At 38.6% G+C, this 72089-nt stretch overlaps 1 protein-coding gene across 1 annotated transcript; it reads right to left on the minus strand.

Annotated features, from left to right (window-relative positions):
* Positions 1-33192: 33192 nt before the first annotated feature.
* On the minus strand, positions 33193-38067 carry LOC107792500 (protein DETOXIFICATION 40-like). The gene is given in 7 exon segments (NM_001325543.1): positions 33193-33518; positions 33639-33725; positions 33856-33974; positions 35383-35621; positions 36476-36532; positions 36961-37592; positions 37762-38067. Coding segments are annotated over 7 exon segments (1503 nt in total). The 5' UTR covers positions 38065-38067; the 3' UTR covers positions 33193-33452.
* Positions 38068-72089: the final 34022 nt, after the last annotated feature.

Raw genomic sequence — 72089 nt, forward strand, 5'->3', positions numbered from 1 at the left:
TTGCATCATCCTCCAAGATAATGTTATGCATACAGAATGCGGGGCTTATTTCCCGAATGTCAGCTAGAGTGCATCCAGTTGCCCTTTTTCGCTTTTGAAGCACCGCCAAAGTGGCCTCAACTTGCATGTTAGTAAGGCAAGAGGAAATAATAACTAGTAAAGTAGAGTTTGAGCCCAAGAATTCATACCTGAGGTAAGGAGGAAGTGGTTTCAACTCCAACCCCAGTGGCTCCTCAATTGATGGTTTTGTTGGTGGAGTTTTTCGGTTTTCAAGATCCAAAGACAATTTTCTAGGCTCATAGGAATAAGAGCCCATCCCATGTAAGGCATTCACGCACTCCACTCTACTTGCATCCTCGTTGACATCAAGATTTAATAGCACGACCTTAAGAGGATCCTCCACGTTGATCATAGCACTGGTATCATCCACAATCATAGCTGTGACAAGGTCTACAAATGAGCACAACTCGGTGCTATTGGGTTGCTTCATAGACTTGCAAACATGGAAAACGACCTTTTCATCTACCACTCGGAAAGTGAGCTCACCCGCTTCAACATCAACCAATGCCTTCCCCGTTGCAAGGAAAGGTCTTCCCAAGATAATAGGAACCTCATAGTCCACTTCACAATCCAAAATGACAAAGTCGGCTGGCAAAATGAATTTGTCCACCCGGACAAGCACATCATCAATAATGCCCAAAGGTCGCTTTATCGATCGATCCACCATTTGAAGTCTCATTAAGGTTGGACTAGGTTGCCCGATATCCAATGTTTTGAAAACTGAGTAGGTCATTAAATTGATACTAGCTCTCAAGTCACATAGAGCCTTGACAAAATCCGCAGTCCCAATGGTGCAAAGAATGGTGAAAGCACCAGGATCTTCAAGCTTCGGGGCCATTGAATACACTATAGCACTAACTTGGTGAGTCATCTTTATAGTTTCACAATCCATAGAATGCTTCTTTGTAACCAAGTCTTTCATGAATTTTGCATAATCGCAACATTTGTTCAAGTGCCTCCACTAAATGCACATTAATAGATAAGCTCTTCATCATGTCAATGAACTTTTTAAATTGATTATCATTATTCTGCTTCGCGAGCCTTTGAGGATAAGGTGGAGGTGGCCTTGGCAAATGAGCCTTGGATTTTGGCACAACCGGCTCCGACATGTCAATTATGTGTTCCCTAGATGGGTTCACATCATTTTGGGTTTCCACCTCGACTTATTGAATATCAATTCTCACTTGATTGTTCACATTTACGTCAACCACATCTTCAATTACCAAAGGGACTTCGTTATTTTGCAACTCAACATCATCATCCACGACTTGTTTTTGCTTAGAGGCATTCACATCACCGCCTCTCCCACTTTTTGTTGTGACCGCCATAACATGATTGTTCCCACCCTTTGGGTTCACTACCGTATCACTTGGTAGAGCACCCTTCGGGCGAGTATTCAATGACTGAGAGATTTGGCCTAATTTCACCTCCAAGTTTCGGATAGAGGTGTTGTGAGAGGCTTATTATGCATCCGAATCCGCATTCCTCTTCATCATCTACTCGAACATCATTTCAATTCTGCTCATATCGTTACCAGAAGAACTAGGACCTTGAGAAGGGAAAAGGGGCTGGATTGTTTGGTTGTTGGTACATTAGGGGACTTTGAAAGCCTTGCTCCCGGTTTCCTTAGTTTCCATTATTGTTCCACCCCCTTGATTGTTGTTGTTGCCCCAATTGTTGTTATTTCCATTCCAATTGCATTGGTTGTTGTTTTGATTACCCCAATTGTTGTTTTGGTTGTTGTTGTTCCAATTACCCCCACTTTGTTGTTGATTGCACCAATTTCATTGGGGTCACCATTGTTGGTTTGTAGAGTTGCCTCTATTGCCTTGATAGTTGTTGACATATTGTACCTCTTCACTTTGGTCATCATAACCATCATTTTGACACCCATCATATTCATCAACAAATTGCTCAGAATTTACTTTATTTTGTTTCCTCCTTTGCCTTCTCTTGTTGACAAGCATACTAACACCCTCCATGTCATTCACTTGGCCAGAATTCTGAACTTGTTGCAACTGTGCCTTAGCCAATTGATTCATCGTATAGTAAGCTCAGCTATCGCTTACCCGTGATCATGTAATTCCTTGTGCAAATGGATAACCGTAGGGTCACCTTGAGGCACATTTGCTCTATTCTACCATGCTGAAGAAGTGTCCGCCATTTCATCAAGTACATCACATGACTCATCTTAAGAAAGCTTCATAAAATTGCCCCCGCCAATTGGTTAACAATGCATTGATTTGTAGTATTTATGCCCCGGTAGAAGGTTTGTTGGATCATGGCCTCGGTCATATCATTATTTGGGCACTCCTTTACCATCGTTCTATACAGCTCCCAAATCTCATGCAAAGGTTCTATTGGCTCTTGCTTGAAGACTAATATTTCATCTCGAAGTGCCGCCATATGACTAGGAGAGAAGAATTTGGCAATAAACTTATCCTCCAACTCATCCCAAGTTGTGATGGAATGGTTGGGGAGTCTCTCGAGCCAGCCTACTGCCTTCCCCCGAAGTGAGAACGGGAAAAGTCTCAATCTCAGCGCATCCTTGGATACACTAGTCTGCTTGCTCCCCCAACATGTATCTATGAACCCCTTGAGTTGTTTGTAGGCATTTTGATTTGTAGCGCCCGTGAAGTACCCACGCTGCTCAAGTAAGGTCAATATCACATCGGTTATCTGAAAGTTGCCCGCCCGGATTCAGGATGGGACAATAGCACTTGCGCAGCCCTGGTTCGGTAATACTCTGGGAGCCACTCTTGGAGGAACTGGGGGAGGGTCTGGAATATTGTCATTTGGATTAGCATTGGCATTCCGGCCTCTCCGTTGACCTTGATGTGCAAGAGGCACCTCATCTTGCTCAAGATCATCTACCTCCTCCCCCGCTATCATGTTTCTAAGAGGGTCATTAGCATTGTTTAAAGCCATCTTGGTACATGAGTAATGACACAAACAAGTAACTAACAAAGAAGGAAAGAAGAACAATACGCAAAACTAACTAAATAGATAGCCAAAACCGTTAGCTCCTCGGCAACGGTGCCAAAAAGTGATCGCTACATACTCCTCACTACTACAAGTAGGAAGAGAGGGTCACAATAGCTTTTACCTGATTTGTGGGTCGGGATCGATTTCCACAGGGAGCTAGGAATGGAGTTGAGTATCTATTTAAATTGGGATTGTGTAGTTGTTCCAAATATCACTTCCAATCATTTTTAGTTTTACTTTAAAAAAATACTATTATCAACTACTAATTATAAGTGCAATTAGATTATGCTAAATGAGGATTGCTAAAAGTTGTATCTAAAGGATAAAAAAAAAAGCACTATGGTAGTGGCATCCTCCTAGGTGGCCAATTGACGGGTAATTGCTTCTAAGACATAATTGACATGATTGGGGAAATATGCTATAAACATTGTACGATTTTACCCACTCTCACACCTCTCGGTAGAGAGAGTGATTTTTCCCAATTGACTCTCTCAAGACCAAATATGTAGGCAATTTTGCTCAAGCAACTAGGGTTCAAGTCGGGTAATTACTCTCTCGAGATTTAACCCTTTAATTGGGACTATCAATTCTCTTGAGTCCATCCCAATTCCTTGTTGGGTCAATTTTGGAGACTTAGGCTCTCTTTCTTAAGAAGAGCCAAGTCAACTTAGCACAAACCAGTGTTTGCAACCACCAATTCATAAATTAAACCATAAAATTGATCCAAATAACAAACACCCATAGTCAATCTAACCTTAAATAACAACACCCATCAATTACCCATACTAGGGTTGAGCCACAACCCTAGCTAATGGGTTTAGCTACTCATGCTTGAAGAAAAAAATAGAGAAATAGATGAAGATAAAGACATATTAATTAATTGCTAATGTAGATTCAAAGATTCAATGATAAAAACTAAGTAAATATGCCCAAAATGGCTACAAATGGTCTTCTCACGAGCGCAGCTCTATTCAGAAAATAGTTGATACCCTAAAAATGGAAAAAAGTTCTATTTATACTAAGCTGGAAAAACTGGACAAAAAGGCCCCTGCGGGGTCAGTGCAGACCGCACAAAATGGACTACGGCCGCACTAGGCTCTTGACTATTCAATTTCATCTCTCTGAACTCAGGCTTCGCGGACCGCGCAGCTTGAGCCTTGGCAATTTTCATCTCGCTGATCTTCGCCTCTGCGGACCACACATAATGTTAGTGCGGCAGTGGAGCCTTCAGTGCGGACCGCACAATTTCCACTATGGTTGTACTGTTTTAACACTTGATTTGCCAGTTCTCTGAATCTCCATAGTGCGGACCGCACAAAGTGTAGTGCGGCCGCATTAGGCCTGTTTGTCCTGAGTTTGCCTTGTCTTTGGTACTTGTGCAGGTTTCACTCCTTTTGAGCCGATCTTTGACATCTTGTCACTTTGTCGATCAAACCTGCAATCAAGCACAATTTATGAGCCTTTTGGGACTATTTTGTTACAATTTATAATCAAAGTGTAAGCAAGAAAGAGCATGAAACACGTTAAAATCCCTAGTTATCATAGATATATTACGATTCCAGAATATTATGCAAACACAACATCAAGGAAATGAAGTAAGCGTATCTGCCAAGATGTTATTGATAGATAAAGAGCAGTGTGAGACATAAGTTAAGATAAAGAAAATAACCCAAGAATGATTACAAGAAACATCGATATAAGAATGGGCCAATGAGTAATTCGTAATTGGGTTGGGAAGAGCCTATATTACGGCTAAACAAGAGGTTAAAGATGAGTCAGCAGATCGTGCAAGATAACTTTGGTAAACCCCAACATGGAGAATTCAATCTTGTTGTCATGTCATTATAATACTTGAGATATATTCATATAGGAGTCGGGGTAGTTAAAGGTACCCTATGAGTGTTATGGAGATAAAAGAAAGTGCCACTGGGAAGGCAGTCAAATATCAGTTCAGAAGCAATCCTACAAGCGCAAGGGTGAGGAGGTAAGTAACTACGAATAATTGTAGGCGAGGAAGGACATCAATAATTTTATTGGGTATACGATGTAATAAGATCGCAGCTTTACAAGAGTCAGAGAGTCCTCCCTAAGTATTGCAATGAAGGACTAGCTAAGAAAATAAGGAAGAAGGCTTCAACCAAAGCACAATGACCTAAAGAGGAAATGGTTGTGTAACAACAGTCTCACTACAAAATTATATGCACTCCAAAAGAAAGTGACACCTACCATGGCCAATGAGCGAGTAGTAAAACCAAAAGTAATATTTGAGACCATATGAGTTGCACAAAAACTTTGCCATGTGTGAGAACTTAGATACGCTAAGTATGCACGCAACAAGGAGGTAGAAAGACCATGAAAAGTAATAGCTTACGTTTAAAGAAAGATAAGATGGAAAGAAAGGAATTATTCGATCAATGATCCATAGTTGGTTACGTTATGAATGCACTTAAGGATTCAGAGCATTATACATGAAACATATGTGTTGAAAATTATGCAGACATAGAAGACTCTGGTATAAGTTAAAAGAAATAATTGAGCCTAGGGCATAGACAAAAGATTGAGCTGTTTGAAGATTGTATCGTGAATATTCCATAACGCCCATGAAAGGCTAAAATAATAACTAATACTAGGAACCATAGATCGAAAAATAGATTAAGCCTATATAAAGGTTGATCAGAGGGAATAGGAAACTAAAGAGTGACATCCACTATGTAATCAGGAGTCTGATTATTAGACCCAAAATATTATAGACCTCATGATTGAGAACATTACAGGATCACTCTTAAATATCAGAGGTACAAGCGAGATAATATAATAGCCATACTCTATAAGGGCATTAGAAGAATACCTAGCCCATAAAAAGTCGGTACGATGCACCCACCGGATTGTGTATGCACCAGAGGTGCAAGTATTATAATGGAGCTTCGAGTTATGGATATGAATTATACCTATGTGGAAGGGATGTCATGAAAGAGATAGACAATGTGATGCAAGATTTGAAGGTAAGTAAGGTAAAGGTGACCAATGTACGAGATACTCAAATGCAGAAGGTTGTGAATAGTCCATATCGCGGACAAGGGGCTAGAAGCGTGGGAATTCATTATCCAGGAATGATAGCAGTGCCGACAGTGGCATACCTTCCATCCTATGGTTTCTAAGTACCGAAAGGTCTAATTAGAAAGTAAAATAAGAGTTAAAGATGATGTGATGTCTCCATGTTTCTAGAAAAGCATAAGGAAACTGGTTGCAAGCTAAAGTACGATAGAACGACATAGTTTTAGAAAAGACAAAAATAAGAATAAGAAAAGGACAAGTGAGAAGATGATGAAAATGGATAAGTCTCCGGGATTAAGCCTGTGAAAACAAGGGAGCTGATGGTTCCTCTAAGTTATAGAAAGCTCAGTATAGCCTGAATAAACTCAAAGGAGTCTAAGACGAGTAGCATTTAGAAGAGATGGAATGTTGACCCGGTAGTAGAATAAGGGTGTGATTGTGATAGATAAAAGATGACTTTTGGGATTTCGATTGAGTAATGACTTGAAGAGGATTTCATGAATCGTAAGGGGCCAAAATACCCATACATGGTGAGTCAACTTAGGATGCTATAAAGTACGGTTATGGAAATATAGTATCACCCCTAGGTGGATCAATCTAATTACCCTAGATGCCTCCGATGAGACGTGAGCCCTAGTGGCGGCGTTACATAAGAGATCAAGTTATCAGTGGTAAATGATGGATCAACATTTAGGTGAATAAACAATAGATGGATAAAAGTTCATCAGTAAGAGATGAGATTAGACCATCAGTCGTAAGGATAAGCAACGAGAGTAAAGATAAATTGAAGTAAGAATTATGGTATAGTATGACCTACGTAGATGCAATAAAGTCATACGAATAGATAATCAGATCAAGAAAATAAGATATTGCCATATTCGCAAGTTTTATAAAGTACCGAGCAAAGATCTTCAGTACACCTATAGATACCCAGAGACGCATCCTATTAAGCCTTGTATATGTTTACAAAGTAAGGCCTAGAGATTGACTAAAAGCTAAAATGAAAAAGGAAAGATGAATAGCATAAGCGTACTTACAAAGCCAGGGTCATACAGGCTGCATGACAAGAGGTAGCAGCAATTACGAGATTAGAAAGATTTCGACCACAAGTCATGATATGAGAAAAAAGACTAAAGGGGGGAATATCCTAGACTTTGGATTTATTCACAGAGCAACTTCTTAAATGGGAAGGAGAGTATTAAGGTATTCACAAGAGCTAAAAGTTATGAAAATGATAAGAGCATCAGTCAACATTCGAGGATGAATGTTCCAAAGGGAGGAATGGTGTTACACCCCGCAATATTACGATGATGTTACACCTTGCGGTATTACATTACAATGATGTTACGCTCCACAGTATTATATTACGATGATGTTACGCCTTGCAGTATTACCTTACGACAATGTTACACCCTGCAGTAATGTACATTGAATTTGTCATAAAATAATTGGCATCAGTTCAAGGACAAGATTATTTGGAGATTATAAGTATTATACTATTTCAAACAAGTGACGAGTAAATTCGTGAAGGTGAGAGGGCAAGCAAATCGAAAAAAAATGAATTTTGTCGAAGTTTGGCATTTTGGGGTAAAATACGGCACAAGCTAAAATACCCGGTATTTATGAACTAGTACCATACAAGGTACCCCATGGCCATGATAGTTAGGTGTATAAGGTGTGTTAAAAGTGAGTAATATTTTAAGTAATTTGAGACAATTCTTAATTATGTGGGTAATTGGTTAATTATTAGTTAGTGGGAGATTAATAAATTCACAATTAATTAGAATTGTGGATAAACTTAATAAATCTTATCACCAAACGTGGCAGCAACATAATGAGTCATTAAGTGACTCTTACACCACTTTGCTAGGTGGCACTTTGGAGAGGATTCTTGGCTAATCCATAAAAACCTCTAAAATTCACAAAATATAGGGAAAGGGTAACGTGCTTTAGCAAAAGCCATAGAAGATTTCTCAAAATTCAATGTCACATAAGATTAGGATTAATTCACCAGAGAGCTACGGTGATTCTTGGATTAGAAAAGGAATCCATATGAAACTATACTACGTAATAGTAACGGAATTTTGCGATTCTAAGGGAGTACGGTGCAATCTTTCTCAAGAATATCATACGGATTTTCCTTTACTTCGATCCACTGTTACGTGTTGTAGCAATCAACGTGTGTTAAAATGGATTGTCAATAGAATCGGTTCAGGTATGTTAAGGCTATCCATCTTTCTTTTTGGCATGATCCATACGAATGAAACGTGCAAATGCATAAATTCCATAAATGATTCTATTCTAGAAGTATTACAAATATCTATGTTCTTGAATTTCCATGTATCATAATATTTTATCATTTGTTCATGGGTCTCAGAAAAATAGGAAAGTTGAAAAGAGTTTATTTTACAATATTACTCAAAGGCAAAATGGTCTTATGACAATTCGAAATTTTTTATTAACGTACTTTTCATGAATTGCATTCATGTACATTGACCCATGACCAGATGGCGTTATATGGCCAGTACCTATATATATATATATATGTGTGTGTGTGTGTGTGTGTGTGTGTGTATAGCTGGTGGAAAGTAAGGATGGAAGATACGTACCACCACCTGATCAGCTGGTATACGTTGATGATTTTGCCCACAGTGGCCGATATGATATGATGGTATGCTCTCAGAGGCTGATGATGTTATGAAACATGTACCTATGCACGACATGACATTCATACGCATATATAGAATACTATAATTATTTCATGATTTACAAGATTATTCAGACTTACAGGTGAAGTCATTTACTCTATATTTCCTCCACTTTTGTTATGTACTTATTTATGTGCCTTACATACTCAGTACATTATTCGTACTAACGTCCCTTTTTGCCTGGGGACACTGCGTTTCATGCCCACATGTCCCGATAGACAGGTCGAGAGCCCTCCAAGTAGGCTATCAGCTCAGCAGAAGATGTTGGTGCGCTCCATTTGCTTTGAAGTTGCTTGTCTGGTTAGTATAAGTTAGATGTGTATTATTTGGTATGACGGGACTCTGTCCCGACATTTATGAAAATTATGTATTCTTAGAGGCTTGTAGATATATGTCATATACGTAAAAGATTGTATGGCCTTGTCGGCCTACGTTCACTGTTCAAGTGGTTATTTTGGTCTTAGAGGCCCATATATTTTATGTATGAGTTGGCATTACCTGTTGTATTCTATCTATTTCACGGCAGCCTCTCCGACTCAGTTATTTATGATAATATGACATGAAAAGATACATTATGCTGGTACTCAGTTGAGTAAGGTACCGAGTGCCCGTCGCGGCCCATCGGTTTGGGTCGTGACAAGAATGAAGAGCCTTCTTCCCCACTCTCAACATCCTTATGGGATTGCATAGCTTAAACCCGAGTGGCAGCCTAAAGAATATCAACATCGCTGCCATGATAGCTCTCGCTCACCATGCTAACATGAATGACATAACACAATCTATGGACAAATACTACTAGAATTCCCGAAAAAAGCGACCAAAAAAAAGCGACCAAAGTTGGTCGCTACATTAGCGAAAATAATAAAATAAATATTTAAAATACATTAGCGACCAATGTTGGTCGCTACTTGGTCGCTAATTTCATCAAAATATTGATCGGACTGGTCATACTTGCTTGGTCAAAGGTAAACTGAGATTAGCGACCAAAGATGGTCGCTAAAATAGGACCCACCTATAAAATTTTAATAATTATATTATTATTTTAAAAAAATTATAAAATATAAATAATTATAATTTAACGACCAACATTGGTTGCAAAATAAAGGGTAAGAAGTTAGCGACCAACTTTGGTCGATAAAATGGGACCCAGTTATAAAATTTAAATAATTATATGTTTATATAAAAAAATTTATAAAATATAAATAAATATAATTCAAAGTTAGCGATCAAAGTTGGTCGCTAAAAGAAATGGAGACCAACTTTGGTCGCTAATCTGGGACCCAGTTCTAACGTTTACCAATTATATTATTATTTTAAATATTATATAAAATATAAATAAATCTGATTTAAATTTAGCGACCAACTTTGGTCGCTAGTGTAAATTTATGTATAATTAGCGACCAAAGTTGGTCTCATTTGAGGTCAACAATGGTCAAAACTAAAAATCACTTTTGTATTTACTATGTAAATAATATAAATGTAAGTCGTTAATATATATTTTATATAATGTTTAAAATAATAATATAATTGGTAAACGTTAGAACTGGGTCCCAGATTAGCGACCAAAGTTGGTCTCCATTTCTTTTAGCGACCAACTTTGATCGCTAACTTTGAATTATATTTATTTATATTTTATAAATTTTTTTATATAAACATATAATTATTAAAATTTTATAACTGGGTCCCATTTTAGCGACCAAAGTTGGTCGCTAACTTCTTACCCTTTATTTTGCGACCAACGTTGGTCGCTAATTTTAAATTATATATATTTATATTTTATAATTTTTTTAAAATAATAATATAATTATTAAAATTTTATAGGTGGGTGCCATTTTAGCGACCATCTTTGGTCGCTAATCATCAAGCAAGTCTGACCAGTCCGGTAAACATTTTGATGAAATTAGCGACCAAGTAGCGACCAACATTGGTCGCTAATGTATTTCAAATATTTATTTTATTATTTTCGCTAATGTAGCGACCAACTTTGGTCGCTTTTTGTGACATATCAACTTTGATCGCTGTTTTTGGTCGCTTTTTTCGGAAATTCTAGTAGTGTATAGACTAAGTGTGGTGCATATTGAGAAAAATTTGTGAAAGCAGAATCATACTCAACCACAGTCATGTGCTCCTATTTCAGCTACTCAAACCCGCGGCGCATCTTATCTCACTAACTCTGAGGAATGAACTTCTGTATACACAATGCCACAAACTGATCATAAGTGAGAGGGGAGATCCAGCTAGCCTACCTCTATGATATGTCAACGACCAATTCTCAACATTCCCCGATAGTTGAAAGGTGGTAAAGGCTACCCTGAGTATCTCTCACATGTATAGTCACAATAATCTTCTCACACCAATCAAGGAAACCTTGAGCAGGAACAATAGCGGAAGTGCCATCAAGAATGGAGGGAAAAACATCACAAAAGACTCCATATTTATCACACAATCATCCTCTTCAATGGAAGAAGACCCTATTCTACCCGCCGATACCAAAGGTTGGGGAGCTACTATAGGTGACTGAATCACTATCTTTGCAGCGGAAGTGTTTGATTGGCGCGTAACAAGCAACTAACCGCCGCCAAGAGAACCGTTATTCATCTTTGTCAAGTATCAAACACAAAAAAAAATTGCCATGTTTCCCCTCAAATAGGTAACATAGGTGAACCTAGGCAAAAACAACAACTAGGGTGAACCTAGGCCTAGCAGGATTTTTGCCTCGCTGCTCCGTCATATCATGAGGAGCAAGTCTATAAAAACACTGTAGATGTTATTAATAGGCTATAGCATATATCATATCACTTAAATATGTACAAATGCGAAACAACAAATATACGTGATATAACTCATAATTAATATCTCATAGTGTCACCCATATGTAGTGACATATCGTCCATACGGTGCATGTACCTGTCATGGACTATACGTTTTAATAGACTATCCATAGCCAATAATAAACTCATATTATGCCCAACCATAAGTGTGACAATAGGTGGCAGAGCACTGCAGTGGCAACTGGACTGTGTAGTCTAAGGTGCAGACCATAACCGGTATAATGCTAGCACTATCACAACTCAATAAATAAATGCACGTAAGGTGAATAGTGTAATAACAATATCGAAGATAAGAGAAAAATCATACTAAGAATCTCACATACGATATGCAAAGCCACATATCACAATAAGAACCATACACAGTGTAAGCTAGTATTCTATGCTTAATTTATCATAAAAGATGCATCACATGTATTGCAAACCAACTAAGAGAGTGTTACACCTTGAAATATGACATATAAGCTTAAAATGATACTCCCTCCGTCGCAATTTATGTGAAATCATTTGGCTGGGCACGAAGTTTAAGAAAAGAGAGAAAACTTTTGAATTTGTGGTGTAAAATAAAGCACATATATTTTGTGTGACTATAAATCATTACATAAAGGTAAATTGTTTCCAAATAGGGAAAAAAGTCATTCTTTTTGGCATGGACTAAAAAGGAATTAAGTTTACATAAATTGAAACAGAGGGAGTATTATACATATCCTAGTATGGGCTCGCTCCTCAACATTCTAACTATTCAAAAGTATTTATGCAAGCTCTACATCATGACGTTTGAAAAGAAAGTACTCGAGAAGTTAAAGTCTCAATTGGCTAAAATGGTCAACCTTTATATCACTTGAAATGCCAAAGTCTACCAACTTGACATCCAGTTAAAGGTGTTAACCGGACGGGCTGGTCCGGACTGGACATGAAAAAGCATAGCCCGACCGGTAGTGCGGCTGGGGAACCTAAGAACTTACCCGATTCAAAGCGTGCTGGGCCCCGTTGAACAAAGAAACAACTTCCACCTCATCCATCTTGGCGTGGTCTTCTTCGGTGAACAAGCATCGGAGATAGCTAGCCACCCCTACGGGGACATAAAGAACCCGAGCATCCTCCGGGACTGAGATGATTATTGATCGCTTACACTCGGGATCGACGCCGGGGGCGGGAACTGATCGGTTAGCTTAAAGCCCGAGGAAACCTCATTCGAGCACTTCCTCGGTACCTCCAACTCACCCAGACCGGTGACATCTTCCACTCCAACAAAATAGCCACAGAAAGGGTCTTCTGCTCGATGGACCCCTTAGCCACGGCAAGTCTCCATCGCCTGGGCATCATTGCTCATCGAATCAGAGAACAAAGGCAATAAGGGGAAATCTCCAATCTCTATTTCCCTAAGTATATCTTTTGGGGCTCCGCCTTTATCTCGGGAAGCCTCTAGCATGTTTTCTACACCAGCATCGATCACCTCCTTGGTAGCCTTCTCACTTCGAGCTGAAGCGTCTTCATCTCTTCTGACTCAGGGACTTCGTCAAATCAAGGCAAAGCAGTTTCAGCTCCTGCCGGCCAAGTAGTTCCTTGAATCTCGGTGCCAGCTCGCACAATGGCCACCAACCTAGAGTCTTCTTCTTATTCTTCTTCTTTTTTTTTGGCCTCATCCTTAGCCGTTGGACTGACTCCAAAGTATGACAGATGATATTCCTCTTGGATTTACGGGCTATTTTCTTTTGGGGTTTCTACCCCTCAGAGTTCGTAGAAGTCGAAGCCCATTTCCTCTTCTTCTCCTTCACCTACTTCGAGGTAGATGGTGGGGGAAGGATTTCTTCATTGCCAGATGGACGCCTCATTGCTACATCCTCCCCGAGGCCTACAAAAGAAAAATGATGAGTAAGCTCGATACGAGGCCCTAACGATAACCGTTCTAAGAAAGAAAATTACCGTGGTTACGGGCCTCCCATTGACCCTTTGATAACTCCGTCCAAGCACGCTCGGAGTAAGACTTCTGCGACACTAGGCCCTCAACCCATTGCCTGAGATTGGGGATTACCTCTGGCACATGGGCCAGAGCTGCAACACAAAAAATATAGATGAGGAAACTAGATGAGTGTTACAACCCGAATTTCCCACCCTCGGAAGTCGTGATGGCGCCTACTAATGAGAGCTAGGCATGCCAACGCTTAACTACCTTTTTCATTAACAAAATCCTTCTTTTTCTAATTAATAGAAATTGTATAAATACAGCGAAATAAATCAAATAAGCGGAAGACTTAAATTAATAAAACTGAATAAAAATGCAGAAATTCAACATAAACCTCTACCCAAGAACTGGTGTCACCTTACTCACAAACTACTAAGAGTACTAAATACAATCGTTTGAAAAATAACATAAACTGTTTGTCTCGAATACATGAGATAACAGACTGAAATAAAAGATAAAGGAGACGTTGGGCTTGCGGATGCCTGCAAGGCTACCTCGGTGTCTCACTAGTTTGAGTGCTAACTCCTGCTCTACTGTTGCTGTCCGAAACCTGGATCTCTGCAAAAGAGCACAGAGTGTAGTATCAACACAACCGACCCCATGTGCTGGTAAGTGCCTAGCCTAACCTCAGCGAAGTAATGACGAGGCTAGGACCAGACTACCAAATAACCTGTGCAGTTCAAATATATATACATGTACAGCGGAAAAGAAATACAAGAATTAACTAGTCAAGGTGGGAAGGGGAAAAAACATGTTGCGGGAAGGCAACAGTTGCAATTAGAAATCCTCAATAAAGGAAGGAAACAACAAAGTCGGAATATCAACAAGTATCAAAAGTCAATAGTTTTCACGGCATCACCATTCGTGCTTTTACTCTCATCCTCACCCAAGCAATATTTATAATAATACTGTGCATGACATCACCCTTTGAGCTTTTACTCTCGTTCTTACCAAATCAATCATATCATAATCATGTGCACGACATCACCCTTTGTGCTTTTACTCTCTTTCCTCACAATAAAATCAATGGATATCGGTACGGAATGGTACATCGTACGGCACGGCATCACCCTTTGTGCTTTATCACTCTTCCTCACCCAAACAACAATCACAAATAAGGGGCAAGGAAGTAAACAGAATAATAATAGAGATCCCGACAAGGGAACAACAATTAAACAATTAAATCCCGGCAAGGGAACAACATCAATAATTTCAACATCCCGGCAAGGGAGATAATCAATAAAGCAACAATTACCTGGCAAGGGTACATTTTAATAATCCATTCTCCTTCTTTCACTTTCATTTCATCACTTACTCGACCACTTGAGTCATTGCTCCAAAGGGTTTAATTATCTCATATATTTTCTCAATTCGTATTATAACTTGAGCCAATGCTCCTCGAAATTTAAATCTCGCAAATTTCTTTCACATGCTCTTTACAACATATAGAAATCATCATTTAAGCATGGAAGATACAACAAAATTAGAATATTCGCAATATAAAGACTCACGGTCATGATAGACACCAACGTATAGATACTCGTCACCATGCCTATACGTCGTACTCGACAAATAGCAAGTAGCAAATAAGACTCAACTCATATTCCCTCAAGCTAAGGTTAGACCAAACACTTACCTCGCTTTGCAACCAATTCAAAATTCCAACAAGCCTTTGCCTCGCGAATTCGTCTGAAGCTTCAAATCTAGTCATAATAATTCAATATACTCAATATAAATCATACGAATTAATTCCATATGAAATTACTAATATTTCGGATAAAATCCGAAATTTATTTTAAAATTCAACAGTGGGACCCACGTCATGAATCCCGAAAAAAACTTACAAAATCCGAATACTCGTTCCGATACGAGTTCACCCATACAAAATTTATCGAATTCCGACATCGGATTGCCTTTCAAATTCTCAATTAAACTTTTAAAGATTTCTACCATTTTTAATCCAATCTTTACCTATTTGAACTCAACAATTTTCCCATAACCTTATTGTTACAAGCATGTATAACTAATACTCAAATATCCGTGAATCATCTTACTAATTACCCATTTCTAGTTAGATTTCGAAATTGAAGAATTGGGGAAAAAGAAATTCTTACCTCTTTGATGAAGAACTTGAGGGATTTCAAGGTTTGGACAAGATTTTGATGAAGCAAAACACTTATGCTTCTTTCTCTCTCTAGAAACGCTCGCCCCTCTCTCTAAAACACCAGAAAATACCCAAAAATATGAACCCTAAACGAGTTAAATGAAATAGGGGTCGGGTCAGAAAAACCTGTTTTTTGTATAGCAGTGCCGCGTGCGGCGCCGCAGGGTGCGGGGCGGTTGTGTAAAAAGTGTTTAGAAATGAAATTTCGGAACATTCTGGAATTCCCTACAGGCGCGGTAGTACAACTTCTGCCAGTGTTTGGTAATTTAGCCTTAACTTCTTGTAGGAGTGTCCAAATGATGAACGGTTTGATGTTCTGAAAACTAGACTCAAAAAGCTTTAATTTAATATGTTGTGTATCACACAACGCATTATATACATGTAGATATGCTCATCCAAAGTGAGGTCTTGCGCGTACTCATTTGCAACTTTAGTCTATTATGTAATTTTCTAACTTGGCTTAGACTTAGGACCTTCCTTAGACCTCATATAACTTATAGTATGTTTCGTACACTTGCTTCCATATCCGATTGGTATCCATCATGTTAATAGCCCTCGGATATGAAGTAAAGTCCGCCCCCAAATGCATAACGTAACGTATCTCTTCTTTCGCACATTTAAATTTTCCCGAATTTTACTAACTCCCAAAATTTCCAAAAATTTAACCAGAGTTTCCTTTGTAACTGGGCCTATCCACCTGTCAGAGAATCCCAGAAATCAATCCTAACAACATATATATAATCCAATCAACCTAACCCAACATAAAAGCAATACCAACGTTGGTCTCATAATTAATATATTTCTAGAAAAGGAACGACATTCATATTGACTATTCAGGTGCTACTAAGTTCATATCAGGTAAGTTCTCGCCATTTTCATAAAAAACAGAAGCAAATATTTAAATTAAAGATGACATCTTTGGGTCATCACATTATCCACCTCTAAAACAAACGTTCGTCCTCGAACGGAATTTGAAAATTACTTGAGCTGGTGAAAATATGTGGATATTTACTCCGCATGTCCGATTCGGACTCTCAGGTTGATGCCTCAGTAGGCTGACCTCTCCATTAAACAAGAACAGAAGGAAAACTCTTCGATCTCAACTGAAGAACCTGCCGGTCTATAATAGCTACCGGCCCCTCCTCATATGACAAGTCCTTGTCCAACTGGACAGTGCTGAAATCTAATACGTGGGATGGATTGCAATGATACTTGCAAAGCATGGACACATGAAACACTGGATGTACGGCTGATAAACCTGGCGGTAATGCAAGTCTGTAAGCCACCTCTCCAACTCGATCAAGGATCTTAAAAGGACCAATGAACCTAGGGCTAAGCTTTCCCCTCTTCCCAAACCTCATCACGCTCTTCATAGGTGACACCCGAAGTAACACCCACTCACCGACCATGAATGCCACATCACGAACCTTACGGTTGGCATAACCTTTTTGCCTAGACTGAGCTGTACGAAGCCTATCCTGAATAATCTTGACCTTGTCCAAGGCATCCTGAACCAGATCCGTACCCAACAACCGAGCCTCCCCTAGCTCAAACCATCCAACCGGTGACCGACACCGCCTACCATATAAAGCCTCATAAGGAGCCATCTGGATACTCGACTGGTAGCTATTGTTGTAAGAAAACTCTGCTAAAGGCAAAAACTGATCCCATGAGCCTCCAAAGTCAATAACACAAGCTCGGAGCATGTCCTCCAAAATCTGAATGGTCCGCTCGGACTGCCCGTCCGTCTGAGGATGAAATGTTGTGCTCAACTCGACCCGTGTGCCCAACTCATATTGAACTGCCCTCCAGAAATGTAAGGTAAACTATGCACCTCGATCCGAAATGATAGACACGGGCACACCATGAAGACGAACAATCTCCCGGATATAGATCTCAGCTAACTTCTCAGAAGAATAGGAGACTGCCACTAGAATGAAATATGCTGACTTGGTCAGCCTATCAACAATAACCCACACTGCATCGAACTTCCTCTGAGTCCGTGGGAGTCCAACAATGAAATCCATAGTGATACGCTCCCACTTCCACTTAGGAATCTCAATCTTCTGGAACACACCACCAGGCCTTTGATGCTCGTAGTTAACTTGCTGACAGTTCAAACATCGATCCACATATGCAACGATATCCTTCTTCATTCTTCTCCACCAATATTGTTGCCGCAAGTCTTGATATATCTTTGCGGTACTCGGATAAATAGAGTACCGGGAACTATGGGCTTCCTCTAAAATCAACTCTCGAAGCCCATCAATATTAGGCACGCAAACTCACCCCTGCAATCTCAAAACTCCATCAGCATCCAATGTGACCTGCTTGGCACCTCCTCGCTGCACCGTTTCTCTAAGGACACATAAATGGGGATCATCAAACTATCGATCACGGATACGCTCCAATAATGAAGAACGAGCGACCGTGCAAGCTAATATCCGACTAGGCTCAGAAATATCCAACCTCACAAATCGATTGGCCAAAGCCTAAACGTCCAAAGCAAGCGGCCTCTGACTGACCGGAATATAAGCAAGACTGCCCATACTGGCTGACTTTCTACTCAAAGCATCGGCCACCACATTGGCCTTTCCCAAGTGATATAAGATAGTGATATCATAATCTTTCAACAATTCCAACCACCTCCTCTGCCTCAAATTCAACTCATTTTGCTTTAACAAATACTGAAGACTCTTATGATCCGTGAACACCTCCCACGACACGCCATATAGATAATGCCTCCAAATCTTTAACGCGTGCACAATGGCTGCTAACTCCAAATCATGAACTAGATAGTTCTTCTTGTGAATCTTCAACTGCCGCGAAGCATATGCAATGACCTTGCCATCCTGCATCAACACCGCACCAAGTCCAATACGAGATGTGTCACAATAAACTGTATAAGGCCCTGAACCTATGGGTAAAACCAACACTGGTGACGTAATCAAAGCTGTATTGAGCTGCTGAAAGCTTGTCTCACACGCGTTCGACCATCTGAACTGGGCACCCTTCTGGGTCAACCTGGTCATCGGGGTTGCAATGGATGAAAACCCCTCCACGAACCGATGATAGTAGCCTACCAATCCCAAGAAACTCCGAATCTCTGTAGCTGATGTTGGTCTAGGCCAGTTCTTGACTGCCTCAATCTTCTTTGGATCAACCTGAATACCCTCTACTAATACAATATGACCTAGGAATGCAACTGAACTCAGCCAGAACTCATACTTCGAGAACTTACCACATAGATGACTATCCCTTAGAGACTGAAGAACCATTATGAGATGTTGCTCATGCTCCTCCCGGCTGCGGGAATATATCAAAATATCATCAATGAATCCAAATAAGGCCTGAACACTCGGTTCATCAAATCCATAAGAGCTGCTGGGGCATTTGTCAACCCGAACAACATAACCAAGAACTCATAATGCCCGTACCGAGTGCGGAAAACTGTCTTAGGGACTTCAGATGCCTTAATTCTCAACTGATGGTAGCCAGATCTCAAGTCAATCTTTGAAAATACCTTGGCACCCTGAAGCTGATCAAACAAATCATCAATTCTCGGCAATGGATATTTATTCTTGATCGTAACCTTGTTCAACTGCCGGTAATAAATACACATTCTCATCGACCCGTCCTTCTTCTGAACAAACAACACCGACGCACCCCAAGGCGAAACATTTGGTCTAATGAAACCCTTCTCAAGCAAGTCTTGCAACTGCTCCTTCAACTCCTTTAACTCTGGCAGGGCCATGCGATATGGTGGGATAAAAATAGGCTGAGTGGCCGGAGCCAAGTCAATACAGAAGTCAATATCCCTGTCAGGTGGCATACCCGGCAGGTTTGAAGGAAAAACCTCAGGAAACTCGTGAACCATGGGCACTGAATTAATAGAGGAGACCTCAGCACTGGAATCACGAACATAAGCCAGATAAGCCAAACACCCCTTCTCGACCATACGCCGAGCCTTCACATACGAAATAACTGCGGGTAGAATAACCAGAAGTCCCTCTCCACTGTAAATAGGGCAAATCTGGTAAGGCTAAGTTCACAGTCTTGGCATGACAGTCCAAGATAGCGTGGTAAGGTGATAACCAGTCCTTACCCAATATAACATCGAAGTCGACCATATCTAAAAGCAACAAATCAACACGGGTCTCAAGACCCCCAATCACCATAATATAGGAACAATGAACTCGATCGACCACAATAGAATCACCCACCGGTTGCAAAATAAGAGGACACATACGAATATGTAGACCCTAGATCAAATAGAACTGAAGCCTCTCTATCACAAACCAGAATAGTACCTGTAATGACTGCATCTGAAGACTCAACCTCTGTCCTGGCTGGAAGAGCATAACATCGAGGCTGGGCCCCACCACCCTGAACTATCTCTCTAGGACGGCCTGCTACTGGTTGGCTTCCACCTCTAGGACCTCTACCTCCACCTTTACCCCAAACTCTAACTAGCTGGGCGGGCTGTGAAACACCTAGTGCCTGTACCATAGCACGAGAACCCTGATGCTGAGAGCTACTTGATGCCCAACGGAAAAATCTGGAAATGTGACCTGTATTACTACAAGTGTAACAAGCTCTCGGCTGCTGACCCCATCGACCTGAATGACCACCTCAGAAACTCTAAAGCGGTGGTGCACTGATAGGATCTGGTGGTGCACTGTAAGGATGCTGACCAGAATAGTGCGTCTGAGAACCACGACCACCTGGAATACCATGAGAGACTTAGAGAGCTGACTGAAAGGCCTAGGAGGATGGCCTCTGCCATACGAATCTCTACCTCCAGACGAGGTACCACTAAATCTGCCTGAATGACGGGGCCTCTTATCCGACCCATGACCACCTCCCTGTGACAGAACCATCTCAACTCGGCGGGCCACAATGGCCACCTCCTGAAATGTGATCTGACTCCCGGCCTCCTTGGCCATCTGAAGACGAATCGGCTGAATAAGACCATCAATAAACCTCCTCACCCTCTCTCTCGGTAGGAAGTATGACAAGATCATGGCGAGCTAGATCAATGAACCTGGTCTCATACTGAGTGAACGTCATAGAACCCTGCTGAAGGTGCCCAAACTGCCTCCGAAAGGCCTCTCTCTGAGTTAGGGGGAGAAACGTTTCCAGAAACAACACTTTGAATTGCTCCCAAGCTACTGAAGATGAACCGGCTAGTTTAGCTAAGCAATAATCCATCCACCATGTCTTGGCGGATCCAGATAGTCGAAAGGAATAAAAATCGACACCGTTGGTCTCAACCATCCCCATGTTCCTGAGAACCTCATGATATATTTCTAGATAATCTTGGGGATCCTCAGAAGATGCACCGCTGAAAGTGGTAGTGAAGAGCTTGGTAAACCTGTCCAATATCCATAAAGCATTGGCGGACATAGCCGCTCTATCGCCGGGCTAAGCCACTACACCCGGCTGAACCACTGGAACCTGAACCTGGGGAGCTACTGGCTCCGGAGTGCACGTAGCAGGAGTCTGGGCCCCTCCTCCAGCCTGAGAAGTTGCTGGTGCTACTGGAAGCAAACCCGCTCGGGTGACACTCTCCATGAGGCCCACCAATCGGACCAGAGCGTCCTGAAGAACTGGGGTGCCAATGAACCCCTCTGGGACCTGAGTTGGGTCCACCGGAATTGCCTGGGCTGGAACCTCATCATTAAAGTCAACCTGAGGCTCCACCGCTGGTGCTGTTGCTCTAGGCTGAGCTCTGCCCCTACCTCGGCCTCTAGCATGACCTCGCCCTCGCCCTCTACCCCTCGTGAGAGCTGCTGCTGGGGGCTCGAGCTGCTGATCGGTAGATGAGTAAGTGCGTGTTCTTGCCATCTGCGAAAGAACAAAGTAGAAATTCAATTAGCGTTGAGAAACAAAACTGCACGACAAGAAAGAACAAATGTGAAGTTTTTCCTAACTCTGTAGCCCCTGGGGGATAAATACAGACGCATCTGTACTGATCCCTCAGACTCTACTAAGCTTGTCCGTGAGTTGTGAGACCTATATAACCTAGGGCTCTGATACCAACTTGTCACGACCCAGATTTCCCACCCTCGGGAGTCGTGATGGCGCCTACTAATGAGAACTAGGCAAGCCAATCCTTAACTACCTTTTTCATTAACAAAATCCTTCTTTTTCTAATTAATAGAAATAGTATAAATACAGCGGAATAAATCAAATAACCGGAAGACTTAAATTAATAAAACTGAATAAAAATGCAGAAATTCAACATAAACCTCTACCCAAGAACTGGTGTCACCTTACTCACGAACTACTAAGAGTACTAAATACAACCGTTTGAAAGATAACATAAACTGTTTGTCTCGAATACATGAGATAACAGACTGAAATAAAAGATAGAGGAGACGCAGGTCCTGCGGACGCTTGTAAGGCTACCTCAGTGTCTCGCTAGTCTGAGTGCTAACTCCCGCTCTACTGTTGCTGTCCGAAACCTGGATCTGTGCAAAAGAGCAAAGAGTGTAGTATCAGCAAAATCGACCTCATGTGCTGGTAACTGCCTAGCCTAACCTTGGCGAAGTAGTGATGAGGCTAGGACCAGACTACCAAATAACCTATGCAGTTGAAATATATATACATGTACAACGGAAAAGAAATACATGAATTAACCAGTCAAGGTAGGAAGGGGGGAAAAACATGCTGCGGGAAGGCAATAGTTACAATTAGAAATCCTCAATAAAAGAAGGAAACATCAAAGTCGGAATATCAACAAGTATCAAAAGTCAATAGTTTGCAAGGCATCACCCTTCGTGCTTTTACTCTCATCCTCACCCAAGCAATATTTATAATAATACTGTGCACAGCATCACCCTTCGTGCTTTTACTCTCGTTCTTACCAAATCAATCATATCATAATCATATGCATGGCATCACCCTTCGTGCTTTTACTCTCTTTCTTCACAATAAAATCAATGGATATCGGTACGAAATGGTAGATCGTACGGCACGACATCACCCTTCGTGCTTTATCACTCTTCCTCACCCAAACAACAATCACAAATAAGGGGCAAGGAAGTAAACAGAATAATAATAGAGATCTCGGCAAGGGAACAACAATTAAACAATTAAATCCCGGCAAGGGAACAACATCAATAATTTCAACATCCCGGCAAGGGAGATAATCAATAAAGCAACAATTACCCGGCAAGGGTACATTTTAATAATCCTTTCTCCTTCTTCCACTTTCATTTCATCACTTACTCGACCACTTGAGCCATTGCTCCAAAGGGTTCAATTATCTCATATATTTTCTCAATTCGTATTATAACTTGAGCCAATGCTCCTCGAAATTTAAATCTCGCAAATTCTTTCACATGCTCTTTACAACATATAGAAATCATTATTTAAGCATGGAAGATACAACAAAATTAGAATATTCGCAATATAAAGACTCACGGTCATGCTAGACACCAACGTATAGATACTCGTCACTATGCCTATACGTCGTACTTGACAAATACCAAGTAGCAAATAAGACTCAACTCCTATTCCCTTTATCTAAGGTTATACCAAACACTTACCTCGCTTTGCAACCAATTCAAAATTCCAACAAGCCTTTGCCTTGCGAATTCGTCTGTAGCTTCATATCTAGTCATAATAATTCAATATACTCAATATAAACCATACAAATTAATTCCATATGAAATTACTAATATTTCGGATAAAATCTGAAATTTATTTTAAAATTCAACAGCGGGACCCACGTCATGAATCCCGGAAAAAACTTACGAAATCCGAATACTCGTTCCGATTTGAGTTCACCCATACAAAATTTATCGAATTCCGACATCGGATTGCCTTTCAAATCCTCAATTAAACTTTTAAAGATTTCTACTTAAGATCCGCCGCCTGCCGTTGTAAATATTGATAAACCAGCTACCATTTCGATTCAGTTCAACTTTAGCTTTATTATATGAATTGGACTATTGGAATTAGTTATTTGGAATACAAAGTCATTTTTTGAGCTCTTTTTTACGATTTGCTGAAAACCGCATCAATGCTTAAAAACTGTCATCAAGCTAACATTAATCACTAACATTTGAGAACTAACATTATTTACGTTGCTATTTAAAATGATGTTATTTACTCAAGTAAACTCGCAATTTCAGAATTGGACCTATTAAACCAACATGCTGATTTCCATAAACTATTTGAACCTGTTTTGTGACATAAATTATTTGAAACTATTTCACGACTACTGAAAAAAAAGAATTAAATACAGTATATTTCGTAACTAGTAATCACCAACTAAGATTAATTACAATTGATATTCCATGTTTGTAGAAATAGATTCAATCAGTCCATTTTATGCATTCCAAAGTCATTCCAATACATACTATGAAATATCAAGTGAACTACTGCTTATACATCAAATTAAACACAAAGAAACAATGGAAATTCAAAAATCCATTCCAACAACTCTTTACTTCCTTTCCTAAATTTTAGAGCTTTAGAACGTGTACCTGGATAACGGAAATACAAAAAGATGAAGGAGCAGTCAGCAACAGTAATAACACAGCAACGCAGTGACAGAACAACCTAGTGAAAACAGTAGCCAATAACCAATAACAAACTCAGGAAGAACCAATTGAAACCCCAGAAATACCAAACAACAACACCAATGAAACAACAACAGTACTAGTTCTGATATTCAGCAGTAAAAGAAAAGACTCACTTTTCAGTTTATTAGCTCTCCAAACACTGAACCTTTTAGGATTAAAAACCAGCCTCTTTTTTTTACTCTTAGATTACTGAACTTTTAAATGATAAAAATCCAGCCTAGACTCTCTAAAAAAAAAGATTGAAAGAGAACTGATTTTTTCCTCTCCAAAAAAATCAGCCCCTTTTCTGTCTTGAAATGACCCTATTTATAACCCAAAACAGGTATGGGTAACATATTTTAATCAATCCTTTTTAAGCTTTTCATACCATTATCTTTTGTTCCCCACACTTGCATGCCTTGTTCCCCACTAGCGAATGTCTTGTTCCCCACTAGTGAATGTCTTGTTCCCCACTAGCAAATGTTTTGTTCCCCACTAGCAAATGTCTTGTTCCCCACTATGTATTAAACAATGCCTTATTTTAATATTATTAGGGCTTTGTGGACAGAGCACTCAAATTAATCATTTTTAAAACTTTAAATCCCCAAAATACCCCTGAAACTATTGAAATTACCATTCTACCCCATCAACTATATCCAATCCTCCTAATCAATTAACCAAACTATAGCAGCTATAACCAATCTTAATTGAGAAATCCTAACAATTGACTAATTAAACACATGAAACTAACTCCCAATCAACAACATTAGGACAATTCAACAAGGCCGGACTCATATCAGAACAAACTTAACGGAACAAACAAGTATATCCAAATCACTAAACACAATCATCAATTGAACTCAAAACAGTAGGAAAGTCGTCAAAACACATACACATATAGTTTCAACGAATATGCAGTAGGATACTTCATGTGAAAACTTTATCAAAATGAACCCACATTAAAACGAAACCACTAATAGATCCGCGAATAGCATAGATTCGAGGTAAGAGATATGACCTTTACTACTGCACTTTCTTGCTCCGTTACGCACAATGAAAATGAAACTCCAAAGAAAAAGCAAAAATCCATGAACGAGCTATGGCTGACCTTTATGCTAACGATCCGACGTCGAACAATGCTGAACTTCTGATGAAACACAGCTTCGTTCACAGCACTGTTTCGACGCTTGACTAACAAACACGGACTCAGACGGAACCTCGACGTACTGCCTCGACGTACGACTAAGCACGACCTCGGATGGCTGGTCTTGTTTTGGACTGGAGGGTGGTTATGGAGAAGGTGAGTCGATGGGTTGACGAAGCTGGTCATTCGTCTGCTGGACGTGGTTGTGGTGGACGTGAGGCGGGCTATTTTAGGTGGTCGACGAGTGACGACGTTGGGTCTGATGGCATTGGACGCTGATGGAGAAGGCTGGAGCTCGCGACTGGAGAGTGGCTATGGAAAAGGTGAGGCGGGTTGTTTCAGGTGGTCGTTTGGCAGTGGGGTGGTCGTTGGTTCGAAGAAGAAGAAGGGCAGCCATGGATGTCGATGGAGCTTTGAGATGGCAGTGGGGTGGTCGTTGGTTCGAAGAAGAAGAAGGAGGGCAGCCATGGGGGTCGTTTGGAGCTGGAGGGGTCGTTTGGAGCTGATGAAGAGAAGAGGGCAGCCATGGGGGTCGAGAGAGAAGGAGGGGTCATTTGGAGAAGATGAAGAAGGAGGGGGCGGGTGGTTTAGGGTTCTTTTGTTAGGGGTTTAGAAATGAAAATGAAAATGGGGAGAAGGAGGGGTTGGTTGTTTGGGCTATGGGGCAGACCGGTTCGGGGATGGGGTATGGGCTGGGTATCCGGGTTTCAATTTCAAAGGGGAAGAAAAATTATTTGGGATGATGGACTTTAAATTGATTTGGCCCAAATATGACTTAGCTCTCTTTTACTTTGCCTTTCTTTTCTTAAACTAATAAAACTAAAAATTCCAAAAATCCTAAATTAACTTATAGGTCTAGATAAATTTATAAAAGTACTAACTAACTTTTAATAACAATTAACATACAAAATCAAATAAAATCACATAACTTGGACATGAAATGCTAAAAATGCAAAAAATACATTATTTTGTGATTTTCTTTCTCTTAAAAACAAAACATGGTTCAATTAATTCCTAAGTGCACAATTAAATCTTAAATGTGCATGCAACATATATTTTTGTATTTTTAATTAATTAAAACAAACTAAACATTTACAGACAAAAATAATTATCCAAAATGTCACGCAAAGTTCTCAAAATTGTACCCAAAGGCAATTTGTTTTATTTTTCGATTTCTTTTGGAGTAGTTTTCGTGAAGCAAAAAACACGTGCTCACAGGTAGTGATAAATTTCTAAGGCGAGGGCACCACCACATTCTTGCCTACCCAGCTGTAGTCCTATTTAACTTGGTCGAGGAGATTGCGGTAATTGTGCGTATGTAGCTCAGCATCGGTTCGCATCGACCCGGTACCGAGGGTGTATTCTCTACCTTAAAATCAACAGCAGTGAGGAACTTTGTCGGAACGAAGTCCACTAGGGAAGGTTCTGCCACGACTCCGTCACTGGCAGGCCTTGATGAAGAAGCAGCTTCCTTTTGCGGAATGGTTTTTTAAGTCTTAGCCATTTTACTTTGACAGATGAAGAAGAATGGGAACTGAGAAGAAACATTTGGTATTTTGTGATGAAACAGGCGAAGAAACAACAGGGATCTGAAAACACAAAGCTTTGAGGAAGGCAAAGGAATTTTGAAGAAGATTTGAAAGAAAAGTTTGGGCAAAAGAAGAAAGACACATTTATAGGTTTAATATGACGATACAAATCTGGTAGATGACGGTCGTCGATTGGCATGCATTAAATGCTTAGGAAACTGCACCGATGAGATGTCTCGGTTACCTCTGTTGCTTACATCATGATTCTTTCGTCACGATGTATCGATGTGAAGATCGAGGGCTTAAGCCGTTTGTTGTCATTACTCTCCAAATGACAAGGGGACTATTTTTACACGGTCAAAATCGGGCTAGCCCTTTTTGTGAGACTGATCGGGGCTGGAGCATGATAAGTCAAGGATCTGCTTCAATTTATATCATACTATGGTACAGATTTAGATTGTCAAGCTCGAGACCTTGAGACCAATTAAGATTGAGACCGACCAAAACCGAGACCAACCAAAATCGAGCTAGCCCTTTCCGAAGAAATATTCACTTGATTCGAGGGCAACTTAGCTCAAGGATCAAAGCTATACATTTCATTTGGTTTGCTTTACTTGTATTTGCAGTTAATTTCAGTATCAATTCACGTTTTCTTTTAGTTTTTGCTAAGTAAATCACGTGTCCTTAAAACCATAGTATAAATTCAATTGTTATCTGTTTTTAGGGGAAACAATGATAACTTAGGCCCACTAGCCTCTTAATTAATTATTTATATTTTAAATTTTTATTTATATAACGGGTTATTACAATTTTACACTCATCGTAAACGGTTTTTGTTTATGCTAGATGGCTCTTTTCGCGGTCAAGATCATGATCATAATTCAAATGATAAATATCGATTTTACGTTTGATTAAAAATTTTGATTATATGTTATCTATACTATACGTAAATAATCATGGCTTTTTCCTTACCCAATATATATTGTTGGAATTTTTATCTAATTAGATAAGAGGTGTGACTAGGAAATGGAGGGAAACAAAAAGTTTGAAATAGTTTCCTTTACTAATGCACTTTGTCCCTCATCGGAAGAAAGAAAGGAACCTTTGTGATTATATAGAGAAGCATATCTTCTAGCTCTTAAAGTGTCAAGAAGAAGTGGTGCCTCGCGCCGTCATCGTTGTCGCTCGCTCGCTTGACTTCGGCTTCGGAGGCTCGGCTGGGTTCGGATTTGATCAATTGATATGAACAGGTACTTGTGCACCTATTCAACCCACGCTATTTGGCTATAAATTCAAAGGTTTGGTCTCACTTTTTGACCACGGAAATTGACATACACTCCCCTCTCTCTTCTGCATTTCTGCATTTGTTTTCCAAAAGCAAAACATAAGCATCAGTGTGGTTTACTGGCATTTTTTGAGTTCGATAAAATTCTGTAATTTCTATTGCCGGTATTACGGAATAGTTGTTCCGTTCTATCTTAGGAGGAATTAATCTAACAACTGTGGCAACAATGATGAGATTAAATTCCTTAAGGAAACACAGTTTTCTATTGGGCTCAGAACGTTATTCATTTCATTCTATTTCTGTCTTTGGTTTCTGGTTTGGTTTTATTTTGCAGAAATTATATTTTCGAATACAGATTACTAACAACTTTAAGGAATTTAAATTTTTTATATTCTGTGTTCATCTTATTTTGTGATTTGGGAGACTAAAATCCTAGCGATTTTCTACTCCCGTTTTGGAGATTAAAATCTTCGGATTTTTCTACGCGACTTTGAGATTAAAGTCTTTCTAACTTTTTACTCAATCTGAGATTAAAATCTTGTGATTTTCTACTCGTTTGTTTGTATTCGGTTTGAAAATATAAAAACTTGACCGACTTACTAATTCTGGTTGTGTCAATTTCTTTTACATAAAAATTACAACAAGTACGGAACAACAAAATGGCTCTGTTAGGACTACTGCTACAATGGATACTGCATCTTCAAGTCGCACAACTCCTGCACCGGCATAAAAACCCAGAAAGCTTTTCGGCGTGGACTTTAAATTTTGGCTGCAAAAAATATTCTTCTACCTGACCACACTCAGTGTACAGTGCTTTATCAGCAAGGGCGTTCCAGTTTTGGGAGAAGAAACTCCTGAAAATGAGCGATTTATGGTCACAGAGGCATGGAATCATTCTGACTTCGTATGTAAAAACTATATTTTAAGTTGATTGGAAGAGAACTTGTACAATGTTTATAGCGCCATGAAAATATCAAGAGAATTGTGGAAGGCTCTTGAAAAGAACTACAAGACTGAAGATGCTGGACTTAAGAAGTTTGTGGCCACCAAATTTCTGGATATCAAAATGGTTGACGACAAATCTGTCATAACTCAAGTCCGAGAATTGCAAGTTATTGTTCATGACTTCCTTGCTGAAGGTATATACTGAGTCAATATTTTTATTCAAGATATTGATTATTTTACTAATTATAAATCTAAGATTGAAGATATGGCCATAAATGAAGCGTTTCAAGTTGCAGCATTCATTGAAAAGTTTCCTTCATTGTGGAAGGACTTTAAGAATTACTTGAAACATAAACGCAAGGAGATGACACTTGAAGACATTATTGTTCGTCTACGGATTGAAGAGGGCAACAAGGCTGCTGAGAAGAAGTCTTGTGGTAACTCAACAATAATGTAAGCAAATATTATTGAGTAAGCCTCTACAAGCAACATAAAGAGAAAGAAGTCATCTGGTCAAAAGAATTACCAGAGCAAGAAGAAGTTCAAAGGTAATTGCCACAAATGTGGAAAGGTTAGACATAAGTTTGTGGACTGCTGTGACCGACGAAGGACAAGAAGAAGAGTCGAGTAAACTTGATTGAAAAGAATGATGAAATGGAGAACTTATATGTCATGCTATCTGAATGCAGCTTGGTAGGAAATCCCAAGGAGTGGTGGATTAATTCTGGAGCCACTCGCCATGTTTGTGCTAACAAAGAGTTATTTGCCTCTTATGTTCCCGTAAGGCCCGGCGAGACTGTCCTTATGGGAAACTCCACAATAACAAAAATTTAAAGAGTTGCGAAGATAGCTTTGAAGATGACTTCTGGCAAAGTTGTAACTTTAAACAATGTTCTTCATGTTCCTGAAATTCGCAAGAATTTGGTCTCTGCTGGACTTCTTATCAAGAATGGATTTAAGTGTGTCTTTGTTTCTGAAAATGTTGTAATAAGTAAGAATGATGTGTATGTAGGAAAAGGTTACCTAGCTGAGGGCCTTTTCAAGTTGAATGTAATAGCTATTGATATCAATAAAGTTCAAGCTTCTTCTTACTTACTTGAGTTAAATAATTTATGGCATGCATGTTTCGGTCACGTCAACTTCAAAACTTTACGAAAAATGATTAACTTGGAAGTATTGCCTAAATTTGAATGCGATAATTTGAAATACCAAATATGTGTGGAATCAAAGTATGTTAAATATCCTTATAAGTCGGTTGAAAAGAAGTCAAACCCTTTAGACTTAATTCACACAAATATTTGCGACATGAAGCCAATACCATCTCGCGGTGGGAAAAGGTATTTCATAACTTTTATTGAAGATAGTACTAGATATTTCTATAATTACATACTTGATAGTAAAGATGAGGCTATTGAGGCATTCAAGAAATACAAAAATGAAGTTGAAATGCAACTAAACAAAAAGATCAAAATGATAAGAAGTGATATGGGTGGTGAATATGAATCTCCTTTTGAAGAAATATGTTTGGAATATGGAATTATTCACCAAACAACTTCTCCTTACTCACCACAATGTAATGGAATTATGGAAAGAAAGAATAGAACGTTAAAGGAGATTATGAATGCCTTATTGCTAATTTCGGGTTTACCCCAAAACTTGTGGGGGAAAGCTATTCTTACAGCCAATCAAATACTCAACCAAGTTACCCATAGCAAAACACAATCTATTTCATATGAAAAATGAAAATATAGGAAGCCCAAATTAAAATATTTTAAAGTGTGGGGGTGTTTGGCTAAAGTGTAAATTCCTAAACCGAAAAGGGTGAAGATTGGACCGAAAACGGTTGATTGCGTTTTTATAGGGTATGCAAGAAATAGTAAGGCATATCGTTTTCTGATTCATAAATCAGAAAATCCCGGCATTCACATTAATACGGTAATCGAATCTGAAAATGCTGAATTCTTTGAGAATATTTATCCGTATAAAAATGAATGTGAGTCGTCTAGTGAAAAATCTAAGCGACCTCGATAATAAGAAAAGATGGTACGTTTAATGAGGAAAATCCAAGATGTAATAAACGTCAAAGGACAAATACTTCCTTTGGACCAGACTTTCTAACATTTTTGTTAGAAAATGAGCCTCAAATGTTTAAAGAAGCAATGTCTTTCTCGGAAGCATAATATTGGAAAGAGGCCGTCAATAGTGAGATAGAATCTATATTAAGTAAAAATACTTGGGAATTGATTGATCTTCCTCTGAGAAATAAACCTTTGGGTTCTAAGTATATTTTCAAAAGGAAAATGAAAGTTTATGGTACTATTGACAAAAATAAGGCAAGATTAATTGTCAAAGGGTTCAAACAACGAGAAGATCTTAATTATTTTGATACATACTCACCGGTAACGAGGATTGCATCTATTCGGGTGTTAATAGCGTTAGCAGCCGTGTATGATCTTGAAATCTATCAGATGGATGTGAAGACAACCTTCTTAAATGGAGACTTGGAGAAAGAAATTTATATGGAACAACCTGAAGAGTTCATGGATCCTGGAAAAGAAAAGAAGGTTTACCGACTTGTTAAGTCACTTTATGGATTGAAACAAGTACCCAAATAATGGCATGCAAAATTTTACCAAACAATGTTGGCAAATGGATTTATGAATAATGAGTGTGATAAATATGTTTACATTAAAAACACCCCAAATTATATAGTCATTGTATGTTTATATGTTGATGACATGTTAATAATGAGCAAAGACATTGCAGATATAAATGATACTAAGCGAATACTTTCTAGAAAGGAGAATTCTGTAGGCCAGTTCTCTACACACTTATGAACTAGGCGGTGTTCGTGGCTAAAACGAACACAACAATGAGAACTAAAGGCGGTTAAAGAGTTAATTGTGTGACTTATGACCATCTAGGTATACACCAAAGTTTCATGGTTTAAAGATATCAAATCTACCGATTAACCGAGTAAATCCGACATAAGTTCACTATGGAAAGTTCAAAGGGAAACCTACTTATCCAGATGCAATTAATCCTTGCTTGTAAATCACATAGTTTTTCATGCATGCATATTTTCATATAGCCATTCGCCATTAATGTGGGGGATTGTTGCATTTTTTTTCTAATTAGATAAGAGGTGTGAATGAAAAATGGAGGGAAAAGATTAGGAGTGTAACGAAAAGTTTGAAATAGTTTCCTTTACTAATGCAGTTCGTCCCTCATCGGAAGAAATAAAGAAAATCTTTGTGCTTACATAGAGAAGCACATCTTCTTCTCAGCTTCGGCTTCAGATTTAGATTCAGATTTGGATTCGGATTCGATCAATTGATATGATTGATTGATAATTTTTTGGACCAAATTTATTTCGCGGATAATTTTCTAACGACTTTTTTCTTCCGAAACAGTACCTCATGTGAACAGGTACTTTCGCACCTATTCAACCCAGACTATCTGGCTATAAATTTAAAGGTTTGGTCTCACTTTCTGACCCACCAAAATTGGCATACTCTCCCCTCTCTCTTCTGTATTTCTGGATAATTCTGTATTTGTTATCCAAAAACAAAACGTAAGCATCAGTGCAATTTACTGTCGTTTGTTGAGTTCGATAAAGTTATGTAATTTTCATTGCCGGTATTATAGAATAGTTGTTCCGTACTATCCCGAGAGGAATTAATCCAACAACCTTGAGCAACAGTGAGGGGATTAAATTTCTTAAGGAAACACAGTTTTCTGTTGGGCTCGAAACGTTATTCATCTCATTCTATTTTTATCTTTGGTTTCTGGTTTCGTTTTATTTTACAGAAATAATATTTTCGAATACTGATTACAAACATATATATGTTGTATTCAGCTATTACATTGCGCGTTACTCTTTCCATTGTTCTCATTATTTTTTCCCAAGGTTAGATGCTCATGGTATAAACTTGATAGCACCTTGTGGGCTTAATTGGAGAACTGTAGTTGATTTCAAGCTCTTTGTAATACAATCAATAAATGTGCAGATACAGACAAAGGAATTGACAGAATTGAAATGATTAATTGATTTAAACTAATGATAAGTGACTCTCTCTTTAATTTCGCAGATATGCCAAAACCTTTGATTGATGTAAACTGTTGATGACTTCTTTCCCCTTGCATATACTGCATGAATTACTTTGAATCTCATGCCCCATTATTCTAAGTCGTAATTATCGTCACCACCTTCATTCCTTGTTTAGAGGTCCTTTTAGGTTTTCCCATTTGTCCAGACGTTTTTTGGCGCACTCCACCTGAAAAAAAAAAAAAAGAATTCAAATTTCAGTTACGAACTTAACCAATCTTTTCATGTGCATTCAAAAAACTATGTACTGATTTTTAACTTTAGAATCTAATCAGTGAGATGAAATCACCTCTTTATTCCAGTCGGTACGGAATGTAACCCAAAGCAGAATAACAGTTTGCATCACAGTCCCTCCAATCATCCCAGTCCATATTCCCTGTCACAAATCCAGTAAGTATGTCATACAAATCAGGCTACATGTATATAAATTTACACATAGTGTTTGTATTGAAGTATGTATACAAATAGAAGGCTTCTAAAATTATGAATGGTGTGTATTGAAAAACCTTAGCACCAAGGTCAAACTTGAAGCCGAGAAGACATCCCAATGGAATTCCTACACCATAATAACACCCTACATTCACGTAGGCAACAAACGCCTGCCATCCACAGCCAACAGCAACACCTGAAATTTTAGAACCAATTGTACGTTGGCACACTTATAGGCCGAAACAAAATCGAAAGCCTTTTACAGATCTCGTGTGAGGTAATACAGTGGCGGACACACTTGGTAGCAAGCGGGTTCAACTGAACGCGCTTCATCAAAAAATAATACCGTATATATATATATATAAATTATGATTAAAATTGCGTAAATTTTGTATAAATTTTTTATTTTAACCCACTTGATAACTGCTATTTTACGACTAAAGTTATGTACTTCTAAGTGCCCGTTTGGACAAAATTTTGATGGAAGATTTTCCCAAAAAAATTCACTTTTTTTCGAAAGCAAATTTGTTCATAAAATTTTCAATTTTCACTTGAAAATATTTTTTAAAAATTTTCGAAAATTTGAAAAACTAAAAAAAAAAGAAAAAACTGCAAATTAACAGTGATACATGAACATGAGTACCTGTATTGAAATTTGGATACAAGGCCCGTGACACGATCACTTTTTTGACAAGTGAAGTTGTCTGCCTTATTTATTGTGCTTATGTTGTCTTTTTCTCCTATTTGTGTCTCTCATCCAATCAAGTGATGACAAGCTTCTTGAACACTTAAGATCACACAACAAAAAAGTCTATTGGAAAATTTAAGACCAAATTGGGTAAGCAAAGTTCCTTCCAACTACGACATTTCCTCACTTGAATGTATTTTCCATAGCCCTAATTTTTTGTCTCTCTGTGGTGGGGGGCGATGCATGAAGGTTGCGTAAAGATCAAAGATCAAGGCAGAAGCTTTCATTGTATTCAACTAGAACTATTTATATATTCAAGATAATTTAAAATGTATACGCTCATTCTTAATTTATTGGATTTTAAATTCTGAATTCGCCTTTAATCGTCAAGGTAACATTATGAGGAAAATAAATTTTAGCAATTTGAATATTAAATTCCTATTTGGGTCATGCAACTTATTAAATGTTAAAAATTAAAAGATTTAAGACATATCACTCTAATTTTATGTGGTACTTGGATTATGTAATTAACTTTTACTGTTTTCTACCAACTTTATTAACCCTATCCGAAGAGATACATTCATACAACAAGTTGAATTACAACAAAAGGGCCTATACCCTCCCAAGCAACATATATATAATTAATATTGACATGGCATATCTGTATAAATCAAGAAAAACTAGTTATCTATAATTAACTTTCATATTTAATATATTTTTTTTTACACTATTCGATTATTTTAAAGGTTAATGTACATAATAACTCATAACAAGTGAGACTAATAACCTATAGAACAAGACAATTAATGTACTACAACAAGTTAAATTACACTCATAGCCTATAAATTCTTTATCGTATCAATGTGCTTAAATCGGAGTATAATTAATAAACTTAATGACAAGGCATACTTCTTACCCGATAAGACTGGTTGAATGCCATTGAGAATGAGGGTGACAGCTAAAAATGGACACAACTCAGATACTTCTTTGGCCACAATTTCACCCTCGGTGAATGCATAGCTGATAACATTGCGCAAACTGAGCACAATTATGGCTTCCACGACAGCAATGAGAAATGAAATGAATGTCACCATGAACACGGAGAATGCTGCTGACTTTGAGTGTGCTGCTCCTAGCTCGTTGCTCACTCTCACACTGGCCAATTTTTATAACAATTATGAAGGAAGTCAATTCCAAACAGCGTCTAACTTCTATGTACTGGTACTGAAAAACTTTTTATACTATGTGATCACTTAAAAATGTAGTGACTTTCTCAGTTTCAATTTAGATGACACAATTTTCTTATTAGTACATTCCAAAAAGAATGACACATTTCTACAATTAGAAATAATTAAATTTTAAACTTTTATTTTATCCTTAATGAAAAGCTTTTTTAACCACTCAAATATCATGGCCCCACAAAGCTTTTATCCTTAAGATTTTAAGACTATAAGTTTCAAAAATCTTTATTTTTTTCCTTAAACTCCGTGCCGAATCAAACTACATCATCTAACTTTAAACGGAGAGAGTAACTCCCTGTGTTCCAGTTTATGTGAATCTATTACCTTTTTGATCTGTTCAAAAAAAGAATGACCCCTTTCTAAATTTGGAAACAATTTAGTTTAAACTTCCAATTCTACGCTTAATGAGAAGCATTTATGACCACACAAATACTGTGGACCCCTTTTTGAATTGTTTAGGACCACAAATTCTAAAAGTCTTCATTTTTTTTTAAATTCCGTGCCCAATCAAACAAGTTCACACAAATTGGATCAAAGGGAGTAATATTTTATACTCCAACTACAATTATTTTGGTAACTTCCAATTTGTGGCAAGTAACCTGTTTTAGCAAGTGAAACTAAACTGATAGTAGAAAAATCTTTTAAGCTATCAATATAAATAATTTAAGTTATTGCTATAACACCACCTGATTTTTATCTGGACATCGAATATTACACGAAAAGATGGTTAATGGACCATCAAGAGAAGAAAAATAGTCAAAAACTGACCTAGCAGCAGCATTGAACCCCACTGCAACCATGAACATCAGTCCATTCACTGCCAAGCTACAAAAATTAAAAAATATATCCTTTAGCACATTAGCAAGTCACTTAAACGTTGCAAGATAACATATGCGGATTGTTCAATGGATGTGTAGAGTAGTACCATCGCAATCATTTCTCCTTAGTTATAAAGAATGAAGACTGATCAGTATAAATGAATTGTTCAAATTTATATGTATAAATATATATTTTGATTTGAGGACTACAGGTATAGCAGCACTGGCTGTTGAAAAAGTGAAACCATTTGCCATAGTTTGTTCTAAGTTGGCCAAGAAGATCAAGTTACAATCGATCAACAACTTAATCTTTTAGAGTAGAAATTCTTAATTGATGTTGCCACTATGATACTAATAGTCTTATGGGATCATCAATAACTATGTAGTTTTAATTGCCACTGTAAAAATAAAGTAAATTAGGTACAAAATTCTCACCAAACAGAGATTGAAGCCAAGGCAATCTCAGGATTCTTGAGTAATCCTGAGAGCAACACTAGAATCTGCATATACCAAGTCTCCAAGCACAGCATAACAGCCGAACCAGCAGACAACTTGACAAATTGGCATAATCCACTAAAGGCCTCCCATCGAAAACCTGCCCAAGTAGCCTTACACCTTTCACTTTTTATTATATATATAAATTGAGCCACCACAATTATCCACCAAGAAAAACTCAGCACCAACGACGCCCCTAGCAATCCCAGTCCAATTTTGTATACAACAACCCAACTGAGCAATATGTGTACAAATAGAGTCCCCAGGGAAATAAAAGCACTGGGAGCAACAATACTCTGGGCTTGCAAGAACTTCTGTATTGGGAAGTTCACCGCATAAGCAAATATTTGTGGAATCAAACCATACACAAATACCGCTGCTGCTGATGCCACTAGTTTTGATTCACCAAGAGCGAGCAGTATATTCTTGGAAAATAAATACACCACAGTTAGTGGAATCCCTGTTACGGAAAGCACTACTGTTGCTCTTTGCAGGTACACTCCTAGCATTTCATATCTGTGAGCTCCATATGCTTGGCCACAAAGCGTCTCCACTGCACTGCCCATTCCTAGCTGCAATCGATAATATAGTAAAGCCAAAATACCTAAAAAGAATCAAGTTGAAAATTGCAGAAAAATAGCACCATAATGACTAAAACAAGCACTATCATCATATTGAGAAAGCTTTCTCCATTGATATTCAGATCATTTGAGAAAGAAACTGAGAGATAATAAATAATACCATAAGGCCATAAGCAAATAATTGGATGCCTTGATTGCCAAGAGAGGCTGCTGCAAGCTGCAGGTTCCCGAGTTGGCCAGAAAAGATCCGAGTAGACATGGACATGGCATTGTTGATCATGTAGACGGCAACTGAAGGGGCAGCAAGCCGATAAAGTAGCTGGAATTCGATCCAAGAGGCATACCTAAGGCGTCGAAAGTAGGGTAATTGGGTGTCGGAGAGCACCTCCTCGAGCTCGGAGCTACCCCCATGAGCAGCAATCAACAAGGGCTGCTCAACTTCAGACTTCATGCTTTTTCCCATGACAGTGAATATGTAGAATGCAATGAAAGTAACTTCTAGCTAGGCATATAAATACTAGATGAAGTTGTCATCTCGAGGTTTCATTTGAGATAATAAAAGGTTAATGTATGTCATTTTGTGAAGATGGAATCTTCAAAATAATTATCGACTACTTGTTGATACGTAAATCAGCATAGCACCTCACGTGCCAATTGTCGCTAGCTAGCAGCACCCCTTTTTTGAAATGTAAGAACCTTATAAAGAGTTTATTAAACACATGCATAAATCTTCGTCTCTTCCATACGAAATTATACCCTTTTTTCTCTCTGATTCTTTGTCCACTTTGATATCTGCTACAAATTAAAGTAGAGAATCTAGTATGTAAATTACATTGACAAAATACCAGAATTTTGACAACATGAAAAAGAAAATCTTGGACATGGAAAACAGTAATATAGTGAGACAACTTTTAATCAATATATACATATATATTTTTTTAATTCAGTTATTTTGCGCATAAAATAATAGATGAAAATCTCATCTTCATATGCCGTGAAATAAGTATGAAAGGTTAAATGTGTGTCGTTTTGTGAATCATGAAATTATAAAGTTTGTAATAATCACAATAGTCGTTGGAGTTGTTAAAATGATTCTTTAAAGATTGTTATCTACTGCATACCTTGTTCAAATGTAGGGTAAGTATGGCAAATGTGAAATTTGTCATGAGCACACCTTTTTTGAAATGTACTCCCTCCATTCCAATTGATGTAAATCTATTTTCTTTTTGATCCGTTCCAAAAAATAATTCTTTTTAAAATTTGGATACAATTTAACTTAAACTTACAATTTTACCCTTAATGAAAAGCTTTTATAACCATACAAATACCGTTGTTTAACCAAAAAATTGAATTTCGGCCAAAGCTTTAATTTAGAAGAACTCGGGTTACTGATAATCAAAAAATGTATAAGAGAAAATAATTTTGCTAGCAATAAGATAATTAGAAGAAGATAAAGTAAACCAATGTATTCAGATAATCGTTCGTGTCCTTACAATTGACCCATTCTTTCCTTTTTATAGCTATCTTGGAAATACGCGTTTTACCTTTGTCATAATAAGGCCATTATAGACAATTAAAGACATTAAATGCTACGTTACATAATCATTGTATTTTAATACAGATTCTCTAATGTTTTTAGTATTTAATGCTCATTAAATATTGTATCTGTACTCTCTTGTGCTGTTAGATTCATTCTCCTTGATTCTTAGACTTAAATAGGTATGGGCGTTGAATCTTTTGAGTATCCGCTCGTGCCTCCTCTTATGCTTCTGCTCGTATCTGTTGCAATTCGTGCCTCTTTGCCAATCATAACTCTTTGACCAGTCTACGTGTCATGACACGTCATCTTCCAATCACTTTAATATGTAAACTCAATTTTTCCCAATACAGATAGTCCCCCACTTGCCATTTATTCATCAATTGAATATTTGGGAAGTGGAATTCATTAAAACGGAAATTTTTGTCACCATTAATGCTATAGCAGAATCAACGCTCCATTTGTCACTTCCATTTAATGCTCTTCACGCGTGGCACCCCTTTTACTGGTTTTGCAACTTTGCAGTGCTTTTTAGGGCTTTTTCACGGCTTCACTAACTACGAAGCGTTAGTTCTCATTATGACTTTTCCATCATTGCACCTTTTCCTTTGACAGTTGCTTCGCAGTATAAATATAGTTTTCTTCTTTGTCTTTATCACATAAAGTTCTCAAAATATTCAGTTCTTGAATCTTTGTTTGCTTCTTCCTCGTACTATCATGTCTTCATCAAACCCTAACCTTAGAAGGGTCCCCATAGTTGATAACTTCCCTAATGCCCCCAGTAGTAGCAGAAGAGGAGGTAGGCTTCGTAATTTAGGATTTTCATCCTTGTGTGATTCTTCTCTTCCTTCGCCTAGTTCCGATCCTTCTTCTAGAACTAGGGGTTCTCTTTCACACAGATCTTCTTCTCGAGGTAAGGAATCTTCTGAACCTCTAGTAGAGGAGATAGTTCCTGCGCAACTATCTTTCTATAATGACAGAGAATCTCTTCGAAATCAAGTATCTTCTTTAGATCGTACTGATATCTATCTCACTCAAATCACTGAAAGTTTGATTTCTTTATTTCGCAGAGACTGCCATTGGAGTCGTGACTTTCCTATTATTATTATTACCAATCCAAATCAAAGAATTACCTCTTACTTAACCGGTTTTTCCTTTGTCTATACGTACCCTTTCACATTAGGATTCAAACCTACTATTGATCTTGTTATTCTCGAGTTCTGTCGTTTCTTTGATATTTGCTTAGGTCAAATTGGCCCAATAATATGGAGGGTTATTGCCTGTTTGAGGCATTTGACCAACATATCCAGTGTGCGTTTTACTTTCCCACATCTAATTCATTTTTACCCCCCTAGACTCTTTCGCAATGGTGTTTTTACACTAGTTGCCAGGAGCAAAAGAGTTCTAGTTAGCCCTGAAGATGACAAAGACCGTGGCTGGTATGCCAGATTTGTTGCTGCCCACACTGTTTGTTTAGTAAGTGATGAGAACGTTCCCTTCCCTGAGAAGTAAAATTTTGCACGTGAGTCTTCTAACTTTCTCGTACCTTTTTCTTCAATTTTGTTGATTTTTCTAATTTTACTTTTCTTTTCTAGCAACCATGGGAGTTGTGGAAGATGTTCCCAATTTCCATAATTGGGTAGGAAAGTTGTTGAGTATTGCACCAATGGATGGTAGATCTTGGAAGACCCTTTCCCAACGTTTTGGTTGGAAAGTAAAAACTCATGGTAAGAGCTTTTATTTTATTTTACATATTATTTTTTCCTGAACTTATCTCAATCCTTCTTTCTATCAGGATTTGCTATTCGAAGAGTTAATGCTGAGGTAGTTGCGGCTTCTCGTATCTCTTTGGAAAGGGCTAAAGAAATAATTCTAGGCTCTTCATCGAAAAAAAAAGCCGTTGATGACCAAGATTCCGAAGAAGAGGAAGACGGGGGTTCCTTGGTAACAAGGCCACGGGCTCGTAGATGTATTATTTTTGATGACGAAGCAGAAACATCCCCCCGCCGTTCTATTCCTCTTACCGAATCTGTTGAAGCCCTGGTAGTGATCCCTGATGATGTTGATGATGCTCCCGCTGCTGCTCATGATTCTGTTGAGCAGCTTTTTGACCGCGGGTTTGGTATTGAAAGTTTAGGTCCCGTTTCTGATGAAGCTCCCTTGTTTTTTTTTCTCCTCCCGTGATTGTGACTCCTACTTTGTCGATTATGGCTGCTTCAATTCCTCCCCAGGCTGTTTTTACTACTTTTACTATTCCTTCTTAGACAATTCCTCCTCCACCTTCTCACCGTGCTGAGGTTGGCTCCTTAAGTAGGAGTGGTGCTATGAGGCAAGTGATTATTGAAGTCCCCGCTGAGGGCAACTTTTTAAGGAAATCGGGTCAAGCAGATGTGTGGCTAAAGCCCTTAATTGGTCCTGTTGAGAGAGCCAAGCTAGAGAGACATAATTCTTTGACTTTGATGAATGACATTGTGCATGCTTCTTTAAAGGTATTCCTTTTTTCTAACTTTTACTTTTTCATTTTTCTATCTTTAGGATTCTCATTTCCTTCTCTTTCCCCCTTTTTAGACCAATCTCATCGGCACGGAGATGATGAAAAGAGTTACCCTCTTAGAGTAGTTAGTGCGTGATTACCAATTGGAGGCATATAATTGGAAGGAACAGTATGAAAGTCTTCAGATCGACGTGGAGTACTTAGAAGAAAGTAAAAGTACCTTGGAGCTGCAGGTGCGGGCTTTGACTTCGGAGTTGGCAGTTGAAAAAGATTTCTCCAGTCAAGTAGACAAGGAAAAGTCTCATCTTGAAACTTCTTTTTCCGAGCAGCTTTCCAAGGCAAGTGAAGATATTAGAGAGTTGAAGGCTCTCTTGGATGCAAAAGAAGCCTATGCTGGTGAACTCATGCAGAATTTGACTCAAGCCCAAGAAGACCTCCGGGTTTCTTCTGATAGGGTTTGTTCCTTAGAAAATTCCCATACCTCTCTTCAAGCTTCTTATGAATCTGCCTTGGCTGAAAATTAAAAGCTAAAGAACGAAATCACTGACTAGGAAAGAGATTATGAGATCCTTAAAGATAAGTCTGCCATTGAAGTGAGTTGGGCGTTTTTGAATTCTCGCCGTGATACCGTTGTTGAAGCTAGCCAAGAGAATTTTAACTTTGAATCTGAGTTAGTGAAGATCAATGAAACTATTGAGAAGACTCAGCAGAACCAAGATTTTCCTTCTCCCATGATCGAAGCTTCCGTAAATGTTGAAGATGATACGGGTATCCCTACTCCTTCAAGCCAAGTTGAACCCGCTGCTGTTGATGTACCTGCTTCAGTTCCTTCATCTTCTCAGTGACAAGTTTAAGTTGTTTAAATTCCTTTGTGTCTCTTTTTTTCTTTTTGGAAAATTGTGGTTAAAACCCTTGGTCTCATTTGAGGGTTTGTTTTGGAAACTTAAGTCTCCAGACCTTTTATGGGGCAATATGTATAAATAATTTTCAGTTTATGATTAAGTTCATACTTAGTCTAAGCTTTTTAATAATAAGAAGTTTTTTGTTACTATTTGAACTTTTGTTTTGTTTATTCTTGCCTTTATTTCTAAGGACTTACTGAATAACTTGCATTTTTACTCTTAAAAATGCTTCTGTTAACTTCATGAATACTTAAATTAATCATGAATTTTATAAAAGAGGGCCCTTTTATATTCGACACTTAATGAAGAAGACGTCTCAACTTCATAACGGTGTTAATATATGATAAAAGAAATAGGAATACACATGTTTCTTGAAATAACTTTGACAAATTTTTATTTGAACTTTCTCTAGTTTTTAATAACACTTTACATGTATTTGAATTACATCTATAACTTTCTCGTAACTGTTTTTCTTATAACAGATTTAAAAAAGAAAAATAAACACGAGGTTTTTATTTATAACCCGTTTCAGTACATTGCCTTTACCCTAGCTATGGTAAGTTTCTTTAGGCTTAGCTCGTGACTTTGCTCTGTATTTGACTCATTCATTGAGTGAACTTTTCAGGCTTGATCTTTGATTATTTCCTAATCTTCTTTGCCTTCTTTATACACATGCCTGTGTGTATTATATAGTCCCCAAAGTGTTTGAGCATTGAAGTATGAAGCCTCAAGCACTTGATTGTTCCTCTCATTTGGTCCTTTCCCTGAAAAAGAAAAACATACGGGACTCGGAGGTGCTATTATAGATGAAGACTGCTTAGCCCGTTTGAATTTCTATCAGAATAATTGTAACCCTAGACCGGGAAGTTTAATTTAGTCCACGTGCCTTGCAGGTCGTGACTCATCATTTAGTACGGGCTAGCTTTTTGCCTATCATCTAAAATCGTTAGTAAAATTTAACAATTCAAAAATTAAATTTTAAAATACGGATACCTAACCGTGGGTATTTCTTAGAAATAGTATCTCTTCAGGTGAACAACATTCCAATGTGAAGGTAGTATCTTGCCATCCATTGTTTTCAGCTCGTATGCTCCTTTACCTACAATATCATGAATCCTATAGGGCCCTTCCCATGTTGGACTTAATTTCCATGCATTAGCTGCCTTCATAGATTGAAAAACCTTTTTGAGAACGAAGTCCCCAATTTTTAAGAATCTTAGACGTGCTTTTCGGTTGTAGTATCGTTCTATGACCTGCTTTTGTGCTGCCATTCTTATCAGTGCAGCTTCCCTTTTTCCTTCAAGTAGATCAAAATTTATGCGCATTTCTTCGTTATTAGACTCTTCTTAAGCTTGTGTAAATCTTGTATTGGGCTCTTCTATCTCAAGTGGAATTAAAGCTTCAGCTCCGTAAACTAATGTAAATGGTGTTTCTCATGTACTTGTTTTTACTGTTGTGCGGTATGCCCATAAAACACCAGGTAACACTTCTGGCTAATTACCTTTAGACTACTCTAAACATTTCTTTAAATTGTTGATAATGATTTTGTTTGTTGGCTCAGCTTGCCCATTACCCACCAGATGATAAGGTGTGGATGTAGTTCTTTTGATCTGCCAACTTTGAAAGAACTCTGTGATTTGCGTGCCTATAAATTGAAGGCCATTATCGCATACGATTTCCTTTGGTACACCAAATCGGCATATGATATTCCACCAAATGAAATCTTTAACTTCTTTTTCACGCACCTGTTTGAATGCTCCTGCTTCCACCCATTTAGTAAAATAGTTAGTGAGTACGAGCAAACATTTTACCTGTCCTTTTGCTTGTGGTAGTGGACCCATGATATCCATCCCCATTTCATAAACGGCCGCTGTGCAGCGACCGGATGTAGCAACTTTGCAGATCTATGCATATTATTACCCTACCTTTGGCATTTATCACATTTAGCCATGAAACTTTTCGTTTCTTCTTCTATTTTGGGCCAATAATAACCTGCCCTGATTAGGGTTCTTACTAGTGATTTTCCTCCTGCTTGATTCCCACAATGCCCCTCGTATATTTCTCTCATTACGTATTCTGTCTGAGAAGGTCCGAGGCATCTTGCTAAGGGACCACCGAACATTTTCCGATAAAGATTGCCTTGCTTTAAGCAATATCGAGCATCCTTTTTTTGAAGCGCGTGAGCTTTCCTCTTATCTTCAGGAACAATACCATTCTGCAAAAAGGCAACAATCTCGTTCCTCTAATCCCAGGTTAAGTTATTAAAATTTACCTCATTTTTATCTTGATCGAGTACTGAATGAAACAAATTTATTACAAAAGCATTTTATTGCTTGCCACGTCTGCTGCAGATGTGAGATTTGCTAAGGCATCCGCCTCAACATTTTCATCTCTTGGTATTAGCGTAACCTTCCAGGTTTGGAATTGCCTGATTAGATCCCGTACCTTCTCCAAATACTGTTGCCTTCGTGCTTTCTTGGCGGTATAAGTCCCCAGCATTTGGTTAACCACGAGTTGCGAATCACTCTTGATTACAATCTGATTAATGCCAAGTTCTTGTGCCAGTTCTAAACCTGCAATCACTACCTCATACTCTACCTCATTGTTAGTTATAGAATGACATTTAATGGCTTGTCAAATGGTTTCACACGTAGGTGGTACCAAAACAATCCCTAAGCCTGCACCTTTTATGTTAGATAAACCATCAGCAAATAAGGTCCAAATTCCTGGGTTAGCTCCGTTGAGCACCTGCAATTTTTTTTCTGCTTCTAATTGCATCCCTTGGCTAAAATCAGCCATGAAATCAGCTAACACTTGAGATTTTATAGCAGCTCTAGGTTGGTATGTGATATCATATTCACTTAATTCTATAGCCCACTTGGCTAACTTACCCGACAACTCATGCTTGTGTAATATATTGCGTAATGGATAAGCAGTTATTACAACAATTGGATGACATTGAAAATAAGGCCTTAATTTTCTAGATGTCATGATCAATGCAAGTGCAAGCTTTTCTAATTAAGGGTACATCGTCTCCGCATCTAATAAAGATTTGCTGACATAATAGATCGGAGATTGTTTACCTTGGTCGTCTCGGACTAAAACAGCTCTTATCGCTACTTCTAATACGGCAAGGTAGATGAGCAGTCTTTCCCCAACCTTTGGTTTTGCGAGCAATGGCGGATTTGATAAGTATTTCTTCAAATTTTTGAGTGCCTGTTGACATTCCTCATTCCATTCGAAATGATCTTGCTTTTTAAGAGCTGAAAAGAATTTAAAGCACTTTTCTAATGATTTAGAAATGAATCTTCCCAAGGCTGCAATTCTTCCTGTCAACCTCTGTACTTCTTTTTTACTTGTAAGTATGTCAAGGATTTCTTCAATGGCCTTAACATGTGTGGGATTCACTTCAGTAACACGGTTAGAGACAAGAAAACCTAAAAACTTACCTGATGCAACACCGAATGCACACTTCTCAGGATTTAATTTAATATTAAATTTTCGCAAAATCTGAAATGCATCAGACAAGTGTGATATATGATCCCCTAAATGTTGAGTTTTGACGAGCATGTCGAGACTTCCATAGTTTTCCCCAAATGTTCTTGAAACATTTTAGTCACTAGTCTTTGATATGTTGCACCACCATTTTTGAGACCAAAAGGCATCACTTTATAACAGTAAGTCCCCTTGTTAGTTATGAAGGAAGTTTTTTCTTCATCTATCGGATCCATTTTGATCTGATTGTATCCTGAATACGCATCTAAAAAACTTAATAATTCATGTCCTGCAGTAGCATCAATTAGTTGATCTATATGTGGTAGTGGAAAAGAATATTTAGGATAGGCTTTGTTAAGGTCTATGTAATCTACATAAACTCGCCACTTACCATTCTTCTTCGGTACCACAATAGTATTGGCTAACCAATTAGGATACTTTACCTCACGAATAGACCCAATCTTTAGTAATTTTTGAACCTCCTCTTGAATCACCTGATTTTTGAAAGTTCCTTTCTTTCTCTTCTTTTGTTTGACAGGAGGATACGATGTGTCTTCATTTAATTTGTGAGTCATTACCTCCGGTGGTATTCCTATCATATCAGAGCGGGACCAAGCAAAACAATCCACGTTAGTTTTCAAAAATTCAATCAACTTACCTTTCATGTCCTAGCTTAGATTGGCCCCTATTTAGACTTTCCTATCAGGCCATTGTGCAAGTAACACCACAACCTCTAGTTCTTCAATTGTTGTCTTGATATATTCGTTTTCCTCTAGTTCTTGAATGGTATCTAGCCTTGAGTCCACATCTGTTTGCCCTTGTTCAGTTGAGGTTTGTGTTGTGGTACCCTCAACTGGATTATATAATTGCTATTTTTCTTCATTTCTTGTACTTGAATCCGCTACAGAGTTGGTGTTCCTAGATGTATATTGCTCCCCACGGATTTGACATATTCCCCATGGTGATGGAAATTTAATAACTTGATGCAAGGTTGAAGGAACAACATCCATTTCGTGGATCCATGGTCTTCCAAGGATCATATTGTAAGCCATCTACATATCTACTACCTGAAACTTTGTATCTTTGACAACGCCTTCTGCGAATGTAGTAAGTATTACCTATCATTTCATCACAACACTGGAATTGTCGGATCCAGATAGGGTATGCGCCTTTGGTATTAATTTATCTTCAGCTTGCATCTCACGCAATACTCTTAACAGAATAATGTTCACGGAACTACCTAGATCAATCAAAACTCATTTTACATTAGTATCATGTACAATTAGAGATATTACCAATGCATTGTTATGAGGAGATAATACGCCATCCGCATCTGCATCATCAAACATAATGCTTTCTTCCTCTAAGACATGTCGCACCCGTTTCCCTTGGGTAATTGTGACTTTGGAAAATTTATTGGTTGCTGTGTACATCACACCATTGATGTCTTCACATCCACTTATAACGTTGACGGTCCTTTTGGGAGAAGGTGGTTTAGGGGGCTCCTGCCTATTCTTCATGTATTCTTGCTTACCTTTCTCACTGAATAACTCGGTGAGATAACCCTGTTTTAATAAATGATCAACTTCACTTTGTAAAAACATATAGTCTGCCGTTTTATGCTCGTGATCGTTGTGAAATTCGAACCAATGATCAGGATTGTGCCTGTTTGGATTCAATCTCATCTCTTTTGGCCATCGTACCTTGTCACCCATGCTTCTAAAAATAGCTACGAGTTCGGAAGTGCTCACATTGAAATTATAACCGCCAAACCCGATGTGGTACCCAACCTCGAGGATCTCCATAAAAAATAGTTAGGCTCCAGGAAGCCAACAACATCGCCAGTCCTGAGGTGGTACCCAACCTCGAGGGTCTCCATCAAAGAAAAGTTAGGCTACAGGAAGTAAACAACATCGCCAGCCCCGAGGTGGTACCCGACCTCGAGGACCTTAATAAGAAAAAGGTTAGGCTCCAGGAAGCCAATAACATCATCACTAGTCCCGAGGTGGTACCCGACCTCGAGTACCTCCATTAAAAAAAGGTTATGCCCCGGGGTACCGTCTGAGATCGCACAAACCCTCTTTCAAGATCTATCTACAGTGCCTTAAGGATATTTACACTGAGCTTAAATCAAGTTTCCAAGTAGTCCGGATTTGAACGAACCTTCACTCGGGGACTACCCAAAAGAGATCAAAGACAGTCCCTGTCCACGGGCCTCCGAGCAAATTTCTCCTCAAAAGTTACCACGGAGCCTAAATGATAGCCTAAGTGATAAATCACGATTTCAAGGCTCGAAGCGTTACTTTCATTCAACTCGAAGTAAAGGGCCCGATGATCTAATGGACGACAAAGGGTTCTGCAGAAAGACCTTTTTATCAACCAAAAGGCCAAAAAGAATACTCGCACCCGGGTTTGATATTGGCAGCAGTAGATAAAGTCATGCATTCAGAGTCTCCGCAAATGTAAAATAATATAGCAAGAATCAAAGATAAAAGTTGAGGAATCATCTTTATATTCATAAACATTTGGTTACAACAGCCCGCGAGGGGCCCTTACATATGATTACACTAGCCCACGAGGGGTCCTTACATAGAAACAAAGAAGCAAGAATGTGTACATATAGTAAAAGCCTAAGAACCTAGCCTATTCTCAAAGGTGCATCCTCGAAAGCAACATTTTAGGGCATCATCTCCTCAGGCATGCATCCTCAAAGACAATATCATCCAAGCATAATCCCCTCAGGAGTTTTGTCTTGATCCTCCAGAATGGCATTTTTAAAAGGGGAGACGACGAAGAGGAAAGCGATGGAGAAGAGCAAAGTGACGCGGAAGAGGCAGCAAGGAATGAAGAAGTGGCTGGGTGAAAAATCTGGCTAGTATGGATTTTGCCAGGCTACTATTGTAAAGCCACTTCTTGGGATGTTGCCCGGTGCGGTATGCAACAATTAGTAGATAGTACCACCTCACTCCGTAGAAAGAAAAGTGAGTAAGGCACCGTACTAGGTAATCGGGGGAGGTGAGCAGCGGTGTATAGTCCGAGCTCCCTATTGAGCAGCAGTGTATAGTCCAAATATTTCCCTAGATCAGAAGAAATTGACCCTCTGGTTCGTCGTTCCAAGCCAACGACGACAACAACAACAACAACAAAATAGCGTAATCTCGATCGACTAGAGAAGGTCCAAGATATAGGACATGACATAACTCATAGAAGCGCTACCGTATAACCTTGAGGCCTTAGGCCTCAAACATGGTAAACAATGGATAAGGATAGTAAGAAGAGAAGAATAGATAGATGCGAGAAGATATTTGGATGAAAAGTTGGTCCCAGGAGGTTCCCATTTATATAAAGAGAGGCAGCATAACCGATGGCACAATTATTGCCCTTGAAAGACGTAAGGACAGGCGCATTTAGCACGTCTTTGGGAGCTGAATCGATAGAAACATTATGGCTTTGAAGAATGAGAAACCGAAATGCTTGGAATGATCCTAGAAAAGTTAAATGACGGGACGTTTCAATAATCGCGGAGGCTTGCATCATCAGTATGGTTTCATTACAGGAAGTTCGAGGAATCGACTGTCAAGATCGTTTCTTATCGATCCTCTCTAAGAAATGCGGGGACTATCTGTATACGGTGAAATCGGAAGGTCCAATTTCTCATTATCAAAGAACCTCAGAAGACCATCTCGAAGTCTCGAGGCTACAAGGTTATGATCGAGTCTCCTCCCTCGAGGTTCGTCGTCGCTCGGTCTTGGGATAATGTTGACCACGACCACGATAGAAACGGGGAGTTCCCAAGGCACGTGGCTAGGACTGACAGAGCCTAGAGAGCTACTCTAAGACCCGAATCAGGGTGTCATCTAATTGTCACATCTCCGTATCTTTGTAATTAATGCTTGTTGTATTATGATGGGATTCCCCTCCTATATAAAGGGGATCCTTGCCACTTTGTAAGGGGCTATTGCTTCAATTATTCCACACGCAATATACAAGAACATTCTATTTTCTCTCTAACACATTCTCTCGATATTATCGCTTTCATTTATTATCTTCGTATTTGTTCATCATTTATTGCTTATCACCAACCATAAAGAGCCTCCGTTAATTTTATTATAACTGTTAGTCGCATAGTAACTGCCTTTGATATCTCCTTTCCAAGCTTCGAAATCGGCCTCGAGGTCCCAAATCGACAAGCCCGAGGCACCGATAATTGGCCTATCAGTTTGCTTACCACTTCGCTCACTGCTCTCATTTCGTTCCTAAGTCTCACACACATAGCATCAGCTGCCTAACAAACTATCATAAAAATAGATCACACATTTTTAGAATCCCATAAATAAATTTAATTGTTATTACCATTTTCACGGTAAACAAGATGTTAAAGAGATATCCACATCTCTTTAAGTGAATTAGAGAATGGATTTTAATGTATTAGTGGTGTGGGCCCCACCTTTCAAGACTTGTGTCACATTTCTTCTTTAAAATATGCCACCTTTCTCTCTTTATTAAGAGTCACTAGATGGGAAGGGGGAGCTGCCACGTTTGGGGTCCTCTAATTATCCAAATATTTTAATTAATCTCCCACTAAAAGTCATTAATTACCCTTTTGTCCACATAATTAAGAATTATCTCAAATTACTTAAAATACTACTCACTCTTAACTCACTTTATGTACCCTACTATCGTGGTTATGGGGTACCTTGTATGGCACTAGTCCATAAATACCGGATATTATAGCTCGGAGCGTATTCTATCCCATATTGACAAACTTCGACAAAACTCACTTTCTTTGATTCGTTTACCTTTTAACCTTCACGACACTTTCTTATCTCTTGTTATAAATGGAATAAATACTTATAAACTCAAGATAATCTCATCCCTGAGTCTATGTCGATTAACTAAAGATGAAACTTTAACGTACGAAATCGCGAGATGTAACATCCTCCCCCCTTAGAAACATTCATCCTCAAATGTTTAGCTTCTCGGGATCCATATTAATTTTGGCAGATTCACCTTTGTAAGAGTAATACTATCAGTCCTTCATGTAGAGAACTCAATAATTCGACCCCACATACTGCGACAATTCTCACTCACGATAATGGCCTCACACGACCAATGATAATAACTAATACAAGAATTCAAACACGCACCTTAAGGCTGTGATATCTCAATCAGATCCTTTTTTGAAAGAAGAAATAAGTGAGGATACCTAGACTTCATGTCTTAGTTGGCTTCCCAAGTCATTTCTTCCACATTATTGTTTCTCCAAAGTACTTTCACTGAAGCTGCTTCTCTAGTCCTCAATCTCTGAACCTATCTGTCTAATATAGCAATGGGATTTTTCTCATATCATAGTTGTTCTGTGACATGAACATCATCAACTGACACAACTCTGAAAGGATCTCCAATACATTTACAGAGCATAGACGCATGAAATACTAGATGTATAGATTCCAAGTTAGAAGGCAAGTCTAACTCATATGCTACTTGGCCTACCTTACGTATAATCTTATATGGTCCAACGTATTGAGGGCTAAGTTTTCCTTTCTTTTCGAACCTCATAATGCCTTTCATCAATGATACTTTTAGGAATACCCGATCATTAACCAGAAACTCCAAGTCTCGATGTCGATTATCTGTATAAGACTTCTGACGGCTTTGAGCTGCTAATTGCCTTTCCTGTATAAGCTTAATCTTCTCAATTACCTATTGTACCAATTCTGGTCCTACTAACTTAGTTTCTCCAACATCGAACCATCCTATAGGCGACATACACCTTCGTCCGTAAAGATCTTTGTATGGAGCCATCTGAATACTAGAATGATAGCTATTATTATACGCAAACTCAATAAGCGGCAGATGATCATCCTAGCTACCCTTGAAGTCTATCACACAAGCCTGTAACATATCCTCACGTGTCTGAATAGTACGCTCAGTCTATCCGTCTGTCTAGGGATGAAATGTTGTGCTAAGACTTACCTGAGTCCCCAATCCTTTTCTGAAGGACCTCAAGAAATTAGCTGTAAGCTGAGATCCTCTATCCGAGATAATAGATATAGGGACACCATAAATTGATACTACTCGTTAGTGTAAAGCCTTGCATAATCCTCTACGAAATATGTAGTCCTACTAGGCATAAAATAGTCTGATTTTATAAATCTATCAACAATCACCCATATAGAATCGAACTTACGTTGGTACGAGGTACACCTAGAATGAAATCCATATTGATTACTTCTATTTCCAAGTCGGAATCTACATAGCCTGCAATAATCCACCAGGTTTTTTATGCTCAGTTTTGACCTACTGAAAGTTAGGGCATATAACACCGAACACTACTATATCCTTTTCCATTCCGTCCCACCAATATATTTCCTTTATATCATGATACATCTTTGTTTCTCCTAGATGAATGGAATAACGAGACTAGTGAGTTTCTCCCATAACCTGCCGATGTAGCCCTGCAATATTAGGGACACATAATCATCCTTAATATTTGAAGACCCCATATTCTGTAATTTTAAACGGTGTCTTCTCCTATCGAGGGGTTGTATCCCTATAATGAACTAATACACGATCCATGTACTGGCGTTCCTTCACTTTAGTTACTAAAGAGGATGGTGCCATATCATGAATAATAACTCCGATATAACCTGAGTCCAGTAACTGAACTTAAAGACTAGCTAGATAATGAATCTCATGGGCTATTCCCCTCTTATCTGGCTGTAAATATGATAGGCTACCCATAGATCTACGGCTGAGGGCATCGGCTACTACGTTCGCCTTCCCCGGATGGTATAAAATATCAATGTCATAGTCTTTAAGTAGCTCCAACCATCTTCTTTGATGTAAATTCAATTCCTTTTGCTTGAAGATATACCAGAGGCCCTTATGATCCATATAGATATCAATATGAATGCCATACAAGTAGCGCCTCCACATCTTTGGTGCATGAATCACCACGACTAACTCTAAATCGTGGGTCAGATAATTCTTCTCGTGATTTCTTAGTTGTCTAGAAGCACAAGTTACAACTTTACCATGTTGCATCAGTACACAACCCAATCCAATGCCCGAAACGTCACAATAGATAGCATAACCATCGGTCCCTTTTGGGAGCATTAGAACCGGTGCTGAAGTTAATCTGTCCTTCAATGCATGGAAACTCCGTTCGCAAGTATCAGTCCATTGAAATGTTGCCCCTTCTGAGTCAACTTTGTCAAAGGTGCTGAAAGAGAGGAAAATCCCTCTACAAATCTACTGTAATAACCTGCCAAACCGAGAAAGCTACGAACTTCTATCAGTGTCGTGGGTCTAGGCCAAGTCTTTAGTGCCTCAATCTTTTGTGTATCAACCCGGATACCTTCACTTGAAATGACATGCCCAAGGAAATCTACAGAACTCAACTGGAATTCACCCTTAGAGAATTTTGCATATAACTTTCCTTTTTGTAGAACTTTGAGCACGGTATGCAAATGATCTGCATGCTCAGTCTCTAAATGTGAATACACTAATATGTCATCAATAATTACAATTATGAACAAATCTAGAAAGTGTTTGAACACACGGTTCATCAAATCCATAAATACTGTTGGGGAATTAGTCAAATCGAATGACATAATATGAAATTCAAAGTGCCCGTATCTGGTCCTGAATGCTATTTTCGGAATATCCTTCTCCTTAACCCTTATATGATGGTACCCAAACCTCAAGGTCTATCTTTGAAAAACACTTGGTACCTTGCAACTAATCAAATAAATCATCAATCCTCAGGAGTGGATACTTATTCTTGGTCGTCACCTTATTCAACTATCTATAATCAATACACATCCGTAAGGAACCATCTTTTTTACTCACAAATAAGACAGGTGCTCCCCACTGTGATGTACTAGGTCTGATAAAGCCTTTTTCAAGCAAGTCCTTAAGTTGTTCCTTCAACTCTTTCAGCTCTGCGGGGGCCATTCTATAGGGAGGAATAGATATTGGTTGAGTACTTGGTAGTAGGTCAATAGCAAACTCAATTTCTCGCTCTGGCTGAAGACCTGGAAGTTCATCGGGAAAACCATCGGGAAACTCATTAACCGCAGGGATAGATTGAATGGTTGGTGACTCTACTTTCACGTCCTGAACCCAAACTAAGTGATAAATATAGCCCTTTTTGATCATCTTCCTTGCCTTAAGATAGGAAATAAATCTACGCAATGCTGTATTACCTTTCCATTCCAAAACAGGATCCCCTAGAAATTGGAATAGGACCATCTTTGATCTACAATCAACATTGTCATAACAAGAAGCCAACCAATCCAGACCCATTATAACATCAAATTCTACCATATCTAACTTGATTAGGTCAGCTACTATAGATCGACTATGAACTACTATTATACAATCTCTATATACTCGCCTAGCTATCACTGGGTCCCCAATAGGTGTGGACCTTAAAAGGTTTAACCAACTGAGGTTTTATTCCAAACTTACTAGCAACCAACAGAGTAACATTTGATAAGGTGGAACTGAGGTCACTCAGTGCATATACATCATACGAGGAGACTAATAATATACTTGTAACAACATCAGGTGATGTTTCTTGATCCTGCCATCCTGCTAATACATAAATGCAGTTTTGAGGATCGCTCAAGCTAGATGCTCTACCTTTGCCTCTATCACGATCGATTGGTGCTTGTGAACCTTGCCCAGGAGGGCTTACTAATGATGACGAACTAGCTACAGATCCTGCTGGCTGAGCTATGCTTGCATCACCTCTCGTTGGATAATCCCTCATAATATGGCCCGAATAACTACAAGTATAACAAACACCCAACCCCATACGACATTGCCCGGCATGCTGCATATCACACTAAGCACATCGCGGTAAGGGCGGCCTTATCTGACTTGACTCACCCCTATATTGAGAACTTTAGGCCTTGGAATTCTGACCAGGCCATGAATATGTGGAACGATCAAATCTCTTATCAAAAAATTGTAGGGGTGCGCTAGTTGATGGCTGGGCTGGATACCTTGGGTATTGTTGTCTCTGATGACCTCGAGACTCACCAGAAGGACCCGAAGACCTCGCTCTCTTATTCTGGGCCTTATCATGCTCACAATCGACCCTCTGTTTATGCTTATGCTCTTCTACACCCTGAACGTATGTCTTAATATGAGAAATATCCATATCTGACTGAAGCGAGACCGACATACAATCGTTAAACAAGTGCATCTCTATCACACCTCAACCTCGGGTGGCGCGACCGGCACTCAATCGAGTGATCCTAACTGATCAAGCCTTTTTAACACTTTCTACCCAACTCAATATGATTAAAGGAACCATGGTTTTGTCTTAGACAATAGGAAATATTGTACAATCAACATTGTTAGTTCATTTTATTTCACAACCTTAAACCGTAGTTAAGTTTCCAAGATCTCATACAATTACAATCTAGAGAAACAAGAGTTTAGATTTACAACATAGTTCATAGAACCATCCAATACATGTACATAACCCATGCAAACATCTACAGAACCTCTATGGATACAAAAGACAATTATAACTCTTGACGTGAAGTCTAGGCAATTTCAACACATGGTTCATATTCTTTGCACATCTTTAAATATCTAGAATAGTACATTGCACACATTGAGGCACAACTTTCATGTATATATATATACAATTTCAAAACCAATTCATGTAAAATAACAATCAATACATCAATCAAGTTTTTGGTCTTACCACATTTGCACATACACATACCAACGGAGCTCAATTTCTAATAGGAGGGGTTTTTAGCCATACATACCTCAATATAGCTTTCCTTAAATTCTTACAAAATTTCGGAATTCTTAGCAACTTCAATATATTATATGAAAATTACAAATTTAACAAAGAATTAGAGACATGCTTAAGATTCTAGCTCGTTTAAGTATATTATCAAGCACTAAGTGTGCATTGTGATTTTAGGACCCTTTTGTGAGAGATTTTCATCACCTTACACCCCAATTGCTATCTTTTTAGTTCACAACCTCCCCATACCCTATTATCTTTTATTCATGTAAGAAAATCCATTCTTATACCCATGAACCCACAAGCTAATTACTCATTCTAGTGTGAATTTCAAAACTGGAGATTAGGGCTCAAGTTCTTACCTCTTGGGTGGAAGCCTAGCAAATTTTGCTTGAAAGTCTTCAAAGATTTGGCAAGGTTTGAGAGGTAGTTTCTCCCTCTAGAGCTCCCTCTCTCACTCTATTTGCAGTAAAAATAACATAAAAGAGGTCTAATGGGTGTTTTTAATAGGTTGGGGTCGGGTTTAAAAGTTAAAAAGTAGGAGCCCCGACATGATCTGTGATCACATATGCAATCGCATAATGGACATGCAACCCGCAAAATGGACCGCAAAAATGGTCCCAAAACCTGAACAAACTGTCTGGGTATGCGACAGAAATGCGGTTCGCATACCTGTTTTGCGGTCTCATAATGCACCGCAGAACTGCCCCTCACAAAAATTTCAAGGGGATTATGTGATGACTATGCGGATCGCATATTGATTATGCGATCGCATAATTGGCCGCATAGTTGACCTCAAATTAACCAACAAACTGTCTGACTCTATGACGACTATGCGGTCCGCATATCTATTATGCGACCGCATAATGGACCTCAAAAATACACTTTTATGGAAAATATAATTCCTTAAATTTTTAATGCACAGATCAATCCAAAGGGTCCGAACCACTGTGAGCAAGCTTGCCGCGAAGAATTTTACGAATTTCTAACACATAGTCATAACTTGGAACTACGAGATTTCGGGTTTTTGAGTAGAAATTTTCACGGGGTCTTACAGGCTCTAACCCCATCACGAACTGGTGAACCAATCCTCCATATTAGATACAATAGTAAGAGCATACCTATCCAAAGTATCAAATTTAAGGTTGCACTCCCGAACATTCAGGTTACCCTGTCGAAGGTTCAAAAACCTATCAACTCTAGCCCTTCTAAGCTCTGGTGGCAGATAATGATGAAGAAAAGCCTCTGCAAACTCCTGCCATACTGCTGGAGGGACATCCTCACCTCTAGACAACTCCCAAGACTTGTACCAATTAACTGCAACATCTTGAAGTGTATAGGAAACTAGCTCAACTCACTCAGTCGCAGTAGCCTTCATTACCCTCAAAGTCCTCTACATTCTATAGATAAATACCTGAGGGTCATTGATTGCATCTGCCCCACTGAATACCAGAGAGTACAAATTAATGAAATCATAAACCCTCGCACATGCAACCTATCTTCATGACCGATACTTACTTCCTGATACCGAGCCTATGCGACTAATAATTGAGTTAGTAGCTGAATATCATCTCTCATCTCCTGACCCTGTGCATTTGGCTAAGGAGCTGGACGTACATGGGAGGGCGTTGGAGCTGGTGCCCCTCAGAGCTCTTCTGGAGAGGGCAGGGTATGTGATGTCTAAGATAGAATCTCACCATGTGGCACTCCTCGAGCCCTGGTAACTCGTGGCGCTCGACTAATATTCGTACCAGCCAAGGACATTCCCTTCTGGGTAGCTGTAGTCTTTGGAGGCATCGTTGAAAATATAACATATCGTTAGGAAACTGAACTCTTATATCGTACGATCTAAGATATAAGAGATGGTAACATCCTATATATCATATAGCCTCCTGTCTATAAGTGTGGTGCACAACACACCCATAAATAAGACTTTACTAGACACGGTGTGTAGATAACCCAAGGACATAACTACTATGATACCAATTTTGTCACGACCCAAACCGATGGGATGCGACGGGTGCCCGAGTCCTACTTGTCGAACACCCTTAAGTATGCGACTAAGTTAATAACATGAATACCATCTTCTGAATTCAAGAATAACATGTGTGATGAAAACCTGTCCAAAAGACATATTTACTTATATGTGCGGATTATGTAGGGCGAGCCGACAAGGCTTTTATAGATAACTACATATTCAAAACTGGAAGCTGACTAGGCCACATACTACCCCAACTATACATAACTGCCTACAGACCTATAATAGAATATACAATTGTACAAGAATGGGATTGGGCTCCTTTATACCCATATATTTATACAAACATATCGTACCAAAATCTAAAGTAGCTCCAGATCAAATGGAGCACACCAACTCTCGCCGATCAAGGATCCTAAGAAAGGGGACGATCAGCTTGTCTACCTGCACCTGCGAGCATGAAATGCAGGCCCTGAGAAATAGGCCATTAGTACGAATAATGTACGGAGTATGTAAGGCGTGAAAATTAGTACATAAAAGACATAGATGAAACATGGAATAAAGAATTCCGCCTGTAAGTCTAAATAACTTTGTAAATCTTGAAACATTTATAATGTCATGCACAGTGTATAAATGTCATGTCATGCATAGGTATAGGTGTACATAATATCATCAATCCTCTGAGGGCATCCCATCATATCATCTCAGCCACTGTGCACTGTGGGCAATATCATCAATATATACAAGCTGATCAGGTGGTGGTGCGTATATAACGCCATAACCTTTTCCCATATCCTATATACATATAATATACGCGTATATAATGTCATCTTGTCATGGGTAAATGTGCATATATAAATGAATGAAATGCATAAAAATATGTTAATATTATCAATATACCTCTCTAATAAACTTGATCAACTACGTATTTTTCTGAGCCCATGAGCTAAAGATATAATAATATGTCACATAGGGAAACAAGAACATAGATACCCCTAGTAGTTCTATGAATAGAGTCATTTATGAAAGCTATATTTTTGCTCGTTTTGTTTATATCATTTGGATTACACTAGAAAGAAAGAAGGGATAGCTTTAATATTTTCGAGCTGGTTCTCTCGACAATCCTTCTAACACACGACTATTGAGACAAAACTCGTGACGGCAAGATCGGAATAGGAAAAAATCCATATGATATTCTTGAGAAAAATTATATCGGGCATCTTTAGAATTACAAAAGATTCACGTTGCTAAGATGCTTAAGGAAGTTTTGCTTGAATTCTTGCTGAAGCTAAATGTCACGTTACTAAGGATGCCAATATGCAAATTCTAGTTTAGAATATGCTGCAGTGAACTAGAGATGTGAAAGAGATATTCACATCTCTTTAAGTGAATTAGAGAATGGATTTTAATATCTTGGTGGTGTGGGCCCCACCTTTCGAGACTTGCATCATATTTCTTCCTTAAAATGTGCAACATTTCACTCTTTATTAAGAGTTATTAGATAAGAAGGGGGAGCTGCCACGTTTGGGGTCCTTTAATTATCCAAAGATTTTAATTAATCTCCCACTAAAAATAATTAATTACCCGTTTATCCACATAATTAAGAATTATCTTAAATTATTTAAAATACTACTCACTTTTAACACACTTTATGTACCCTACTATCATGGTTATGGGGTACCTTATATGGTACTAGTCCATAAATACCGGGGATTATAGCTCGGACCGTATTCTATTCCATATTGATAAACTTCGACAAAACTCACTTTATTTGATTCTGTTACCTTTTAACCTTTACGATATTTTCTTATCGCTTGTTATAGATAGCATAAATACATATAACGTCAAGATAATCTCATTCCTGAGTCTACATCGATTAACTGAAGACAAAACTTTAATGTACGAAATCGTGAGATGTAACAAGATTCGTCTCTATTTCCTTATGAATTGCTTCCTTGAATGGAGATAATCTTGGCTGATTGCTTCAATCTTGGCGGATTGCTTTCATCATTCCTTCTTGTCTTTCTTGGCCTGAGCTTTTGCTAAATCATGTAGGTTTGATTGTTGTCCGTGATTTGCTCTATTCTTGCACGTTCGAGGATCTTGGTTAACACAGATTGCTCTGTCCATGATTTGTCCCGTTTTTGCACACTTGAAAACCTTGATAAGTTATTGATCGATTCTATTCTTCTTAGGCTGAATGATTTATTTACCATGTAAGGGCATGGTACAAGATTCATAGCCGTTGAGTGGTTCTACATTCCTTTTAGCAATGATGTTGCTCACCAGAATCTTTGGTGGCTTCAACAGGGTATGGAATCAACAGGGTCATGAGTGGAAGAGGAGGGAGAGGGTTTTGCTTTGGCCATGAGTGGAATAAAACAGAGAGAAAGAAGTTTGGTTTCTTTGAGAGAATGGGAGATATAATCGATGAAGGAGTTTAAAAGCACTAGAGTGGACGCCTCGAATCCTGAAGAGACACATGAAAGGCAGCTGAAAAGTTGCCTTCTGTAAAGCATTGCCGTCAGTTCACAATAAATGAGTGTGAAGATTAATCAAGTACTAAAAGATTTTTTTAGCGAAAATAAAAAGATATATGGAAATAAATAAAAGTAATTATAGAAAACATTAAACACGATTATGAGGGAATTGTACATATAGCAATTTTGTTTCAAAGGAAAAATATCTTTCTTCAAGCAAAGGTTTTGTAAAAATATATGCTAACTGATTTTCAATATTAACAAATTCTAACACAATATCTTCTTTAGCAATATGATCGCGTATAAAATGATGCTTGAACTCAATATACTTAGCCGTAGAATGATGCACCGAGTTTTTTGATAAACAAATTGCACTAGTATTGTCACACATAATAGAAACAGAATTAAGACATAAATCATAATCTAATAGTTGATGCATGATACATAGTACTTGTATGCAGCCGTTGCCTACTGCCAAATATTTTGCTTCTGTGGTGGATAAGGCCACACATCTTTGTTTCTTGTTATGCCAGGATATAAGGGATTTTTCATGTAATTGGCACTTTCCACTTGTGCTTTTTCTATCAAGTTTATCTCCTGAAAAATCTGCATCTGAAAAGCCTTTGAGATCAAAATTTTCAAACTTTCATACCATAAGCCATAGTGGACTGTCCCTATCAAATATCCGATAATACATTTAACAAGAGTCAAGTGAGATTCTTTAGGAGCTGACTGATATATAGCACATTTGCAAACACTAAATATAATATCTGGTCGACTAGCTGTAAGATATAGTAATGAGTAAATCATACCTCTATACATTGTTTCATCAACACTCTTATCGTTTTTGTCTTCATCCAAAGTAGTTGATGGACTCATAGGTGGTCCTATGGCCTTTGCATTAGACGTACCAAACTTTTTGATGAGTTCTTCTGTGTACTTTGTTTGACTAGTAAAGATTCCTTACTGTACTTGCTTGATTTGAGGTCCAAGGAAGAAAGTTATTTCTCCCATCATACTCAGTTCAAATTCTCCTTTAATGATGTTTGAGAAATCCTTGCACAAAATAGCGTTAGTACTGCCAAAAATAATATCATGTACAAAAATTTGTACAATTAGTTACCTAGAGATGATTGTTTGATGAAAAGAGTAGTGTAAATATTACCTCTATCGAACACATGTTCAACTAAAAATAAACTTAGCCTTTCATATCAAGCTCTAGGGGCTTACTTTAGGCCGTACAATGCTTTGGACAATTTGTAGACATGATTAGGAAAGGATCATTTACAAATCCTGGAGGTTGCTAAGCAAAAACTTCCTCAGAGATGAATCCATTCAAGAAGGCACTTTTCACATCCATCTGAAATAGTCTGAAACACTTACGAGCAATATAAGCTAAAAATGGGAATAGATTCTAACTTGGCAACAGGGGCGAAAGTCTCCTCATAATCAATTCCCTCTTGTTGTGAGTAACCTTGTGCAACTAGTCTGGCTTTATTTCGCACAACTTGTCCGGATTCATTCAAATTATTTTTGAATACCTATTTTGTTCCAACAATGGATGAATTTGGTTGCTTTGGAATGAATTCCCATACCTTGTTTTTCTCAAATTGATCAAGTTCTTCTTTCATTGGAGTCATCCAGCTTTTGTCTCCAAGTGCTTCGTCCACCTTTTTTGGTTCAAATTGGGATATGAGAGCAATATTTGATGTCTGCTTTACAGATCTTCTAGTTTTTATTCCTTCCCGAGGGTCTCCAATGATATACTTATGAGGATATCCAAGATCACTTTTCATTTTTTTGGGACAACTAATTCTAGCTCTTTTCAGCAGAATTTGTTGGATCGATCGTAGTGGACTCCTAATTTTCTGTAAGATTCATAGTTGACTGATCTTGCTGATCACTCATTCTTCAGAAGCAATTTCACATGTATTGATAGACTTTGGCACTATGGAATTTTTCTCATCTTCAGGAAGATAATCATTCTTCAAATGAGGGTTAGTATCCACAAAACAACATGTATAGATTCTTCAATGGATAAAGTACGCTTATCAAAATACTCTATATGCTCTACTGGAGGGAGAATATCCAAGAAAAATACCTTAATCACTTTTGGGATCAAACTTACCAAGATTATATTTTCCATTGTTGTGAATAAAGCATTTACAACCGAAAGGATGGAAATAACTGATGTTAAGTCTTTTTCCTCTCCATAGTTCATATAGAGTCTTCTTGAATATTGGTCGAATAAGGCGTCTATTGATAATATGACATGCTGTACTTACGACTTCTTCCTAGAAGTAGCGTGGAAGAGAATGTTCCATAATCATGGTTCTTGCCATGTCTTGTAGAGTTCAATTTTTACGTTCTATCACTTTATTTTGTTGTGGCGATCTTGAGGAAGAGAAATTATGATAGGTCCCTTGATCATTGTAGATGTTCTCAAATGCTTTGCTTTCAAATTCTTCTCTATGATCACTTCTTATGGAGGATATGTAGTAACCCTTTTCACGCTGCACTTTCTTGTAAAACACTTCAAAGTTCCTTAATGCCTCATCCTTGTAACTTAGAAAAATAACCTAGGTGAATCTAGAAAAATCATCTACTATAACAAAAGCATACTTTCTAACTCCTATGCTAGCAGTTCTAGTAGGCCAAAAAGATAAATATGCAGTAGTTGAAGAGGTTTTGTAGTGGAAACAATGTTTTTGACTTTAAAAGAGGACCAGGTTTGTTTTCCTTGTTGACATGCATCACAAATTTGATCTTTTAAAAAATCTAGTTTTGGAAGACCAATGACAAGATCATTTTTAGAATGTTTATGAATTGTGTGCATGCTGACATGACCAATTTTTCTATGCCATACCCACGGTCATCAAGAATAGAAGCTAGACAAATTTGATTACCAACATTGTCTAAGTTGCTGATAGTATAAAAATTTCTATCCCTAGTTCCATAGAGAATAAATTTACCTGATTCATCTTCAATAAACCAACCATATTTTTTGAAACAAACCTTGTAGTCATTATCACATAAATGACTAATGTTGAGAAGATTGTAACCAAGTTCATCAACTAGATATGCTTCATCTACATCACATGTTGATATGAAAGGAACCTTTACAACTCCAGTTACATTTCCTTTTGATTTACCTCCAAATATAACTGTTCATCTATCTAGTTTGGTAACAGTTTTGAATAATTGTTTGTCATCAGTCATATGTCTAGAACATGCGCTATCAAGATACCATTTTCCTTTTTGATTCTTCTTGCAGTGTTCCTACAAAACAAAATTACTTGTTCATAGGTACCCAAGCCTGCTTGGATCCTGATTGATTAGATTTTTGAGTGTTAGCTTGATTAGAGGATTTAGGTTGCCAGACCCATCTCCTATTGTCCTTGAACCTGAAATGGTTAGAAGTGTGACCAAGTTTTCCACAATAAAAACATGATAGATTATTGGGTTTTTAGAGCCCCTTTCTGCTCTGATTCTGTTGCTGCATTGGTTAGTGTTGTGACTATTTTTGCCACAATAAGAGCATGCATAAGAGGTTCTAGTACTAATTAAATATGTACGAGAAACAATCTGATTTGATTTGACAGAACTATGGCTGGTGGATTTTCGTAATCTACTTAGTTGAAGTTGAAGTTCATTAACTTCATCTTGAAGCATGTCACGCTCAGTTTCACAAACCTCCAGCTTCAAGGCCTAGTTTTTCTTTTCTCTTTGGATCTTTCTGAGTTCATTTAAAAATCCTTCAATATCTCAAGAGAAATATCAATAGATTGTTGGAATTCTTAACAGTTGGGACATGTAGAAAGACGTACCTCACTAGTTCCCTCGTTTTCTATAAGACCAAGTTTTCTTGAGTCTTCTTCCTCATCTGCTCCTTCGTCTGCCATGAGCCCAAGTTCACCTGAGTCCTCATTGTTATCTTCTTTTATGGCCATGAAACATATATTTACAATTTCTTTATGGTCAGATTCTTCTTCATCACTCCAGACTCCAAATGACTTATTCTTTTGAAGGTTCATGCTAAGCTTCTTCTTCAGTTCGGGACAATCAGCTTGAATGTGTCCATATTTTTGACATTCATAGAATCTTCCATCATTTTTATCATTTTCATTATTTGCCTTTCCTTTTCTGAAGTTTTATTTACCTCTCTTGCTATTTCTGTTTTTCTTCATCATGCTTGTTACAACCTGGGAGAGCATGGCTATGTTTTCATCATGTTCTCCCCCTTCCTCTTCCTCTTTATTTTTTGGTTCAGTCACAGTTGCTTTTAAAGCAACTATTTTCTTCTTTTCTTGTTAAATTTACCCATCCAAGTAAGTTTTCTCAAAGGCAATTAGATCACCTCTAAGTTTATCATAGGACATTTTGTCAAGGTCCTGACATTCCAGAGCAATAACCTTGGGCTGCCAAATTGTGGTAGACTTCTAAGAATTTTCCTAACCCGTTCTCTGCTCTTTATTGGTCTACCAAAAGATTTTAGATCTCCAAGGATTTTCCTAAACCTGGAGAACATTTCCTCTACCGATTCTCCATCCTTAATTTGGAATAGCTCATAGTCACGAACTAAAAGATTGATCCTTGTTTCTTTCACTTTGTTGGTTCTTTCATATGTTACCTCCAATTTATCCCACATTTCCTTACAAGTTTCACAGTTTGAAATCTTTTCATACTCTTATCTACTGATAGCATTATATAGTAGATTTTTTTCTTTGGAATTCACAATTATGATAGCAGCTTATTCATCAGTGTAATCATCTAAGTCAATTGGATCAGCTGATATTATGACTTGACCATTCTCATCAATCTTTGGCGGAATCGGAAGATTACCCATTTTGATCACACGCCAAACTTTAATGTCATATGACATAGTGTGTTTATGTCACGACCCCGAATACCCCGGTCGTGCTGGCACCTATCACAGTACTAGGCAAGCCAACCCAACATTTACCCCATCGAATTTTTTTATAAAAATTATTTTCTAAAACCGATTAAGTCTCAAATTCTCTATATGTAATATATAAATAAACAGAAATGTGCAGAAACCAGTACAAAATATACTAACATAGCCCGAATTCGGTGTCACTATTCATGAGCCTCTAAGTACAACCAAAACACTGTCTGAATAATACAAAATAAGTCTGAAATACACAATACTAAGAAGGAAGGAAGAAAGTAGGGCTGCGAATACCGTGCAACTACCTTGCGATCTCTAGTAAAACTCTCATAGTGCTGGAAGCCCTCACTCTGATGCTCGGGTACCTGGATCAACACACAAGGTTTAGGGAGTAACGTGAGCATGCCAACTCAGTAAGTAACTAAAGTAAATAAAGTCTGACTGCAGTGACGAGCATTTAAAATTATATATTAAATCTCAATAAAAATATCAAGTCAACTCTATAGTTCAATAGCTAGTTATTTCGTAAAACTCTAGTTTCAGTTAAAAGTCCTTTGAAAACAATGATTCAACATTTTTCAACAGAGGCTAAGAAAAGAGGAGTAAAAGCAGCGAAAATGTCACAAACAAGCCCCTCGGGCCAGGTATCACTCATAAATATAGCCTCTCCGGGAAGCCTCTCGGGCAATCCTCTCAGTCACACATGACTCATCTCTCATCAATCAGTACTCACCCTCAGCACTCCGGCTCAATAGATATAATAATAATAATAATAATAATAATAATAATAATAATAATAATAACAATAATAATAATAATAATAATAATAATAATAATAATAATAATAACGATAACAAAGTTTAGCCCGATCCATAATTTATAGTCGACTACGCTCACTAGGGGTGTGCATACTCCGGAGGGGCTCCTACAGCATAGGAGTCATATTACTGCGGCGTCCAACCCGATCCATATATCGCTGCGTCGTGCAGCCCGATCCATATATATAATATCGCTGCAGTGTGCAACCCGCTCCATAACATATACATATAATCCTCACCATGAGGTCATCAACCTCTCTCAGTCATTAACCTCACGTCCACTTGTAAGGCCCCATGAACTTTTTTTACTCAAAAACCCAAAATCTCGCCGCGGTTCGGACCTTTTGGACTGATCTGTGCATTAAAAAGTTAAGGAGAAATATTTTTCACAAGAGCGCGTTTCTACTGCCCATTATGCAACCGCATAATAGCAATGCGGGCCGCATATCTGCCGCAGAGTGAGTCAGTGTGTTGGCTAATTTTGAGGTCAACTGTGTGGCCAATTATGCGATCGCATAATCGATATATGGGACACATAGTCGTCGCATAACCTCCTTGGGATTTTTGCGAAGGGTCGTTCTGCAGTGCATTATGCGACCGCAGAACAGGTATGCAGACCACATATTGGTTGCATATCCGGGCAGTATATTCAAATCTTGAGGGCTACTTTTGCGGTCCCTTTTGCGGGCCGCATGTCAGTTATGCGATTGCATATGTGACCGCAGATTGAGTCGGGGCTCCTATTTTCTAACTTTTAAAACCTGACCCCATTTCATTAAAAAGACCCCATTAGACCCTCTTGTGCTATTTGCTACTACATTTAGAGGGAGAGAAAGCATTCTAGAGGGAGAGAATGATCCTTACCAAGTCACCACTCAAACCTTTCTCAAATCTTTGAAGATTATCATGTCAAGTTACTAGGCCTTCACTCTAAGAAGTAAGAACTTGTGCCCTTATCTTTGATTTCAAAATTCCTACTAGAATAAGTAATTAACAAGTGGGTTCATGGGTATAAGGATGGATTTTCTTGCATGCATGTGTGACATGAGGGTATGAGGATACTATGAGCTAAAAATGTAACAAATGGGGTGTAGGATGATAGAATCTCTCACCAAAAAGGTCCTAAAATCATAATGCACACTTAGTGCTTGATAATGTGCCCAGATGAGCTGGGATGTTGATTATCCCTCTAATATTTGGTTCAACTTGTAATTCTTATAAAATAGATCGAAGTTGCTAGGAGTTCCGGAATTATTGTACGAATTTAAGTAAAACTCTATTGAGGTATGTATGGCTAAAACTCTCTCTTCTTAGAAATTGAGCTCCCATGGTGTCCATGCAAATATTGTAAGTCCGAAATTTGATTGATGTAGTACTTGTTATTTCAAAATTGGTGTTGCAAGAATATACGTGAAAGGTTTGTCTCAATGTGTTCAATATGCTATTCTTGGTAAATTGAGGATATGTGAAGAATGTGAACTATATGCTAAATTGCCTAGATTTAAAGTCAAGTTTAAATTGTGATTATTATGCCCAACCATGTGAATTCCTCTCTATGCTTATGACTTGAATTGCTCTTGTATGTGCCCATTATCTTAACTTGCAAGTTTAATGTTGAAAGTGAAAGTGATGTGGAATGTGAGTTATGAAATGTGGCCTAGTGCCAAATATGATGTGATAATGTGAAATAAAGATTGGAATGAGATGATTGATGGAAACAAAAAAACGTCTTGGTAAGATGGCCTAGCCGATCGAGCCGTGATCGGACGCCATGCCGCATACATGGTGGTATTGTGCTGATATTGGAACCAGAAAGTGAGAATGAAATTGTGACTGAGGTACATGCTCAAATGAGGCAACCTAGCCGATCAGGACGTGATCGGACTTCGCACAAGAAAGCGGTAGTATTGTGAGTGATGATGTAATAGTGTGAAATGTCCCAACCTAAAGCTATGGAAATTATGTGGAAGCTATGTGATTCCTTTTGCTTGATGATATGGTGATTTTTTAAAGCTTGTGTTAGTCCCTATGATTTCTTTGTTCTTGTATGGTTGTTCTTTCTAATGAGATGGTGTTTAGTTATACATACTAGTACTATTCCATGGTACTAATGTCCCTTTTGCCGGCGGCACTACGTCTTTGAAATAGATGTAGGTGGTTCCATAGCAGACAATGTCGATCGCGGGTAGTGGAGCATCCCCCTCTCGGAAATCTTGGTGAGCCTCTTTTCTTCCAGGGGTTAGGCTGTACATATTTTGCTATAAATTACCACTTTTGAGGTATAGCCTAGGCCTTGTTGCCGGCATTATCTTAATTGTCTTTTGTATCCTTAGAGGCCCTATAGACGTTTGTGTGGGTTATGTACGAGCATTGGTTGGGTCACTAGACTATGTTGTAATTCTAAACTCTTGTTTTCTCTAAACTGTGACTGTATGAAATTTTGGAAACTTAACTATGGCTTAAGGATTGTAATATAAAATGAACTACCAATGTTACACGTACGATCTTCCCTATTGTCTAGTTTAAATGAAAGCATGGTTTCTTGATCATAGTGAGTTGGGTAGAAGGTGTCCAAAAAGGCTTGCTCAGTTAGGTTAACTCGATTGAGCGCCGGTCGCGCCTCCAGAGGTTGGGGCGTGACACCACTCGGGCATATTAGTGAAAATCAGGGAAACTCAGCCCAAACAGTTTTCATATATTAAGAAGTAGAGTGATGAAACTAGATTTAAATAATAAACTGGTAAAACATGAATGAGGATATGCTTTCAAATCAAATAGAGTGAGGAAAGTAGTAAAAATACCCCTAAGGGTCTAAACAGGTCGGCACAAAAAGGCCCCAAACATGGCCTTCAACCCAAGTTATCAAACCAATTTCTAAACACATGGATATCATATACAGTATATCAAAATATGCAACTATATAGATGCCACGGGACAAACCAAGTCACAATCCCTACAGGTGCATGCCCACACGCCCGTCACTTAGCATGTGTGTCACCTCATTTATCAAAATAGTATGAAATTCTGGGGTTTCATACCATCAGGTCTAGATTTACATTGGTTACTCACCTCAAACAGGATGAAATACTACTCCGCTACGCCCTTGCCTCTTAACTTGGCCTCAACTTGCGCTAATCTATCCAAAATAGAATCATGACATCAATATATGCTAAGGGAACGAAGCCCATGCGAAAATAATCAAATTACATCAAGAATCACGAAATTGGCCAAATCTGACCCCGGGCCCCCGTATCGAATTCCGATAAAAATCACAAAACTAGAATACTTACACTCTCACGAGTTCATACATACCAAATACATAAAAATCCGACCACAAATGGCCCCTCAAATCCTCAAATTAAAGTCTCCAATTTAAAGCCCTAACTCCCCAGTTTTGGCTTTAAATCCCACTAATTTAATGTTTAATTAGGTAGAATTCATCATAGAATCGAGTATTGAGTTCACAATTCTTACCTCCAAGTGTTTCCCTTCGATTCCCGCTTCAACCCCTCTCAAAAAGCTTCAAAATCGCCCCAAAATGGTGGAAATAGACCAAAAGTCACGAAGATGGCTATTTAAACATTCTGCCCAGGCCAAAAATCCCTTCTTCGCGATCGCGGTCAATGTCTTGCGTTCGCGAAGCACAAAAATATCATTGACCAAAACTCCACTTTTGCGAATGCGACCTCACCTAGGCAAACGTGATGCTTCCACCATCCAAACCTTCGAGAACGCGACTGAACCTATGCGAACGCGATGAACATTTACCAGGGGACCAAGCTGCTCCAACTACTCTACGCAAACGCGAGACCTACATCGCGTTCGCGATGCACACTCAGCTTCAACCTTCGGAAATGGGGGACCAACATCGCGAACGCAATTGGCAACTGGACAGCCTCACTCAGCATCTCTTCGCGAACGCGAAGGTCCTCTGGCGAACCCGAAGAGCAAAACACTACAACAGAAGTGAAGGAAAATCTGCAACGTTCAAAACAAGAATTTGATCCGTTTAACCACCCAAAACTCACACGAGGTCCTCGAGACCTCAACCAAACATGCCAAAACATCCAATAACATAATTCCAACTTGTTCTAACCTTCTGAACGCTCAAAACAACATCAAAACATCAAATCATCATCGAATTCAAGCCTAAGCATTAAAAAAATTTAAGAATTCCAAATCGATCAAAAAGTCTATCAAACCTCGTCCAAATGACCTGAAATTTTGCAACACACATCACAAATGACACAACGGACCTACTCCAACTTCCGGAATTTCATTCCGAACCCTATATCAAAAATTTTCACTATTAACCGGAAAACGCAAAAATTCCAATTTCGCTGATTCAAGCCTAAATCTGCTCAAGACCTCCAAAACACATTACGATCACGATACTACGTCCCAAATCACCAAACAAATCTATCCAAACCATCGAAATTTATATCCAAGACCTTTTTCACATAAGCCAACATCCGGTTGACTTTTCCAGCTCAAGCGTACTAAAAAGAGACTAAATGTCTCATTTTTTTACAAAACCACTCCGAACCCAAAGTAACCAACACGATACCACAAAATACGATTGAACAAGACATAAAGAAGAAGGAATGGGGAAACAGAGCGGTAACTCATGAAACGATCGGCCGGGTCATCGTTCGTCCTCGAACGAGTCAAGAAACATACCTGAAGCCTCAAATAAGTGAGAGTATCTATTCTGCATTTCTTGCTCGGTCTCCCAGGTAGCCCTCCTCCATGGGCCGACCTCTCCACTGAACTTTCACTTAAGCTATATCCTTTGATCTCAACTTTTGAACCTGACGCTCCAAAATAGCCACTGGCTCCACATCATACGTCAAATCATCATCTAACTAAACCGTGCTAAAATCCAAAACATGACACACATCGCCAATATAGTTCCGGAGCATAGAAACCTGAAATTACGGATGCACACTCGACAAGCTGGGTGACAAAGCAAGCTCATAAGCTACCTCCCCAATTCTTCGAATCACCTCAAAATACCCAATGAACCAAGGAATCAATTTACCCTTCTTCTCAAATCTCATAACACCCTTCATGGGTGAAACCTTCAGTAGAACCTTCTCTCTAACCATGTAAGATACATCACATAGCTTCATGTCAGCATAACTCTTTTTTCTCGACTGTGGTGCACAAAATCGCTCCTGAATCACCTTCACCTTGTCTAAAGCATCCTGCACGAAGTTTTACCCAAAATCCTAGCTTCACCCAGCTCAAACCAACCAACTGGAGATCTATACCGTCTCCCATACAAAGCCTCATATGAAGCCTTCTGAATACTCGACTGATAACGGTTGTTATAAGCAAACTCTGGGAGCGGTATAAATTGATCCCATGACCCTCCAAAATCAATGACACAAGCACGCAACATGTCCTCCAATATCTGAATAGTGCGCTCGGACTGCCCGTTCGTCTGAGGGTGAAAAGTTGTGCACAACTCAACCTGAGTACCCAACTCTCACTGCACGACCCTCCAAAATTGTGAAGTAAACTGAGTACCTCTATTTAAAATGATGTAAACTGGAACCCCATGCAAGCGAACAACCTCTTGGATATAAATCTCTGCTAACCGCTCTGAGGAATAAGTAGTACACACAAGAATGAAGTGCACAGACTTGGTCAGCCGATCCACAATCTCCCAAATAGCATCGAACTTCTTCAAAGTCCGTGGGAGCCCAACTACAAAGTCCATGGTGATCTACTCCCACTTCCACTCTGGAATATCCATCTGCTGAAGCTAGCCACCCGGTCTCTGATGATCATATTTCACTTGCTGACAATTGAGACACCGAGCTACAAATCCCACAATATCCTTCTTCATTCTTCTCCACTATTAGTGTTGTCTCAAATCCTGATACATCTTCGCAGCACCCGGATGGATGGAATACCGCGAGCTATGGGCCCTCTCTAAGATCAATTACCGAAGCCCATCCATATTGGGCACACATATCCGGCCCTGAATCCTCAATACCCCATCATCACTACTAGTCACATCTCTGGCATCATCATGCTTAACTCTGTCCTTAAGGACCAGCAAATGAGGATCATCATACTGGCGCTCTTC

This window comes from Nicotiana tabacum, chromosome 16 (genome assembly GCF_000715075.1).
Source record: "Nicotiana tabacum cultivar K326 chromosome 16, ASM71507v2, whole genome shotgun sequence".
Classification (NCBI taxonomy): domain Eukaryota; kingdom Viridiplantae; phylum Streptophyta; class Magnoliopsida; order Solanales; family Solanaceae; genus Nicotiana; species Nicotiana tabacum.